General features: G+C 59.4%; 3 protein-coding genes across 4 annotated transcripts in view; all 3 read right to left on the minus strand.

The window, feature by feature from the left end:
- Positions 1-8,410: 8,410 nt before the first annotated feature.
- Positions 8,411-43,183, minus strand: LOC138817764 (neurogenic locus notch homolog protein 3-like). Its single transcript, XM_070008415.1, is given in 34 exon segments — positions 8,411-11,103; positions 11,747-11,844; positions 13,254-13,401; positions 14,792-15,096; positions 15,701-15,863; positions 16,452-16,536; positions 17,492-17,714; positions 18,225-18,379; positions 20,259-20,591; positions 20,879-21,474; positions 21,925-22,043; positions 22,132-22,389; positions 22,481-22,613; positions 23,354-23,538; positions 23,933-24,080; positions 24,581-24,782; positions 25,042-25,267; positions 26,383-26,538; positions 27,278-27,391; positions 28,220-28,371; positions 28,456-28,648; positions 29,564-29,674; positions 30,004-30,163; positions 30,165-30,238; positions 30,757-30,870; positions 31,322-31,435; positions 33,086-33,271; positions 33,367-33,522; positions 35,632-35,865; positions 35,967-36,089; positions 36,176-36,514; positions 36,607-36,749; positions 39,836-39,914; positions 43,009-43,183. Coding segments are annotated over 34 exon segments (6,942 nt in total). The 5' UTR covers positions 43,097-43,183; the 3' UTR covers positions 8,411-10,074.
- Positions 43,184-53,499: 10,316 nt separating this feature from the next.
- Positions 53,500-57,898, minus strand: Ephx3 (epoxide hydrolase 3). The gene is made up of 7 exons (XM_070008618.1): positions 57,656-57,898; positions 56,447-56,532; positions 56,062-56,219; positions 55,828-55,956; positions 54,759-54,862; positions 54,531-54,667; positions 53,500-54,410 (listed from the first exon to the last, which is right to left on the minus strand). Exons 1-7 carry the CDS (start codon positions 57,896-57,898, stop codon positions 54,185-54,187), a joined length of 1,083 nt encoding a protein of 360 aa, XP_069864719.1. The 3' UTR covers positions 53,500-54,184.
- Positions 57,899-62,956: 5,058 nt separating this feature from the next.
- Brd4 (bromodomain containing 4) overlaps positions 62,957-68,310 on the minus strand; it is a 74,391-nt gene continuing 69,037 nt past the window's right edge. The window contains exons 14-20 of one of the 2 annotated variants that reach the window (XM_070008160.1): positions 68,033-68,310; positions 65,670-65,782; positions 65,430-65,592; positions 65,202-65,332; positions 64,904-65,109; positions 64,584-64,824; positions 62,957-64,485 (exon numbers count right to left, since the gene is read on the minus strand). The exon at positions 68,033-68,310 is cut by the window's right edge and continues 310 nt beyond it. In XM_070008160.1, the coding sequence (XP_069864261.1) occupies positions 64,417-64,485; positions 64,584-64,824; positions 64,904-65,109; positions 65,202-65,332; positions 65,430-65,592; positions 65,670-65,782; positions 68,033-68,310 (1,201 nt within the window). In that variant the 3' untranslated portion in view covers positions 62,957-64,416. Of the gene's footprint in view, positions 64,486-64,583; positions 64,825-64,903; positions 65,110-65,201; positions 65,333-65,429; positions 65,783-68,032 lie in introns of those variants that run through there. The other variant, XR_011368907.1, reaches the window with a different exon arrangement.

Consider the following 68,310-nt stretch of genomic DNA (forward strand, 5'->3'; position numbering starts at 1 on the left):
CGCGCAGGTCACTGCAGGCCGCACAGTCTCCGCAGCGCCATCTCCTGGCAGGAGCCGGTCACTGCAGACCCCCCTCCCTGCACCTCCAAGTGCAAGGAATGGGAGACGTTTAAATTATTGTTGTTGTTCCGATCCGGCTGCGCCTCGGAGAGGACGGGAGCTGCGCGCCGGCCGCCCGGCCCCAGCGGGCCCTCGGGGGCTCGGTCCCCGGCCGCCGGCGGCCCAGGGCCACGCGCGCCTCCTCGTTCCGCAGCGGGGTGACCACCGCGTAGCGCACGGCCCCCAGGCGGGCCTGCTCGGCCGGGCCCCGCCGTCCGGCCGCAGGTCGATGACGGCCCCCACGGCGAGGTGCGCGGCAGGCGGAGCAGGCCTTGCGCCGCGGGGCGGAGGGGATGTGCACCACGGCGGCCGCGATGGCGCCCGGGACAGGAGGACAGCAGGAAGGACGCCAGCGCCACCAGCACGCTCAGCGAGAAGTGGGCCCGCGAGCCCCGCCCCGCGCCCCGCGCGCCTCGCCCCCGCGCACCCCGGAGCCTCATCCCCGCGCCCCGCGCGCCTCACACCGCGCCCCGCGCACCCCGGAGCCTCATCCCCGCGCCCCGCGCGCCTCGCCCCGCGCCCCGCGCCCCGCGCCCCCCGGAGCCTCAGCCCCGCGCCCCGCGCGCCTCGCCCCGCGCCCCACGGCGGAAGGGCGCGAGGAGGAGACGGTGGAGGCCTCGGTCAGGGCCGCGGAGGAGCTGCAGCATTAGGCCGCGGCCCCAGGCCCAGGCCCACGCCGCGCTCGCGAGGCCCGAGGGCCGCAGCGGCTGGCGGAGGGCCGCGGAGCCGTCGTGGCCCAGGAGGGTCCGCAGGAAGCACTGGCCGCGCCCAGGCCCAGGAAGAGCGTCTGAGCCCGGCGGGCGGCGGTGGAGATGGCCTGGCCGCCGCCAGCAAGCGGACCGGCACGTTGGGGATGGTGACCCGCGTGTCACAGGCCTCGGACAGGGCCGGGGGGGGGGCAGGAGGCGGGCTGGGGGCGCGGGGTCCGGCCGCATCGGGGATGGAGATGATGGCCGCCGAGGGTCACCAGGTGGACGACGAGGGTCAAGGCGGAGAGCGCGGGCCGGAGCGTCCCGGGGTGGGAGAGGCCCACGAGCCCGTCCCCAGCCCCGTCCCGTCCCCAGAGAGGAAAGGGTGAAAAGCCAGGGCCTGGCGGGGGCACGGCGGCGCCCGGAGCCGCAGCTGCTGGAGGGCGGAGACCTGAGCGCGGAAGGCTAAGGCCCGCGGGAAGAGGCCACCAGAGGCTGCTCGCCATCGTCCCGCACAAAGCCGGAGCGGAGCTGCGGCTCCAGGGGCAGAGCGCCAGCTGCGAGCAAAAGCAGCCCAGGGTGTGTGTGTGTGTGTGTGTGTGATGGTGTGTGTGTGTGTGTGATGGTGTGTGTGTGTGTGTGTGATGGTGTGTGTGTGTGTGTGATGGTGTGTGTGTGTGTGTGATGGTGTGTGTGATGGTGTGTGTGATGGTGTGTGTGATGATGTGTGTGTGTGATGGTGTGTGTGTGTGATGGTGTGTGTGTGTGATGGTGTGTGTGATGGTGTGTGTGTGTGATGGTGTGTGTGTGTGATGGTGTGTGTGTGTGATGGTGTGTGTGATGGTGTGTGTGATGGTGTGTGTGATGGTGTGTGTGATGGTGTGTGTGTGTGATGGTGTGTGTGATGGTGTGTGTGTGATGGTGTGTGTGTGATGGTGTGTGTGTGTGATGGTGTGTGTGATGGTGTGTGTGTGTGATGGTGTGTGTGTGTGATGGTGTGTGTGGGGTGTGTGTGTGTGTGATGGTGTGTGTGTGTGATGGTGTGTGTGTGTGATGGTGTGTGTGATGGTGTGTGTGTGATGGTGTGTGTGTGTGATGGTGTGTGTGATGGTGTGTGTGTGATGGTGTGTGTGTGTGATGGTGTGTGGCTGAGGGTGAGAAATGGGTGGTTGGGGTTTGGTTTCTTCTTCTCTGTGAAGGCCAGTGGGAGCTGGCGGTGAGCGATGGACCCGGCCCCACACTCTCATGGCGGATGCACTGAAGGGGTCATCGTTTGATGTTTGGGGGTTCCAGATACTTGAGGTCAACAGAAAGGCTGAGGAGTGACTGGGGTAAGGAAAGCAAGAGGCCGGGGCTGCAGCTCCTGCTCGCTCTCTCTCGCTCTTTCTCTCTCTCTCCTCCTCCTCCGCCTCCTCCTCCACCTCCTCCTTCTTCTGTGTATTTCCTCTCTCTCTCTTTTTTTTTTTTTTGGTCAGTTGTGGCCTTGAACTCTGGGCCTGGGCGCTGTCCCTCAGCTCTTCAGCTCAAGGCGAGCGCTCTACCACTTGAGCTACAGCACCACTTCCGGTTTTCAAGTGGTTTATTGGAGATAAGAGTTTCACAGACTTTCCTGCCCAGGCTGGCTTTGAACCATGAACCTCATATCTCAGCCTCCTGAGTAGCTAGGATGACAGGTGTGAGCCACCGGCACCGGCTCTCTATTTTTCTTTTTTTTTTTTCATTTTATTTTATTTTATTTGTGAACATACTGTACAGAGGAGTTACAATTACATGGGCAGGATAATGCGTACATTTCTTACCAAGCATTGCAGCCTCCTCCTTTGTTTACCCTTCACATCCCTTCCCAGCCTCCCCCCTTCCCCCCAATCCCAATACTTCCCGGCTCTCTATTTCTTTTATTGTGCCAGTGTTAGGGCTTGAGCTCAGGGCCTGGGCACTGTCCCTGAGCTTCTTTTGCTCAAGGCTGGCACTCTACCACTTGCAACACAGCGTCATTTCCAACGTTTTGGGGAGATAAGAATCTCATAGACTTTCCTGCCCAGGCTGGCTTCAAACTGCGATCCTCAGATCTCAGCCTCCTGAGTCGCTGGATGACAGGCGGGAGCCACCAGCGCCAGGCTCCCTGTCTCTCTCTCTTTCCTCTGTTCCCCGCCCCTTTCTTCCTCTCCATTGAGGTGACTCCCTTCATGCCACCGCGCATTCCTGGCCGTGGCTTTCTGTCCAGAAACAACACGCCAAATAACCACAGCCTGAAATGACACACCCAGACCGATCCCTCACCTCTTACAGGGCAGCTGGGCCAGGCACTGGTGGTCACGCCTGTCATCCCAGCTGCTCAGGAGGCTGAGGTCTGAGGATCGCAGTTCAAAGCCAGCCTGGGCAGGAAAGGCTCCAATGAACCACCAGAAAACCAGAAGTGGTGCTGTGGCTCAAGTGGTAGAGCGCTTGCCTTGAACTGAAGAGCTGAGGGACAGCGCCCAGGCCCAGAGTTCAAGCCCCATGACCAACAAAAAGCAAAAACAAAAAAGAAAAATCCAACGAATCAGGCAGGAACCCGGGAGTAGAGCTGTGCGGCTCAAGTGGGTAGAACAACCAGCCTTGAATGAAAAAGTCCAGCCAGACAGCCAGGCCCTGAGTTCAAGTCCTGGGACTGGCACAACATATAAAACAAAATGAAAATTTTAAACAACACACACACACACACATTGAACACCTTTCTGGCACATTCTATCCACGGACAATCCTAGTACTGCCTGGATGTTTTCAGGTGAACAATCAATCTGAAAGTTCTCTCTCTGGCCTTCATCACCATCATCATCATCACCATCACTATCACCATCATCACCATCATCACCATCATCACCATCATCATCACCATCACCATCATCATCATCATCATCATCATCACCATCATCATCATCATCACCGTCATCATCACCATCACCATCATCATCATCATCACCATCATCACCATCATCACCATCATCACCATCATCATCATCATCATCATCACCATCATCACCATCATCATCATCATCATCATCATCATCACCATCATCACCATCATCATCATCATCACCATCATCACCATCATCATCATCATCATCATCACCATCATCATCATCATCACCATCATCACCATCATCATCATCATCATCATCACCATCATCACCATCACCATCATCATCATCACCATCATCATCATCATCACCATCATCACCATCATCATCATCACCATCATCACATCACCATCATTATCACCGTCATCATCACCATCACCATCATCATCACCATCATCACCATCACTATCACCGTCATCATCACCATCACCATCATCACCATAATCACCATCATCATCATCACCATCATCACCATCATCATCATCACCACATCACCATCATCATCACCATCATCATCATCACCATCACTATCACCATCATCACCATCATCATCATCACCATCATCACCATCATCATCATCACCACATCACCATCATCATCACCATCATCATCATCACCATCACTATCACCATCATCACCATCACCATCATCATCATCACCATCATCACCATCATCATCATCATCATCATCACATCACCATCATCACCATCATCATCATCATCATCATCATCATCATCACATCACCATCATCATCATCATCATCATCATCATCACCATCACCATCATCATCATCATCATCACCATCATCATCATCATCACCATCATTTTATGATCGTCTGGGCAGGGCAGGCGTCCACCCCGGGGTCTCTTGCTTGTGTCCAAGTCAGCCCTGGGCCATGGCGGCCTCTCCACCCTGAGCCCCACTCACCATCGGTGGGGGCCGAGCCCAGCATCTCTCCTGACATGGCTCACTGCCTTTCTCAGGCAGCGCGGGGGATGCGTGCGGGTCCTGATATCCCAGGGTTCTCTGGTGCTGTTGCCCCAGGGGTCCCCAGCCTCTAACCAGCCCCTCGGGGCTCAGGATGCTGGCATGGGGGGTTCTCCCTCTTGGAAAATGGAGCCCTTGGGGAGGTGGGGGTATGTCTGCCACCCTCAGCCCCAGGGAGGTGGCGCTGAGGGACTAATTGGGACTGTTCTGTGGGAGTGACAGTCACAGACACACCCCTCACCCCCCTCATGCTGCTGGTCCCCCCAGGATGCACCCCCCAGCACTGAACCACACTAATGACAGGTGCTGCAAGGCCCGTCCGCCCCGAGAGGGAAGGGAGAGGGCTCCCGGGCCTGCTCACACCCACAGTTCCCAGGTCCGATTCCCCAGTCTCCAGCTGTGCCTGCCTCCAGCTGTCTCCTCAACTTCGTCACCACCACCCCAACTCCAGGAGACAACCACCGACCCACATTCTAACTCACGGTGACAACGCACACAGGGCGTCTGTCCTCAGGATTCCAGCCATGGCCTGCTGAGCACAGCTTGCACGAGGTCCGAGGCGAGCACTGGTGGCTCACGCCTGTCATCCCAGCTCCTCAGGAGGCTGAGATCTGAGGATCATGGTTCAAAGCCAGCCCGGGCAGGAAAGTCCATGAGACTCTCATCTCCAATGAACCACCAGATGCTGTTAGTGGTGCTGTGGCTCAAGCTAGTCTTAAGCACAAAGGCTCAGAGACAGCGCCCTGGCCCTGAGTTCAAGCCCCAGGACTGGCATGAGCATGTGCCCATGCACGGAGCACACGCGCGCGCGCGCACACACACACACACACACATACACACACACGGTTAAGGTCCCACCTGGGATTTGATCTGAGCCCTACCACCTTCTGTCATTCCAAATCCAGCCCTTGGTCCACTGAAGCCCATGTTCTCTCTTGAACACTAAGGAGGGAGACTGAGGCGCTGGTCCCGCCAGTCCAAATCACCCCATTTGACCTGTGCACTTTCCTAGGCCAAAGACTTCCTTCCATTTGTCTTTTTTTATTTTTGCTCAAGGCTAGCGCTCTACCACTTGAGCCACAGCCCCACTTCCAGCTTTTTTTTCCAATTGGAGATAAAGAGTCTCACAATCTTTCTTGCCCAGGCCGGTTGTGAACCATCATCCTCAAATCTCAGCCTCTTGAGTAGCTGCGATGACAGGCGTGAGCCGCCAGCACTGACCTCTCCTCATTTCCTTCCCTGTGAAACACAACCCTTATGGGAAATTTCCTCTTTGCAACGCCTGTCCCTGGTGCTTTCTGGCTGCCTTTGTTGGCCTCCTCCTCTCTCAACCTTGCCTTGGAGTCCTCCAGGGCTCACTATGAGACTTTCTTCTCTCCCAGGCCCATATCGTGCAGTATTGAATGCTGACACTATGCAAACAGCCATCACGGTTTGCGTTCCAAGAAGCTGAAAGAGGTCAGGGGTCACGGGGAAGGAAGTGTATTTGCAAGGTGATCTCAGCAAACACCACTAGGGAAGTGGAGAAAAGAAAGGGAAAGAACCAGGTATGGTGACCCATGCCTGTAATCTCAGCACTTGGGAGGCTGAGGTAAAAGGCTCATGAGTTCCAGGAGAGTCTGGGAGACCTAGAAACTCCCTGCCTCCAGGGGAAAGGAAGGAAAGGAGGAAGAAAAGAAGGGAGGGAGGAGAAAGAACAAAAGAGAGAAAGAAAAGGAAGGAGGGGGAAAGTTGTGCACTGATGGCTCACGCATTAAATCCCAGCTACTCAGGAGGCTGAGATCTGAGGATCCAAGTTCAGGGCCAGCTTCTCAGTTCCAATTAACTAGCAACTGGCAGAGCACCAGGCTGGAGTAAAAAAGCCAAGCAACAAGCTGGGCACAGGTGGCTCATGTAGGTCATCCTAACTACTCAGGAGGAGGCTGAGATCTGAGGATCACAGTTCAAAGCCAGCTCAGGCAGAAAAGTCCATGAGACTCCTTTCTCCAATGAACTAGCAGAAAACTGGAAGCAGCACTGTGGCTCAGATGGTAGAGCACTCACCTTGAGCTAAAGAGCTGAGGGACAGCATCCAGGCCCAGAGTTCAAGCCCCATGTTTAACAACAAAAAAAAAAAAAAAAAAAAAAAAAAAGCCAAGCAACAATGTGAGCTCAAGCCCCAGTCCCTGCAATTAAAAAAAAAAGTCACCAGACATTGGTGGCTCACACCTGTCATCCCAGCTACTCAGGAGGCTGAGATCTGAAGCCAGCTGGGGCAGGAAAATCCCTGAAACTCTTATCTCCATTTAGCTACCTAAAAACTGGAAGTGGGGCTACAATTCAAAGTGGTAGAGCACTAACCTTGAGCAAAAAAGCTCAGGGACAGCACCCAGGCCCTGAATTCAAGCCACACAACCAACCCAAAGAGAGAGTCATTATTTGTTCCTCTATTCTGTTAAGTTCTTCACCACGGATGTGTTTTGGGCTTTATCAAATAATTTTTTTCACTACTTATCACAATGCCTGTATGTTCCTTTGTCCATTATCAACATAAAGTTCTGCTCACTTATTTACAAAGGCAAACCATCAAATTACATCAGATATCTCAGCAGAAACCCTAAAATCCAGGACATACATAATATATATATATAATGTTTAATCAGGCTGGGTGCCTGTAATCCCAGCTATTCAGGAGGTTGAGATCTGAGGATCATGGTTCAAAGCCAGCCCAAAAAGGAAAGTCCGTGAGACGCTTATCTCCAACAAACCACCAGAAAACTGGAAATGGTTATGTGGATCAGGTGGTAGAGCACTCACCTTGAGCTGAAGAGCTGAGGGCAGTGTTCAGGCCCAGAGTTTAAACCCCATGACTGACAAAAAAAATTATTATATTTAATCATATATATAATTATAATTATATATGGGGGTTATGAGGCTTGGGCATTGTTTGTGGGCTTCTTTTGTTTGGGTTTAGTGCTCTATCCCTGATCCACAGCTCCACTTCTGGCCTTTTTGGTAAAGTGGAGATGAGTTTCATGGACTCTCCTGCTCAGCCTGGCTTAGAACCATGATCCTCAGATCTCAGCCTTCTGAATAGCTAGGATTACAGGTGTGAACCGCCAGCACCCAGCCTTAAAATGATATGTTTTTAAGCCCTGAGAGTAAACAGCTGCCAACCAAAATTATTATACCCAGCAAAATTATCCTTTCAAGTTGGTGGAAAGATAAGGACTTTCCATGAAAAGCACAAAGTAAAGCTATTCAGGAAACTAGCGTTATAGACAATACTTAGAGGAATCTTACAGAGAAAAGAGTAAGGAAAGACAGTCACACACACAGGAGCTCCAAAAATGAAAAAAAAAAAAAAAAAAACTTAAAAGAAATAGAGGGAAATATAGGAGGAAAAAAGAAAACTTCTTTGGCTCAGGAATCTAGCAAACTCTCAAGATAAATAAGAGAAAACAGGACTGGAACTACCCAGGGGGGAAAATAGGACTTAGTAAAATACTTCTCAACAATTACCTTAAATGTAAATATACTTAACTCTGTAATTGAAAGACACAACCTGGCTAATTGGATTAAAAAATAAGATCTAGACAAACGAAGAAAGGAAGGGTAAATATAGCCGTTATGTCAGTGTGAGAATGGAAACAGGTAACTTGAGGCATGATGGGAAAGAATGATAGAGGGTGGATGACATTGATCAAGATGCATTATACTCATAAGCGGAAATGTTGAATTGAAACTCCTTTAGATAACTCATCTTTATTTAAAATAAATATTGAGAGGCTGAGAATGTGAATTAGTAGCAGAGTGCTTGCCTAGCATGCAAGAAGACCTGGGTTGGATTCCTCAGCACCACATACACAGAAAAGGCCGGAAGTGGTGTTGTGGTTCAAATGGTAGAGTGCTAACCTTGAGCAAAAGCTCAGGGACAGTGCCCAGGTCCTGAGTTCAAGCTCCAGAACTGGCAAAATAGGAAGGGAGGAAGGGAGGGAAGGAAGGAAGGAAGGAAGGAAGGAAATACTGAGCTGAGCATCGGTGGCTCACACTGTAATCCTGGCTGAGATCTGAGGATCCAGGTTCAAAGCCAGTCCTGGGCAGAAACATCTATAAGCCTCTCATCTCTGATAAACCAGCAAAATGTGGAAGTGGAGGTGACGCTGTGGCTCAAGCAGTGGAGCACCTGTCTTCAGGGCAGAGCCTCAGCCTGAGTTCAAACTCCAGGCCTAGCGCCCAAAAAGGGACTGTGATTGGCTCCTCTTCTGTCAGGTGACCGCTGCTCTGACCCAATCGAACTTCTCAAAGCCCCGCCCATCAAAGCCCATGAATCCAATTGGCTCCTGTTGTGGCACGTGACCACCCCTCTTCGCCAATCAACCTTCCCAAACCACAGGCACCCGATTGGCTCCTCTTGTGTCAGGTGACCACCCTGCGGACCAATCCCAGGGCCGCGCGCGGGTTTATCTCCGAGGTGGCGCGGGCTGAGCGCGGGCGACTGTTCCTTTATTAGGCGCAGGGCGCGGGCTGTACAGCGCCGGCCGGAGCCGGGCTAGCGGGGTGGGTGGGAGGCCATTCCACAGCAGCCCACGACGGGCACCCCAGGAAGCCTGGGTCGCAGACAAGAAGTGAACCGACCCGATCCCCGCCCGGTGCCAGGAGGGGGTGGCCCGCCACGGGCGCCACGGGGCGGGCCACAGGACCGGTTTCATCTGGAATCAGGGAGGGAGGGAGGGGTGGGGAGGGGGCTCCCGCGTCTCCCCCCACCCAAGCCCCAGAGGGTGCGCCCGAGGGCGGGCTGGGCGCTTAGTCCATGCCAGGGCCGTGTATTCAGTACACAGAATCCAGCTGGGCCCAAATAGGTCCACAGACTCAGCCCCACGGGGCATGGGGGGGGGGGTGGGGGGAAGCGTCTCCATATATATATATAGTAAAAAATAATAATAATGTTTGTTTAAATGAATTTCGTTTCTATACAAAAAATGTAAAAAGAAGAGAGGAGGAAGAAGAAGAAAAGGAAAGAATAAAGAATAATAATTCACAGGTGTCAGAGTGAGAGAGAGAAAAGAGAAGGCTGGCAAGGGATACGGGAGGGAAGAGAAGGTCCCAGACTGGTTACAAGATTCAGAAGGTGGGTGTCAGCCCCCACATTATAAATAAAGGAAGACTATGAGTCTGGGCTGGTGCAAAAGGCTGGTGAAGAGAGAGAGAGGGAGAGGGAAGAGGGAGACAGAGAGAGAGAGAGAATGTCAGGATGGGATATCCTTCAGATCCAAGGTCCAAGGATTGAAGAACACTTCAGGGAGAGAGAGGGAGACAGACAGACAGACAGAGACAGAGATGCAGAGCGAGGTGACAGACAGGGGGGCGGGGGTGGGGTCGTCTCCAGATCCGAGATCTAAAGCAAGGAGCTCTTCCTTCAGGCCAGCACCTGCCTCTTGGGGGTGACTTCAGGCTGGGGTCCCAGCTGGGTCTGGGCCTGAGTCAGGGGGGCAGGGACAGACAGGGGGTGCGGCTGGGCAGGGGGGGCTGCGGTGGCGGGGCTGGGCGTGGACTCGGACCAGTCGGACAGGGAGGGGGGCGACGGGCTGGCCCAGTGCTCGGGAGACTCGGGGGACGGAGTCAGGTAAGGATGCTCATTGGGGACCCGGAGAAAGCGATCCTTGGCAGGGCTACTGCCGGTCCCCGCGGCCGGGTATTCCTCTCCGTGCCCGGGAGGGGCCAGGTAGGGAGGGGGCCGCTCTTGGGGCGAGACGGGGGTCCCCGGGTTGAGCAGCTGGGGTCCCGGAGCCAGGGGCAGCAGGAAGGAGGACCCCGGGGGTGCAGGTGGGGGCAGCCGGGCCCAGTCGAGGGGGACAGCCACGGGGTTCAACAGGCCCAGGCTGAGCACGCAGCTCCCGGGGGGCTGGCGCCCCAGAGCCGCCGCCCTGCCCGCACCCCCAAGCTGCGTCAAGGACACGGCGGTGGCCGCAGCCGCCCCGTAGGGAGCCTCCAGGGAGAAGCCTCCAGGGGAGGCAGGGGTCCCCCCGAAGGGCCGAGGGGAGTCCAGAGAGTCCACGGGGGACAGCGTGACCGAGCTGTCGGCCAGGGGGCCCGGGCAGGCCAGGCTCAGCTTCTTGCCCCGTCCGCGAGCGCCCTGAGGGCCCAGCCCGGCCTTCCCCAGAGGCCTGCGGCTCTTCTTGGCCCCCGACGGTGTGGCTTTCAGGCCGGGGAGGAAGGCCCCGGGGGGACAGAGCAGGGGTCCCAGGCCATGGGGCCCCGGGGGGCTGCGGGGCCCGCTGGGCTGGTCCAGGAGGCGCACGATGTCCTGGTGCAGTCGCTCGTGGGCCACGTCCCTGGGCAGCCTGTCCATGTGGTCTGTGATCTCCCGGTTGGCAAAATGATCCAGCAACAGCTTGACCACCTCATAGCTGCCCTCCCTGGCCGCCAGGAACAGCGGGGTCTCCTCCTGGGGACGGGGGAGGGGAGCACACCCACACATGTCAATGCCACCCTGGCCAAGGTCAGAGAGGTCACATCCCCGCTCTGCTGCAGGACCTGACGGACACGCTCTTTCCTTTAGAAAGATCCAACAGGGCCAGGTGCCAGTGGCTCTGGCCTGTCATCCTAGCTATTCAGGAGGCTGAGATCTGAGGATTGAGAATCAAAGCCAGCTCAGGCACAGAAGTCTGTGAATCTCTGATCTCCAATAAACCCACTTAGGAAACTGGAAGTGGCACTGTGGTTCAAGTGGTGGAGCGCTAGCCTTGAACTGAAGAGCTGAGGGACAGCGCCCAGGCCCAGAGTTCAGCCCCCCCCCAAAAAAAATGAAATGAAATGAAGATGGTGGAGGGGGCGTATCCTTACTTCCCTACTTTGGAGATAAGAACAGAGGTTCAGAGAAGTTAAACAGTTTCCCCAAGCTCACACAGCAGCTGCTACACACTTCTTCATCTGACCAATTCTTAGAGCCTCCTGGCCCCAAACCCCAGCCCTAAAAGCTGGGTGTGGGCAGAGTGAATGCCCCACTAGCTTTCCCCCACCCTGTTCTGTCACCTGTGCCCCCCCCCCCCCGCCATACCCGCACAGGAGGGGAGGGGCTGAGGGCTCACCTTGCCGTCCTGCATGTCCTTATTAGCGCCGTTCTTGAGCAGAGCCAAGGCGGCCTCCACGTTGTTCACAGCTGCAGCCCAGTGCAGGGCTGACTTCCCTGGAGAGAGGGGGGAAGAGTCAGGGTCCAGGCCAGAGCCCAGCTCACACCCCCAGCACCCCAGTATTGGGGGGGGGCAGTTAGTGTCTGCAAAACAGCTTGGGAGGCCGGCCAGCTGAGCACAGCTGAGCCCCTGTGCTTGGTGCGTGAATCAGTATTCCTATTCCCGCTTACTAACTTCACCGGGCACCCATGGTGCACGCCTGCTTTCCCAGCTCCTCAGGAGGCTGAGATCTGAGGATGGAGGGTCAAAGCCAGCCTGGGCAGGAAAGTCCATGACACTCTTATCTCCAATGAACCACCAGAAAACCGGAAGTGGCGCTGTGGCTCAAGGGGTAGAGCGTTTGCCATGAGCTGAAGAGCTGAGGGACAGCGCCCAGGTCCAAAGTGCAAGACCCACAACTGACAAAATAAATAAATAAAAATAATATATATATATAATGGTAGTAACAACAATAACCGAGTGTTAATGATTACTTATAAAATAAGGCTAGTTATACAATAATAAATAACTGACCAGTTATTGGTTTTTTGGTTTTTTGGGGGGGTTTTGTCAGTCATGGGGCTTGAACTCTGGGCCTGGGCGCTGTCCCTCAGCTCTTCAGCTCAAGGTGAGCACTCTACCAGTTGAGCTACAGCGCCACTTCCGGTTTTCTAGTGGTTTATTGGAGATAGGAGTCTCACGGTCTTTCCTGCCGGGGCTGGCTTTGAACCATGATTCTCAGATCTCAGCCTCCTGAGTAGCTAGGATTACAGGCGTGAGCCACCGGCGCCCGGCCTGACCAGTTATTGTTTTAATGAACTGATTAATTTTTTTTAAATGGCCAAAGACTGTGGTGTGTCTTGTGTGAAGCCAGGCTCTTGTAAAACCTTACAGATTACAGATTGGATCCAGTTGCAGATATTTATTACAGCTGCCCAGCAGGTGGCAGTAGAGTGGATTTCTTCCAGTAAAGCCTGCAGTCCGGGGACAGGGGTAGAAACCCACCGCCAACCAGGCCTTGAGCCTTGTCCCAAGCAGCTGGAAATGAGCTGTCAGAAGGAAGCCACTCTGTGTGTGTGTGTGTGTGTGTGTGTGTGTGTGTGTGTGTGTGTGTGTGTATGTGTGTGTGTGTGTGTGTGTGTGTGTGTGTGTGTGTGTGTGTGTGTGTGTGTGTGGCTGTCCCTCAGTGCTGTCCCTCAGCTTGTTCAATCAAGGCTAGCGCTCTACCCACTTGAGCCACAGCTCCACTTTTCCGTGGTCAATTGGAAGGAAGTCTCCCACAGGCTTCCCTGCCTAGGGCTGCCCTCAAATGAGGATCCTCAGGCCTCAGCCTCCTGAGGCTGGCATGGGTGCCCAGCTCTACTGTGGGTGTCCAGGAGACCCCTCCCGGCTCCCAGCCCCTACCCACGGCTTCCGGTCAGCCTACCCAGCTCGTCCACCGCGTTCACGTCGGCGTGGCAGGCGATCAGCTCCTCTACCATACCCTCCACTGCCAGGCGGGCTGCCAGGATCAGGCTGGTGGAGCCGTCCGCCATGCGGGCGTCCAGGTCTGTGGAGCGATTCCGGATGAGGATCTAGAGAGAAAGGGGAGGGGGGGCAACAGGGAAAGTCACACCAGAACAGAGGGATCAGCAGACCCCTGACACCTCCTGGGACTCTGACCGATTCATGAGCCACAGCTTCCCGTGACTTACAATGGGGTAGCGTACTGCTAATTCCATCTCAAGCTAAAAACACCCCAAATCAAAATGGATGGGGGGCCAGGGGAGATGGTCCTGGGGCTTGAACGCTGGGCCTGGGCGCTGTCCCTCAGCTCTTCAGCTCAAGGTGAGCACTCTACCACTTGAGCCACAGCGCCACTTCCGGTTTTCTGGTGGTTTATTGGAAATAAGAGTCTCACGGACGCCGGGCGCTGGTGGCTCACGCCTGTAATCCTAGCTACTCAGGAGGCTGAGATCTGAGGATCGCGGTTCAAAGCCAACCCGGGCAGGAGAGACTGTGAGACTCCTATCTCCAAAAACCACCAGAAAACCGGAAGTGGCGCTGTAGCTCAAGTGGTAGAGCGCTCGCCTTGAGCTGAAGAGCTGAGGGACAGCGCCCAGGCCCAGAGTTTGAGCCCCACGGCCGACCAAAAAAAAAAAAAAAAAGAGTCTCACGGACTTCCCTGCTCAGGCTGGCCTTGAACCATGATCCTCAGATCTCAGCCTCCTGAGTAGCTAGGATGGCAGGTGTGAGCCACCAGCACCTGGCCAAAAAAAATCCATTTTGGAAGCTGGGCGCCGGTGGCTCACGCCTGTCATCCTAACTCCTCATGAGACCGAGGTCTGAAGGTCACAGCTGAAAGCTAGCCCAGGCAAGAAAGTCTGCGAGATGCTTATCTCCAATGAGCCCCTAAAAAGCCAGAAACGGAGCTGTGGCTCAAGTGGTAGAGCACCAGCCTTAAGCAAAAAAAGCTCAGGGACAGCGCCCAGACGCAGAGTTCAAGCCCCAGGACCACACACACACACAAAAGAGAGAGCCTGGAGGGTTGTAGGTGGCTCACACCTGTAATCACCTAGCTGCTCAGGAGAGTGAGATCTGAGGATTGAAGTTCAAAGCCAGCCTGGACAGGAATGTCTGTGAGACTCTTATCTCCAATGAACCACTCAAAAAAAGCCAGAAGCCAGGTGCCGGTGGCTCACGCCTGTCATCCTAGCTACTCAGGAGGCTGAGATCTGAGGATCGCGGTTCAAAGCCAGCCTGGGCAGCAAAGTCCGTGAAACTCTTATCTCCAATAAACCACCAGAAACCCGGAAGTGGCTCTGTGGCTCAAGTGGTAGAGCGCTCCCTTGAACTGAAGAGCTGAGGGACAGCACCCAGGCCCGGAGTTCAAGCTCCATGACTGACAAAAAAAAAAAGAGGGATCTGAATCCGGGGTGTCTGATGTCCACCGTAGCCCCGTGTCCAGCAGCGATCCAGGCTCACCTGGAAGACGCCCTGCGCGTCGGCGGTCACAGCCGTGTGCAGCGGGGTGCGGCCCGAGTGGTCCTGGGCGTTGGTGTCCGCTCCGGCGTCCAGCAGCCGCTTGGCGGCGTCGGCCCGGGCGTAGCGTGCGGCCAGGTGCAGGGCGGTCTCGCCCGTGCGGTCAGTCCGAGCCCCAAGCTGGGCCCCTTGGCAGATGAGGTCTGAGAGGATGCTGGCGGAGGAGTCATCCACGTCCTCCTCCTCGGCTGGGATCTGCTCCAGGGCCCCTCCACAGAAGGAGGCCAGCATGAGGGGGGTGAAGCCGTCTGTGGGGACAGGAGGCCGTCACTGAGCCATTGCGGCTTCCCGGGGGCCCGAGGCCAGGGGCACGCCATTGAGGACCAATGGGCTGCCGGGCACCGGTGGCCTACGCCTGTCACCCCAGCTACTCGGGAGGCTGAGGTCTGAGGAGGATCGTGATTCAAGGCCAGCCCAGGCAGAAAAGTCTACGGGCTACTTATCACCAATGGGCCAAAAAGCCAGACATGAACTGTGGCTCACGTGGTAGAGCACCAGCCTCTGAGCGGGGAAAAGCTTGGGGACAGCACCACCTAGGCCCTGAGTTCAAGCTCCAGGACCAGAGCACGCACGTGCGTGTGCACACACACACGAGCAAATAGGACACACAGCAATACCAGGAGTGACTACACAGTGGAAGTGGAGCTGTGGCTCAAGTAATAGAATGATAGAGTGAAAAATAGAGTGAAAATAGAGTGAAAAATAGAGTGAAAAAGCTCAAAAACAGCACCAAGTCCTGAGTTCAAACCCCAGGAGAAAGAGGAGGAGGAGGAGGGAGAAGAGGAAGAGGCGGAGAGCGGAATTTCTAGTGTAGGTCCCCCGCCGGGGTCCCCGCGGGCTCTGGGCGCTGACCTGGGCCCCGCACGTTCACGTCCATGGCGTCGGCCTCCGCGTCACCCTGCGGCGGTGTCAGTGCCATGGCTGGGGCCACACGGATGTCGGCGGCCACCAGGTGGTGCTGCGTCCACTGGCGACAGTCCACGGGCTCCTCGGCCCCTGCGCCAGCCTCCTCCACCTGCAAGCACAGGGAGGGATGGACTCAACACCGCAGGCCGAGGGAGAAGGGGCTGCCAGGGGCAGGACACATACGCACACATGCACACGGGGCTGCCAGGGCCTGGCAGGGGCACCACAAACACGCGCGCGCACACACACACATACACACCCTTGAAGCCAAAAGAACCTCTTCCCTCCTTACACTACCCAGCCGCAGGTTCTTTGTTACAGCAGCAGCAGCAAATGAACTAGAATTGTCTGGGCAGGGGGGTGGGTCCCCACTGGGAAGACCCAGGAAGGACTGGCCAGAGGAACGTGCACCCAAGCCACCAAGCCCAGCGGGCTCGCCCAGCCCATCTCCTCGCCTCCTCCCCGGCCACAGAACCACCTGAGAACACACGGGGTCACAAAGCCCCCTCTATGGTCCCCTGGAGCTTGGGAGGCAAGGAGAGCCAAGCTCCTCGGGCGGGAGAGGGGGGAAGGAGGGGGTGTCCCAGTACCCTGAAAGGAAAAGAGCCGAGGAGGGGAGGGGAAGGAGGTGAGGGAGGGAGGGAGGGGAGGGAGGGGAGGGGAGGGGAGGGAAGGGGAGGGGAGGGCTGCGCGGCACCTTCAGTCGCTTGGCCTCCGGGCACTCTGTGTCCATCCAGTCTGTGGCCACCTCCCCCATCAGACTCTCGCCCTTGCCCATGTTCCTAGGGGCACAGGAAGAAAAGGGGGTGACAAAGGGCACTGGGGGGTATCCCCCCTTCGGAGAGGACTTGGGGTGGAGTCAGAGCAGAGGTCACAGAGGCAAGTCAGGGGGCTACAGTGGAAATGGGGGGGGATCTTCAGTCAACAGGTGGCTCACGCCTGTTATCCTAGCATTCAAGGGGCTGAGATTTGAGGATTAGGGTTCAAAGACAGCCCAGGCAGTGAAGACTCTTATCTCCAACTACCCACTCAAAAACTGGAAGTGGAGCTGTGGCTCAAAGTGACAAGAACCCTAGCCTTCAGCACAAAGAGCTCTGGGACAGCGCCCAGGCCCTGAGTTCAAATCCCACCAATAAGAAAACAACATGACTTTCAGCAGGGTGGGAAAGCTGACATGTCTCTCAATTCTGGTGAAAGACATGAACAAGTTGTCTGGCTCAAGCCGGTTTCCCAGCTACTCAGGAGGCTGAGATCTAAGGGTCGCAGTTCAAAGCCAGCCTCTGAAACTCTTATCTCCAATGAACCACTCAAAAACCGGAAGTGGAGCTCTGGCTCAAATGGTAGAGCGCCAGTCCTGAGTGAAAAAGCTCAGGGCCCAAGCCCGGAGTTCCAGTTCCAGGACTGGCATAAACAAATAAATATAACCATAAGTAAATCTAAGACCCGAATCCTGATTCGAGTGGGAAGTTCCTCAGAGGTGAGAGGTCCAAGGTAAGACTGGGTTAGAGGCAGAGGGGGTGGTGGAGGTCACGGAGGGTCATGGGTCACGGGTGAGGATGAAGTATGGAAATGGGGACCCAGGGAATAGTCAGAAGCCAGAAAGTGGGGATGCCCCCCAGCGAGCACAGGGTCTGGGCAGGAGGCTGGACTCTGGGGTCCAGGATGGTCTGAAGTGAAGGTCAAGTTAAGGTCAAAGGCCAACCCCAGTGAAGGCCAGGGTGGGTCAAAGGTCCTCACTTCATGCCCAGCGCATCTTGTCCCACGGGCTCCCGCCGGCCCTTGTGGCCGGCTGCCACGTCCTTGTGCAGCGCGAATCCCTCGGGGAACCACAGGGTGCTGTGCTCTCGCTTGCGCCGGGCCACCATGACGCCCAGGACGAAGATGATGAGCAGGAAGACGGCGCTGGCCGCCAGCAGGGGCATGGTGGGCACGCCCTGCGCGGGCGGCTCCAGCGGCTCCCCTGTGGGCGGGCGGGCGGGGCTTCAGCCGGGGGCGGGGCCTCCACGGGGGCGGGGCCTTGGGGCGGGCCTCTGGAATGGGGCAGGGCTTCCATGGTGGGGCGGGGCCTCGGCCATGGGCAGGGTTTCCGCTGTGGGTGGGGCTCCCGCCATGGGGCGGAGCTTCCACAGTGGGGCGGGGCCTCGGCCATGGGCAGGGATTTCTCTGTGGGGCGGGGCTTCCACGGTGAAGCAAGTCTCAACCATGGGCGGGGTTTCCTCTGTGGGTGGGGCTTCCACTAGGGGGCGGAGCTTCCATCGTGGGTGGGGCCTCAGCAGCAGGTGGAGCTTCAGATGCAAGTGGGACTTACGGGGGTGGGGAGGGTATCCTGGGCTGCTGGGCGCGGCTTTGGCTATGGGGCGTGGCTTCCTCGGTGGGTGGGGTCCCGACAATGGGGTGTCGCCTTAACCATGGGGTGTGGCCTGGACTGAGTGGCCTGCGCAGCCCCGAGGCAGCGGAGGCGGGGCCTCACCTCGCACATCCCGCAGCGGGTAGGGGAAGTCGAGGCGCTCCACGGCTGACAAGGCCCCCAGGTAGTCGGCGGCACTCTGGGCATCGGGGAAGCAGTGGTCGTTCTCGGGAGACTGCAGGCAGAGCCGGTTGTCAATCTCCAGCATCACGACGGAGCTGCGGGAACAGAAGGGGAGGACCCCAGGGCTCCGCGGGGGCCCAGCCTCACGCGCCCCAGGTCCCCACCGCCGGGTCCCTCCGCGGCCCGCCTGCTCCGGGCTGGCACCCGACCCACCCACCATGCCCCCCAGACGGGTCTCGCTGGGGCCACCCCAGTGGAGACCTGGGACGGTCCTTCACCGGGCTGAAACTCCCAATCCCGGCTGCCTTGCTCTGTGGGTGGGCCCTCTGGTTCCCCATTAAGATTTTTTTGTATTAGCACACATTGGTGGTCCAAGGAGAGAGGGATTCCATACGACATTTCCATGCGTACAGTTTCCATACAATGCACACCCCTCCGTCCCTCTCCCCTACCCTCCTCCTCCTCCGCCGCCCCCCTTCTAACACAACTAACAGGTTTCATCTTTCTGCTTTCAGACATGCATACAAAGTACTTTGATCCTATTTCCCCCCACAGTCTGTTTTTACTCTCACGTCATTCATTGTTAATTGTACCCATGTGCTTTTGTTTTCTTGCTGGGGACGGGAACCCACCCTCCGTCATCATCACTGTGGCTTGAAGCAAACCATCCTCCCGGCCTTCCATTCCTGGATGCTGCCAGCCAGAGCCTGTGCCCCAGCCCACATCCCACCCCTCCCCGCTTGCTGTGTCAGGGCTCCGTCCTCCTCAGGCCTCTGCTGCATCTTTCACAAATACCATCCCCCACTGCCTTCCAACGCATCTACCCACCCACCAGACAGACAGTTCTTTTATTTGTTTCTTTGGTGCCCATACTGGGGCTTGAACCTAGGTTCTTGTCCTCTTACAGGGTTTTCTCACCCAAGCCTAGCGCTCTACCACTGGAGCCACATGAGAGTTGTGGCAATACTTGGCTTAGACTTACTTTCCTGCCAGGGCTGGCTTTGAACCATACAATCTTCAGCTCTCAGCCTCCTGAGTAGCTAGGGTCACAGTCATAGGCCACAGGCACCCAGACTCATTAAACAACAACAAAAACCCTGCCCTTAAGTGCCCTTACCCACTCTGCTAAATTGTCCCCCTCCCCAAAAGCAGACAGGTTCGATTTGGGGTGCCCCTCCACACCCACCCACCCACCCAAGAGATACTTGTTTCTCTCTGGAGGCATTTTTCATAGTCACCACGAGGGGGCGGTGCCACCAGCTTCTAATGGGTAATGCTGCTAAGCTGCCCGTGTTCAGGGAGACAAAAGTTTTGTCTCACAGCAATAAATGGTCTCTTTCCCAAAAGCTGATGGGTTGAGAAGCCTGTAGGAGATGCATTGCCAAAGGCAGTTCTCCGAGATGTTAAGAAAAAAAATGGAATAAGATCCAAGTCGGGGTGCCCATGGTCCACACCTGTCAGCCTGGCCACTCTGGAGAATGAGATCTGAGGATTGCAGTTCAAGGCAGCCCGGGCAGGAAAGTGAGACTCAGTATTTTATTTATTTGCCAGTCCTTCTGGAGCTTGAACTGAGGGCCTGGGCACTGTCCCTGTGCTTCTTTTGCTCAAGGCTAGCGCTCTACCACTTTAGCCACAGCGCCACTTCTGGCTTTTTCTGTGTATGTCGTACTGAGGAATCGAACCTAGGTCTTTACGTATAGTAGGCAAGCATGATGAGACTCTTATCTCGAAATAACCACCAAAGCTGAAATGGAGCTGTGGCTCAAAGTGGTGGAGCACTAACTTTGAGGGGAAAAGCTAAAGGGCAATGCCCAGGCCCCAAGTTCAAGCCCTAGGACCAACACACACACACTATCATCTATCTATCTGTCTGTCTATCCATCTATCTATATCACAAGATCGAAGTCACAGGTGCCTGGGCCTGACCTCCTCACCCAGAGCCTCCTTCAGGAAGGTCCTGGTGGAGTCACTCACCCGATCACCTCGGGGACCAGCTCCCGCCGGGCTCGGGGTTCGAAGCCAGGGCCGGGCCGGTGGTAAGGGAACACCATGGCCTGGCCGCGGGCGTCCAGGCGGAAGCGCAGCGAGGTCCTCAGGATGGCGCTGAGCCGCTGCAGGAAATCGGCGCCGGAGCGCAGCAGCTCTTCGGGGGGCAGCAGGACGGTGAGCACCAGCACCCCGCGGGCCAGCAGGGCGGGGACCTCACTGGCGCAGTCCAGCCCGTCCCAGCCGCACTCCTCCGTGTTGCAGCCCTGGTCGCAGCGGCCGTCCGCGAAGTGGTCCGCACAGTATTTTTCATACACGGGGCTGGGGGGGAGGGGGACAGAGAGAGCAGCGTCAGGGGGCCTCTGATCACCCCCAAATGCGCATAGACCACACAGTGCCTGCACAGGGGCGGGGGGGGGCGAGGTCGGGCCGGGCTGGGGCGGGGCGGGGCCGGGGCGAGGCCGGGGCGGGGCCGGGTGGGGTGGGGCGTGGCCGGGCCGGGGCGGGGCGGGGCCGGGTGGGGTGGGGCGTGGCCGGGGCGGGGCGGGGCCGGGGCGGGGCCGGGGGCGGGGCCGGGGCGGGGCGGGCGGGGCCGGGGCGGGGCTCACTTGCAGGCGCGCTCGCGGCCGGCCCCGCGGCAGTCGAAGTTGTCGTAGAGGCAGGCGGGCGAGCTGCAGGCCGGGTCGCAGCGGCTGTTGTTGAAGAGGCGCCAGCACTGCAGCGCCTCGCACTGCCGCCAGGGGTCGCCCACGCTCAGCGAGCAGTCGCCGCCGTCCCAGCCGCAGCCCGGGCTGTTGCACTCGCGGTCGCAGCGCCCGTCCCCGCGCTTGGCCTGGCAGGCGGCCCGCGGGCACCGCGGCTCCTCGGGCGCCTCCGGCGACGCCGCCGCCGCCACCACCACCGCCGTCGGCGTCTCGCAACGCGGCCCCGCCCAGCCCGGGGCGCACGCGCAGCGGAAGAAGGGGGCCGTGTGCGCGGGGCGGCACGAGCCCCCGTGCAGACACGGCGCGGCGCCCGAGCAGGTGGCGTTGGCGGCTCCCGGGGGTGAGGCCGCCGCCCGGGAGCCCCGGCAGGAGGACCCCGGCAGCCCCGGGGGACAGGCGCAGCGCGGCCCGCGCGCGGTCAGCTGGCACGGGACGCCCGTCGGACACTGCAGCTCCCGGCAGGAGCGCGCCACCCGCTCGCATCGCGGACCCCAGAACGGCTGAGGGGGGCGGGGTGCCCGGAAGAGAGGGAAAGTGGGGGGAGCGGGAGGGAAGGAAGGGAGAGACGGGAGGGTGGAGAAGAGCGGGGTCAGGAGACCTCCAACCTCTCCTGTCCCTCCAGAGGCTCTACTTTGCCAACAAGCCACGCCTCCCCGAGACCACGCCTCTCTGATAAACCACGCCCCATCGTCAGACCACGCCCCCAGCTGACCAGCCAACCGGATCACGCCTCATCAGACCACGCCTCCCAGCAGAGCATTTTCGCGTCAAGCCACGCCCCCTCAGCCGGGCCACGCCTCCATCTGGGCCACGCCCCTCGGAACACACCCTCCGAGCGCAACCCTACTCTGCAAACCCCCTCCCTGTTCACTTCTCCCCTAAAGCCACACCCTTCCCTGAGGCCACGTCCCAGTGCCCCAGGGGTCTCCACCCAGGCCACTCACACCTACCTGGACACAGTGGCAGGTGAAGGTCAGCCCACCGCCAGGGGCTGGGCTGGCTCGACACTGGCCTCCATGCTGGCAGGGCTGGGCCTCACAGGGGGAGAGGACAGTCTGACAGCGAGGACCTGGACCAGCAAGGACAGGTGGGAGGGTCAGCCATGACGGAAGAAGGACAAGCAGCCATCCCAAGACGGCCCCGCCCCCCACGCTCACCCGTGAAGCCCGGATGGCAGAGGCAGCGGAAGTGCCCTCCTGGGTCTTGCAGGCAATCCCGGGTGTGAGCCGCGTGGCAGACCCCCGGCCGACACTCATTGATGTCCGCCTCGCAGTGCAGACCCGTGTATCCCGGGGGGCAGTTACAGCGGAAGCCCCCCACCAGGTCCACACAGGTGCCATTGTGTAGACAGCGCGTGCCAGAATCCAGGGGTGCTCCCGGACCGCAGTCATCCTCATTAATCTCACAGAGCACCCCTGGGGAAGGGGAGCAGGGAGAGACCAGTCAGCCCGGGGAAGTGACTCAGCCCCCCCCCAATCCTGTCCCCTGGGCACTGCCTTGGCATACCCAGAGTCCCAGGGGGACAGGAGCAGAGGTATCGGGCCACGAGGTCGATGCAGGAGCCCCCATGCTGGCAGGGCCTAGAGGCACACTCATCCACGTTGGTCTCACAGCTGTCACCCATATAGCCAGCTGGACACTGGGTTGAGACAAGAGAGGGTCGCACGTAGCCCTGGGCAGCACGGACACACACACACACACACTCCCAGCACCAAAGGACACACACAGACATCAGCACACAGAGACAAGCTCTCCTTAGGACACACACGTACAGACACATCCAGGAAACATACCCACAAAGCCACCAACACACCCAGTGCCAAGGGGCACACTTGTACAAGCACAGAAGGAAAACAGTCACCTACACCTCCCCAGACACACACAATGAGACAGGCACCCCTGAGACTTTGCCACACGCATATATTCAGACCCTAGGAGACACTGGGCGCACACAGGGATATGTCTGGAAATGTGGGAGGGAATCCAGACACAGCTAGCTGGGCTTTGATGGCCCACACCTGTAACCCTAGCCACTTCGGAGGCTAACATCTGAGGCTCTCAACTCGAAGCCAGCCCCAGCAGATTCTTATTTCCAAATAGTCAGCAAAAAGCCAGCAAGCCAGGTAAGGCTTCTGCTTATAAGCTAAGAGAGAGCTCAAGGCCCAAAAAGCAAAATAAAAAATCCAGGCACATGGACTGCGGGTGTGGCCCCGTCGGGGTGTGGCTTGTGGGCATGGCTTCGTGCCCAGGGGCGTGGCTTCTTGGTTGAGCCCTTACACCTTGGGGCTGAGTACCGTTCCTAATACCTCACAGAACGTGTCCACACACAGCCACAAGACCGGCCAGCCCCGCTTTCTTCTCCCCAGGGCCCACCCTTACCTCGCACACATAGCCTCCCATGTAGGCCCGGCAGGTGCCTCCATTTTGGCAGGGCTGGGCCAAGCAGGGGTCCAGCTCTTGCTCGCAGTGGCTGCCCGTGCGACCCTCTGGACACACGCAGTAGTGGGCGCTGTCCTGGTCCACGCACTGCCCTCCCGCGGCACACAGCTGCTCCGGCCGCACCCCTGAGAAGAGCAAAGTGACCTCATTCACACACACACGCAGAGGAAGCCTTCCTTCCTCTTCTCAGAACGACACCCCTGCAGGATGCAGTTCCCAGGGTGCCACCCACATTCCACAGGCGGGCACACATCTCATCAGGGTGACATCTTCTCTATCATCAACCCACACCCAGCTCTTGGTGTTCATAGCAGCTCCCGTACACGCACCGCCACCCCCCCCCCAGCTACTTCACAGAGACAGACATCATGCTGGCTGTACAGTCACATGAGCTCAGCCCCACAGATCTCTTCACACCCATCATATTCTGGGGTACCCGTCACTCAGCTCACGCTAGCAGGAGACACCAGGCAACGAGCACCCTCCCTGAACCCCCCACCCCGCACACCCCCCACGCACCCATCTGGGCTGCGGCCTCCCTGCAAGGCAGACTTCGGATGTCACAGAGGTGGCCGCTCCATCCCGGGGGACACAGGCAGTAGGCCCCGGCCTGGACGCAGCGGCCTCCGTTCTGACAGGGCGCCTGGCCGCACCAGTCTATTGGAGTCTGCAAAGGAAGGCCCGAGGGTCAGTACTAAAGGAGACCCTGGAAACCACTAAGCCAGGCAGACCCTGCCCCCACGACACGCCTCCCCCAGAATGTGTGATCACACCTACCCAACACTAACCCTAAATGAGGGGGACAGGGCTCAGCCCCAGACTCCACCCCCAGACTCCGCCCCCAGGACCGTGGCCACACCCATCGGACACTGCCGCTCAGGAGGCAGGACAGGCCCCGCCCACAGACTCCTCCCCCAGGACGTTAACCACGCCCATTGGATGCTGCCTCTCAGGAGGCAGGACAGCCCCCCCAGGCCCCGCCTTCAGACTCCTCCCCACAGAACACTGGCCACGCCCCTCTGACATGGATACTATTTAGCAGGCAGGCAGGCCCCGCCCCAGACTCCTCCCTCTTATGCGAGCCACGCCCCACAGATGCTAATGCCACTCCATCGGCAGGACAGGCCCCGCCCCCGAGCCCTCCCCTTGGCCACCGGCCACGCCCACCTGGCACTGGCTGCCGGTGAAGCCCTCCCGGCAGGTGCAGTGAAAGCCGGGGTGGCTGGCTCTGCAGAGGCCGCGGTGCAGACAGGGCCGTGAGAGACAGGGGTCGGCCTCGAACTGGCAGTGGGCGCCCGTGTAGCCAGGGCGGCACAGGCAGCTGAACGAGTTCACGCCGTCCACACAGGTCCCTCCGTTGAAGCAGGAGCTGAGAGAGGACGGTCAGGTCAGGCTCCACCCCCTTGGAGGCCACGCCCTCCGGCCCCCATCCCAGCCTCTCACCCTTACCCACTACCAGAGACTGCAAGGCCCGGCCGAGGTCCCACCTCTGGCCTTTGACCTCAGTTTACCAAGTGCTTCAGCACTGCCCAGGTCTCCAGTCACCCCAACACAGACATCCACGCCTACCTCAGGCCACCCCTTTCCTCTCCCCTGGCCGCCCTCCCCCAGCCAGAGGCCCCGCCCACCTGGGGCTGCAGTCGGGCAGGTCCCTCTCGCAGTGGAAGCCTCCGAAGCCCGGTGGGCAGGTGCAGGCGAAGGAGGCCACGTGGTCCGTGCAGGTGCCCGGGCCGCAGGGGTTGCTCAGGCACTCATCCACGTCGCGGGCACAGCGCGAGCCGGCGAAGCCCGGAAGGCAAGAGCAGGAGAAGGAGCCCACGCCGTCCTGACAGGAGCCGCCATTGAGGCACGGGTCTGAGGGGAGAGGGAGAGGGCGTGGTCACTCACGTGGCCGGCCCGCCCTGACCAGCCACAGGGGGCGAAGCCAAGCTCAACGAAGGGGGGGTGTCCTTTGATCAGAGGGATTTTTATTTTTGGTGCCAGTACTGGGGCCTACGGCCTTTTCCTTCAGGGCGAGCACTCTACCCCTTGAGCCACAGCGCCACTTCCGGCTTTTCTCTTTTTGCTTATGTGGTGCTGAGGAATCGAACCCAGGGCCTCATGCAGGCAAGGCAAGCGCTCTACCACTGAGCCACCTTCCCAGCCATAATGTTGTGGCTTTTGGTGGTCCTTGCTTCCCTTATCAGGAAATTCCGCCTATGTGGAAGGGGTGGGGGGGCTCCCTTGAGCTGCCCAGTGAAGATAACCAAACCTCTGCGTGGATCCTCAGGTTCAGTATCAATGGCTGGAAAATACTGAAAAATGCAACTGGAGCTGGGCACAGGTGGCGCATGCCTATCATCCTAGCTTCTTAGGAGGCATGGGAAGACAAGTCCCAGAGATATTTGGTCCCTATTAGCCAGCACAAAGGTGGAAGCGGAGCTGTGGCTAAGGTGGTAGAGCACCAGCCTTGAGTGAAAAAGCCAAGTGAGAGCTTAAGCCCCTGAGGTCAAGCTCCAGTTGGAAGGAAAGAAAAAGGAAGGAAGGAAGGAAGGAAGGAAGGAAGGAAGGAGGGAGGGAGGGAGGGAAGAAAGAAGGAAGGAAGGAGGGAGGGAGGAAGGAAGGGAGGGAGGAAGGGAGGAAGAGAGGGAGGGAGGGAGAGAGGGAGGGAGGGAGAGAGGAAGGAAGGAAGAAGAAGGGAAGGGAAGGGATCTCAGTACTCAGGCCTTATATCTCACACTTCCTACAGTCCTAATTCACTGCCTAAATCAGCTCACAGGTGTCACCCAGAGCCCTGTGCTTCAAGTGTGGCTCAACCCCTTCAGATCTGACCTTGGGCTGGCCCCTTAACTGCCCTGGGCCTCAGTTTCCATAGGAGGAAAAGGAGGGAAGGCAAAGAATTTCAAAGAGAAAGGAAAGCTCATGCAGTAGGCGCCCCGATGGGCCTGACAGGTGTGTGCTCCCACACTACGCTCCCCAGACTGACTCACTGGGGTCACAGTCATCGATGTCCTGGTCACAGGAAGGACCCGTGTAGCCCCCAAGGCAAGTACAGCTGAAACTGCCCGCCAGATTGGTACAGATGCCCCGGGGTCCGCAGGGCGCGGGGCCGGCACACTCATCCACGTCTTGCTGGCATCGGACACCTGAGGGTAGATAGCAAGATAGCATGAGGATGGGGGGGGGGGTGCTGGTGTTGGGAATCTGAGGCCTGAGGCTCAGAGAAGACCATTCCAGAATATCTCCCTCTGCCGGCTTTTCTTTCTTTGTGATTTAGTTTTTTTGTTTGTTTGTCAGTGGCGGGGCTTGAACTCTGTCCCTCAACAATTCAGCTCAAGGCGAGCACTCTACCACTTGAGCCACAGCGCCACTTCCAGTTTTCTGAGTGGTTTATTGGAGATAAGAGTCTCACAGCCTTTCCTTCCCGGGCTGGCTTTGAATGGTGATCCTCAGATAGCCTCCTGATAGCTGGATGACAGGTGTGAGCCCCCAGCGCCCAGCTGTGATTTAGTTTTTGTGCTGGCTTTGCCTGGGACTTGAACTCAGGGCTTTGAGCACTATGTTTGGTTGATGCTCTACCACTTCCAGTTTTTTGCTGGTTAGTCGGAAATAAAAGTCTCATGAAGCCGCACACTGGTGGCTCATGCCGGTCATCCTGAGGATGGAGGTTCAAAGCCAGCCCGGGTTGGAAAGTCCTTGAGACTCTTCTATAAACTTCCAAAATAAGTCCTAAATAGAGCTGTGGCACCATTGTGTGCCTAGAATCTGTAATCCCAGCACTTGGGAAGCTGAGGCAGGAAGGTCTCCAAGGCCAGCCCGGACCACAGAGCAAAAGGAAGATGAAAAGCAGCGAGAGGAGAGGAGGAGGAGGAGGAACTGGCACACCTTGCCAGCCTGAGGGGCAGGAGCACACAATCAGCTGGCCAGGACCCATCTCACAGCGGCCCCCATGCTCACAGGGGTTCGGGGTGCACGGGGACAGCACCTCACACTGACGGCCTGTGGGAGAGAACACAGACCGAGTGAGACAGTCTGGGAGGATTCCTTATTCCCATGTCCCCCACTTCCTTCCTTCCTACCTTCCTTCCTCTCTCCCTCCCTCCCTCTCTTCCTCCCTTCCTTCCTTCTTCCCTCCCTCCCTTCCTCCCTTCCTCCCATCCTCCCTCCCTCCCTCCCTTCCTTCCTTCTTCCTTCCTCCCATCCTCCCTCCCTCCCTCCCTCCCTCCCTTCCTTCCTTCCTTCCTTCCTTCCTTCCTTCTTCCTTCCTCTCTTCCTCCCTACGTCCTTCCCTGGGGAACTCCTTAGGGGACAAAGGGAAATGAAGAGAGAGAGAGAGAGCATGCACTGGTCACCAGTGGCTCACGCCTGTCATCCTAGCTACTCAGGAGGCTGAGATCTGAAGACTGAAGTTCAAAGCCAGCCTGGACAGGAAAGTCTGTGAGATTCTTATGAACTACCAAAAACTGGAAGTGAGGCTGTGGCTCAAGTAGTAGAGTGCCAGCCTTGAGTTTTAAAAAATAAAGACTAACAAGCAAGAGTGAAGGTGCTTGAACTCTGGGCCTGGGCGCTGCCCCTCAGCTCTTCAGCTCAAGGTGAGCCACAGCACCACTTCCGGTCTTCTGGTGGTTCCTTGGAGATAAGTCTCATGGACTTTCCTGCCCAGGCTGGCTTTGAACTGTGATCCTCAGATCTCAGCCTCCTGAGTAGCTAGGATGACAGGCGTGAGCCATCTGTGCTCGGCTGAGGCCTCGAGTTTGAAGCCAGTACCAGCATGTCCACACACAAAAAGAAAAGGCGAATGCAGAAGAACGGGACAAGGATACTCACCCTGCACTCCGGGAGGGCAGGTGCACCGGAATCCGCGTCCTTCACTGGTGCACGTACCCCCAGCCCGGCAGGGCTGGGACTCACAGGCATCTGGAGCCAGGCTCTGGCCGCAGCGGGGGCCGGTCCAGCCAGCCTCGCACACACAGCGGAACCTGGAAGGGGAGCGGCGGTCAGAGGCTGCCAGCAGCCAGGGAACTGATCAGCAACAGGGTTGGGAGTTGGGGGCGGAGGCTCACCCATCAGGTACATCATGGCAGACGCCATGTTTGCAGGGCTCCTGGGCACAGTGGTGGCTGGGAGGGAGGCAAAGTGGGGGCAAGGAGCCAGGGGGACACAGGCAGTGGAAGCCGTTTTCTCCATCCACGCAGGAGCCTCCCTCGCCACACGGGTTGGATGTGCATTCGTTGATCTCCACGTTACAGAGGGGCCCTGGGAAACACGTGGTAGGCAACCTCATCCCGGGACAAGGATGGTCAAGCCAAATAGGAGTGGGGGAACCGTGTTTGTAAAGATAGAGATGAGCCGGGCGCTGGTGGCTCACGCCTGTCGTCCTAGCCACTCAGGAGGCTCAGATCTGAGGATCGCGGTTCAAAGCCGGCCCCGGCAGGAAAGTCCGTGAAACTCTTATCTCCAATGAACCACTAGAAATCTGGAAGTGGTGCTGTGGCCCAAGCTGAAGAGCTGAGGGACAGCGCTCAGGCCCAGAGTTCAAGCCCCATGACCAACAACAACAACAACAACAAAAGAGATGTATCTAAGCACAGGTGTAAGCCCAGCTACTCAGAAGGCTGAGATCCAAGGATCAAAGTTTGAAGGCAGCCAGGGCAGGAAAGTCTGTGCGGCCCTCCCCCCTTTCCCCTTCCCCCCTCTTTTTTTTTTGTCAGTTGTGGGGTTTGAACTCAGGACCTGGGCGCTGTCCCTGAGCTTTTCTACTCAAGGTGAGCACTCTACCACCTGAGTCACAGCTCCACTTCCCGCTTTCTGGTGGTTCACTGAGATGGAGTCTCAGCGACTTTGCTGGCCCAGGCTGGCTTTGAACTGCAATCCTCTGATCTCAGCCTTCTGAATAGCTAGGATTACCACAGGCATAAGCCACCAGCACCCAGCCAATGACACTCACTCTTTTCTCCAATCACCTAGCAAAAAGCAGTACCTTGAGGTGTGGCTCAAGTGGTAGTGGGGAAAAAAAAGCTAAAGGAAAACAGCCCCTGAGTTCAACCCCCACTATGGCACAAAAATAAATAAACAAATACGTAAACAAACGAACAAATAAAAAATAAACCGGGGGAAACGCATGAGGAGGAACCCGGGGAGATGGCCCTCACCCCTCCATCCCGGACCCACCCGTGAAGCCCGGCCGGCAGACACAGTCGTAGCCGTTGATCCCATCCCGGCAGACCCCGAAGGTGCAGGGGTTACTGGCACAATCGTCGATGTTCACCTCGCAGTTCACACCTGCCGGAGGGGACCAAGGGGCCAGGCGTGGCCGCCACTGTGGTGCAGCCGGCATTTCCAAACCCCGTGTCCCCTTCCCTCCCTTCCAGGTGAAGCAGCCCCAGCCCAGGCCCGGCCTGGCCCCAACCCGGACCCCGACCCCGACCCCGACCCCGGACCCTGCCCCGGCCCTGACCCCGGCCCCGACCCCCGGCCCCGACCCCGACCCCGACCCCGACCCCGGACCCTGCCCCGGCCCTGACCCCGGCCCCGACCCCGGCCCCGACCCCGACCCCGACCCCTGCCCCGGCCCCGACCCCGGCCCTGACCCCGGCCCCGCCCCGCCTCACCTGTGGTGCCAGGAGGACAGCGGCAGAGGTATTTATCCACCAGGTCCAGGCATTTGCCCCCGTGGCGGCAGGGCTGGCTGCGGCACTCGTCCACCTGGCTCTCGCAGCGTGTGCCCGTGTAGCCGGGGGCACAGGCACACGAGAAGCTGGCGATGCCATCCCACGCAGCGCCCGTGGTGGCACGGGTCAGGGGAGCAGTCGTCCACATTGCGCTCACACAGGGTCCCCTCGAAGCCTGGGGGCGGGGCGGGGGAGGCTCAGGCTCCGCCCCCTTGCTAAGGTTCCCACCCACCACGGTGGCCTCCACCAATCCTGGCCTACGCACGCACAGGGACCCGTTATTGGGCGGGCTCTGTTCAAGGTCCCGCCCACACACTTGCAGCCTCCTCCTTCCCCTTCCATCTAGCTCCAAGCTCCACCCCTGGAACAGGCCACTCCCATTGATGGCCACGCCCACAGCCTTAAGGCCCACCCACTCCTGGAGAGGGAAGCTGACGGGAAAGCAGGCCCATGTGGCCATGTTCATGCGCCCTATGCCCTGCCAGACCTTTTGGCTCTGCCTTTAGTCTCAACCTCAGCCTGTTTCCATCTTGAGCTCCACCCTCCCCCACAGCAATTGTCATTGGCTCCGCCCCTTGGTCTCGCCTTGCAGAAACCCCACCTCCCCAGTTTCTCCCCAAGCCTATCATTGGCTCTCTCCGTTGCTAGGCCCGCCCCCAGATTCCTGCTAGGCTGTCATTGGCCCTTCCTCACCCTCGGCACAGCGACACTCGTAGCCATCGGGTTGGTCCACGCACTTGGCGCCATTCCGGCAGGGCGTGCTTGCACACTCATCCACGTCCAGCTGACACATAGACCCACTGAAACCTGGGGTGTGGAGTGGGAGAGCCGCTCGCAGGGCTGTCACCCCTCACAGAGCCCTGCCTGGTTGGGTGCACACCTTTAACGCCTCAGAACACGTGGTTTCTATTATAAGGTTTGGGTCCTGGAGCTTTTGACTGCACAGAACCAGCTCTGTGGGGTGAGTGTGTGTGTGTGTGTTTACACAAGCACGCGCCCATGCGCGTGTCCTGGTCCAAGAACTTGAACTCAGCATCTGGGCACTGCCCCTGAGCTTTTTTTGCTCAAGGCTAGTGCACTACCATTTGAGCCACACTTCTGGCTTTTCTGGTGGTTCATTGGAGAGAAGAATTCACTGGCTTCCCTACCCCAGGCCGACTTTGGACCACCCTGGTCCTCAGATCTCAGCCTCCTGAGTAGCGAGGATGATGGTGTGAGTCAAGCCTGTCTGTGTCAGCTCCCGTCCCAGGCTCCTCACCTGAGGGGCAGGTGCAGCTGAAGCCGTTGACTCGATCTTTGCAGACGCCCCCGTTGACACATGGGCTGCTCTGACACTCGTCGATGTCCACTTCACAATAGGTTCCTGTGAAGCCTGGGGAGAGGGGGAGGGAGGGAATTAGGGCTACCTGGGGGTACTCTGGCTCTCTCTGCACATAGATCTCATGAGCTTTTGGGGCCCTTCTGCAGATCAACCTCAGATTGAGGAGGTTTGCTTTTTTTTAATTTATTTTTATTTTTATTTTTATCGATGATGGGGCTTAAACTCTGGTCCTGGGCGCTGTCCCTCAGCTCTTCAGCTCAAGGCTAGCACTCTACCACTTGAGCCACAGCGCCACTTCCAGCTTTTTCTGCTTATGTGGTGTTGAGGAACCGAACCCAGGGCCTCATGCATGCAAGGCAAGTGCTCTACCACTGAGCCACCTTCCCAGCCCCTGGTTCGGTTGTATTTTGGTTTGGTTTGTTTTCTTTGGTTCAGAGTCTTGGGCACTGTCTCTGAGCTTTTTCCACTCAAGGCGAGTGCTCTACCACAGCGCCACTTCCGGTTTTCTAGTGGGTAGTTGGAAATAAGAGTCTCACGGATTTTCCTGCACAGGTGGCTTTGAACCACGAGCCTCAGATCTACTGCATGGTAATACCTTGACTGGACCAAGCACCATATGGGCTTTGCTTTCATCTCTAGTACTTCTTTGCAGTCCTCAAGCTACGCCCTACCAAATCCCAGGGCCCACTAAAGCCCAGTACACAACCCCAATTTAAGTGCAACCCTGTCTGCAGACTCCTATTATAGCCCCACTCTCCATCTTCCTAGGTCCATCCCCCTTTCCCTGCCCCAGAATGAGGCCTCAAGTCACTGCCAGATAATCTGAGCTTTTACAGATTCATTTCATTTGACGGTGCAAACCCTCCAGCCGGATGCTGTCCATTCGTTTTTGCACTCAAGGCTGGCGCTCCATCCCTTGAACCATAGCTCTACTTCCAACTATTTTTGGTGGTTAATTGGAAATAAGATTTTCTGGGACTTCGATGCCTGAGCCAGCTTTGAACAGTCATCCTCAAATCCCAGCATCCTGAGTAGCTGTGATCACAGCTGTGGGTCACTGGCGGCCCGCTGCAAAGACTGTGCTTTGACCCTGTCACCACCTCACCGAAGGTTCGAGTCTCTTCTTTTTGAGCGGGGAGGGGGTAATCCGTACTGAGTAGTCAATCCAAGCCTTCCTCCGAGGTAAATGCGCATGCTCAATCACTGAGCAAAATCCCACCCAATCAAGGGTCTCTATACTAAACCCCATCCCCTTGGCAATGAAGGCTACGGCCCAACCTCTGACCACGCCCATAACACGCCCCAGGCATGCAGTTGAACTGGCCCCTACGGCTGTTTAGGGCCCGCCCCAGCCTCTGGCCCCGCCCTAGCCACGCCCACAATGCACCAGCCACACAAATGCAGGTGATGCAATCCAGGTGCAGGTGAACTGGCCAATACAATCTAGACACATACGGCTGTCTAGGCCCCGCCCTAACCTCTGGCTCCTCCCATGCCCTCTGGCCATGCCCCCATGCTATGGCTCCACCCTAGTCACACCCACCACACGCCTGTCATGCAGATGCAGGCGAACTGTCCAATGCGATCCAGGCAGGTGGCCTGGTTTACCCTATGGCTGTCTAGGCCCCGCCCTAATATCTGGCCCCGCCCCTGGCCCCGCCCTAACTTCTGGCTCCGCCCCTGGCCACGCCCACCACGCACCTGCCATGCAGATGCAGGTGAACTGTCCGATGCGATCCAGGCAGGTGGCCTGGTTTCGGCAGGGCCCGGACAGGCACTCGTTGACGTCGGTCTCGCAGCGAGGCCCGGTGTAGCCCCGGCCGCACTGGCACAGGAACGAACCCTGGGTGTTCACGCACCGCCCGAGATGTTCACACGGGTTGGCACCTGCGCAGGAGGGCACAAGCCAGCATGGACGGGCGTGGCCGGCGGGCCGCCCCGCCCCTGCCCCCCCCCCCCGTCCTGTGCGGTGCCACTCTCACCAATGGAGCACTCGTCCACGTCCTGGTCGCACGCCCCACCCGTGAAGCCCGGCGGACAGGTGCAGATGGCCCGGCCGTTCACGGGGTTGGTGTCGCAGATGGCGTCGTCGTGACAGGGGTTGCTGACGCAGGCGTCGTCCAGGTGGCAGAGGAGGCCTGGGAAAAGGAAGGGGGAGAGGTCAAAGGCCGCCAGGTCCCAGGCCCGGCTAGGGATGAGCTCTACCAGCTAGCTACACTTCCGGCAGGGCGCTGGTCGCTCAAGCCAGGAATCGTAACCTCTTAGGAGGCTGATCTAAGGGTTGAGGTCTGAAGCCCGCCAGGCAGAGTGAAAACCCTGATCTCCATTAACCATCAAGAAGCTGGAAGTGTCGAGAGATGGCTTAAGGGTGGAGTGCTAGCCTCGAGCCAAAAAGAAAAAAATACAAGTGAAAGCACAAGGCCCTGATTCAAGGCCCAGTTCCAGCACAAAAAGAAATAGCCCCACATCCTAACTACCCTAACTACTCCCTAGCTACCCTAACTACTCAGAAGACTGAGATCTGAGGATCACTTTTCAAAGCCGGTTGAGGCAGGAAAGTCCTTGAGACTCTCATCTCCAATGAATCACCAGACAACCAGAAGTGGCGCTGTGGCTCAAGCGGGAGAGCACTCCATTTGGGCTGAAGAGCTGAGGCACAGAGCCCAGGCCCAGAGTTGAAGCCCCATGACTAACCAAAAAAGAAAGAAAGAGAATAACCCTTTGTTCTGTTGTTGTTTTTTCAGTATATTTAGCAGGTGGGGCGTTCTTTCTATTTATTTTATATATAACTTCAAACCTATAGGAAAACTGATCCTTGCTATAGCCGCTATTTAAGGGCAACTATTGTTAATCTGCTAATCTTCTTTCTTTTTCCTAAGCCATTTGAAAGTAAGTAGGAAACGTACACCGTTTTGAAATTTGCGGACTCTTCCAATTATATAAGAGTCCTACTCCAAGCCTCTGCTTCTGCCCTACCCTGGGCCAGGCATGCTGGGCTCCCCGAAGTGCCTTCTCTGGCCTTGGCTGTTTCCTAGAGTTCTCTGTCTCTGCTCACACCAACCCTTAGTTCCTCATTCCAAACATCTCTGCCTTGGACAGTGTGCCCCAGCCTCCTCTCAGACTCTCCTAGGCTCACCTTTCACCCCAAATCCAGCCTCCGGCACAGCCTCCCTCCCTCTCTCCTTTTTTTATTTTTTTCAATAGGCATTAATGGGGTTTGAACCGAGACCCTTGCTAGGTAAGTACTCTACCACTTGAGCCATGAGCCCCCTTCCTGAGCCCTCTTTTGCCTTCTTATAGTAGTGGTTTTTGTTTGGGACAGAGTCTCATGGATTTTTTTAATTTAATGTTTATTTTTTTGGTCGTGGGCTCAAGGCTAGCACTCTACCACTTGAGCCACAGCGCCACTTCTGGCTTTTTGTTTCTTTTTTTTGGGGGGGGGGTCCGGTCGTGGGACCTGAACTCTGGGCCTGGGTGCTGTCCCTCAGCTCTTCAGCTCAAGGCTAGCGCTCTACCACTTGAGCCACAGCGCCACTTCTGGCTTTTTTCTGCTTATGTGGTGCTGGGGAATCGAACCCAAGGCCTCATGCATACAAGGCAAGCACTCTACCACTGAGCCACCTTCCCAGTCCACTTCTGGCTTTTTTCTATTCATGTGGTGCTGAGGAATCGAACCCAGGGCTTCATGCATGCTAGGCAAGCATGCTACCACTGAGCCACCTTCCCAGCCCTGCCTTGCTCACTTTGTTGCAGTGAACTGGCCTCGAATGAAACCGTTAGCCTCCTGATCTAGCTTCCCACTAGCTGGAATTACAGGCATCAGCCACCACACCCAGCCCTTCTTTCCCTGGTTCTGGAGATTGAACCCAGGGCCTGAAGCATGCTAGGCACACATTTGCTACTAAGTTGCACCCTGCCCCCCCAACCCCCCCACACCAATATAATCTTTCTAAATCAGGGTCCTGTTCTTTCATCGACTCAAAAGAACAGTGACTAGCTGGGCTCCGTGGCTCACGCCTGTCATCCTAGCTACTCAGGAGGCTGAGATCTAGGGTTGCGGTTCAAAGCCAGCCCAGGCAGGAAAGCCCGTGAGACTCTGATCTCCAATAAACCACCAGAAAACCGGAAGTGGCGCTGTGGCTCAAGGGGTAGAGTGCTCGCCTTGAGCTGAAGAGCTGAGGGACAGCGCCCCGGCCCAGAGTTCAGGCCCCACCACCGACCAACCAACACCGAAAGCAATGACTCACCGGTTTTGCCCATGGGGCAGGCGCAGTAGAAGGAGGCCACGCGGTCGTGGCAGGTGGCCCCGTGGAAGCACACGGCCGTGGCACAGTCGTCGATGTTCTGGCTGCAGCTCTCGCCCGTCCAGCCGTTGACGCACACGCAGCTGTGCCCCCCCAGCGTGTTGAAGCACGTGCCCCCGTGGTGGCACGCGTTGGGCTGGAGCTGGCACTCGTCCACGTCCTCCGTGCAAAACTGACCTGCGGCGGGCGCACGGACGGACGCGTTTGGCATGTGTGTGTGTGTGTGTGTGCGCTCACACGTGCGCCCCCCCAGCTCCTTGCCAGCCCCTGCTGCCCACCTGTCCACTCCGGAGGACACTGGCAGTTGTAGGTGTTGACGCCGTCCACGCACGTCCCCCCATTCAGGCACCGATGTCCCGGGCAGTCATCGACGTTCGCCTCGCAGTGCTGGCCCTCGAAGCCTGGCATGGGGGGGCGGGGGGAGGTGGTCACTCGGAGGCCGGCCTGCCCCCCCGCTGCCCCTGCCCGGGGCACACGGCCCGCTCACCAGGAAGGCAGGCACAGTCGTAGGTGAGGTCCCCGCCCTGGCGGCAGGTGCCCCCATTCCGGCAGGGCGACGGGGCGCAGGGCAGCGCGGGGCTCTCGCACAGCGGCCCCGTGTGGCCGGCCGGACACTGGCAGCGGAAGGAGCCCGGGGTGTTGAGGCAGGTGCCCCCGTTCCGGCAGGGCCCCCCCGCCCGGCACTCGTCCACGTCGCTCCGGCAGCTCCGGCCCTGGTAGCCAGGCGGGCAGGAGCAGACGAAGCGGCCGTCGGAGCCCACCGAGCAGCGGCCGCCGTGGGCGCACGGGCCGCTGAGACAGGGGTCGGGCAGGGAGCAATCGGGACCTGCAGGGCCCAGCACGACCGTGAGCGGGTGACATCCACACCCCGGCCGGCCCTGGGGTCCCCCGCAGGCCAGCCGGCCCCCTGCCCCTCACCTCGGAAACCACGGGGACATCGGCAGGAGAACCGGGCGGCGCCCGCCACCACGGAGCTCTGGCAAACGCTACGGCCGGCACAGGGGCCCGAGTGACAGGGGTTTTCCAGCTCACACTGCTCACCCACCCAGCCGGGGGGGCACCTGCGGGCAGAGGCGGCATGGGAGGGGCAGCACGAGGCAAAGTGGCCCCTGCCACAGAGAGAGACACACACACACACAAGACACAGCCAGGCCGGGCACTGGTGGGCACGCCTGTAATCTTAGCTACTCAGGGAGGCTGAGACCTGAGGATCTTGGTTCCCAGACAGCCTGGACAGGAAAGTCAGAGAGTTCCCTGAGTTCAAGCCCCAAGACTGGCCAAATGGGTCAGCACACACACACACACACACACACCATGCACACACACACGTGCGCGCACACACACGCACACATTCTCACAACAAATATGTACTGTGCATCTACTACATGCTAACACAACGAACGTGGTTCTTACCAACTCGGTCCTCACAGACAGGCCAGGCAAAGAGAATAAACAAGCCAGGGATTAATACACAACACACCAGCGGTGGGTACCACCAGCCTAGCGTGGCATCCCCCCAAAAGGTATTTCTTCATCCCAGAACCTATAGCTACAAGCACATTGAGAAAAAAAGAAAAGAAAACGTGCCAGCACCAGCGGCTCACGCCTGTAATCTCAACTACTGGGGGGGCTGAGTTCTGGGGCTGCAGGGTTGAAGCCAGACAGGGCAAGACTTTTTTTATTGCGGGTCTGGAGCTTGAACTCAGGGCCTGGGCGCCGTCCCTGAGCCCCTCTGTGCTCAAGGCCAGCGCTCTACCCCAGAGCCACAGTGCCACTTCCGGCTCCTTCTGCTTCTGTGGTGCTGAGGAATCGAACCCAGGGCCTCTACCACGGAGCCACCTGCCCAGCCCTCTACTCTTTATCTCCAATTTTTGCTTAAAAAACAAAAAGCAAGCCCAGGGGCCGCGCCCCGGCCCCGAGTTCAAGCCCCAGGCCCCGTCAAAAAGAAAGTAAGAGTTGAGCTGACAACCCTGGGCGTGGTGGAGGGAGATGGGGGACATGCAGAGATCCAGGGGTCCACCCCTCCCGCCCCTCTCCTGCCCCCCCTCCCCGCCCCCCTCCCCCTGGCGTCTAGGTCCTCCTCCCCCCCCGCCTGTCCCAGAAACTCCAGCAGGTGACTCAGTTTCCCCGCATCACCCCCAGCCCCCCCCTCACCCCGGGAGACAAGTCGAGGCGGGGCCGGGCCCGCGGGTCCCCGCCGCCCCCTCCCGGCGCCCCGGGCCGGTTCCCACGCCGGCGCCGCCCCGCGCCCCGCCGACCGGTCGGGCCGGTTCCAGCGCCGGCCGCGCCCGCCCCGCCGCGCCCCGCGGCCCGGGTCGGTGGGGGTGCGGGGTGCGGGGTGCGGGAGCCCCCGGGGGCGCCGTGGGGAGGGGGCCGCGGGGAGGAGCCCGCGCAGCGCAAGTTTCAAGGAAGCCTTTTTGGGGGTGCGGGGTGCGTGGGAGCTCGGGGAGCCCCCGGAACCCCGCAGTCCGCTCCGCCGCGGGGCCGATCCGGGATCCGGGCGTCCGCCGGCGCCGGTGATTCACCTGTCCGCGGGGCGGGGCGCATTCACCTGTCGGGGCCTCGGTCCAGGCGCGGAGCCGCACTGCGCAGGCGCGGGCGCTGGGCCCAGACCCCCCCCCCCCCCCCCCGCATCGAGGGTGCGGCCTGAGCCTCAGCTCCCAACAGGTGAACCCAAGGGGGCTCAGGCCTAGGCCAAAGGGCACACGTGCACCCCATTCTCTGGGTCTAAAGTCACCCCCAAATCCACCCAGCCCCCCAGTGTCTTGTGTCTGGTAAACATAGTGTTGAGAAAGGGAACACGTGAATGAAATAGTGACGTGGGTACTGGGGCCATGGCCACGGCTGGCCGAAGCCAAGCGAGCCCCCCACCACCCCCAAGAACAATACACTCTCCAGAGGGTTCCCCTCTCCCCGACCATGTCCTGTTCCCCTCTCGTTTTCGTATGGCAATGCCAAACCTGGCACCTGGCACTCGGCCCTGGAACCCCAGCTACTCAGGAGGCTTAGATCTGAGGATCCTGATTTGGAAGCCAACCCAGGGCAGGAAAATCCATGAAGACTCCTCACCAATTAATCCCCAAAAAGCTGGAAGTGGGGCTGTGGCCCAAGTGGTAAAACACCAGCCTTGAGCCAAAAAGCTCAGGGACAGTAGCTAGGCCTTGAGTTCAAGTCCCAGTACAAGTACACACACACCACCACCACCACCACCACCAGAAAGCTCCATGCACTTGCCCAAGGAGGCCAGGAGCCCAGAATGAAAACTCAGCTCCCTCTGCCTCCTTTTGACTTTCTCCTGGAACCTGCCTGGAAACCCCAACCTTCTCCCTTTCCTGGTATTATTGTTGGGAATCCTGCAGGAAGAAACTCTCCCACTTCCCAGATGCCGTGAAGTTCGGAGAGGTCAAGTAACTAGCCCAGGGTCACACAGACAGAAAGTGGTAGGCTGAGCTGATGTAAAGGCCTCTAGCACTAAATCCTGAGATCTGAGGCATGGCTGACTGCACCCCCCGCCCCCCAAGGCTTTACTGAGTCAGTTACTGCATCAGTTACCGGGACCGGATGCAGGCCTGGCTGCAGATGCCTGTCATCCTAGCTACTCTGGAGGCTGAGATCTGACGATCGCGGTTCAAAGCCAGCCCGGGCAGGAAAGTCTGTGAGACTCTGATCTCCAATGAACCACTCAGAAAAAGTGGAAGTGGTGCTGTGGCTCAAGTGGTAGAGCGCTGGCCTTGAACACAGAGAGGCTCGGGGACAGCACCCAGGCCCTGAATTCAAGCCGCAGGACTGGCAAAAAAAGAAAAAGAAAAAAAAGAAAAGAAAACAAAAAGTGGTCTTCATTTCCCGAGGCGGACACTGCGACTTAGAGGGCTTATTCCTAGCTGGTTAGCCACCGTGTGGGATTTGAACCTGGGGCCAGACCAACTCCAGAACACACACACACACACACACACACACACACGCACACCACCCCCACCCCCTCGCCCCCATTCTTCACCCTAATTCATTCCTGGTGGGGAACCATGACAAGCCACCCAAGCCGCACACATGGAAGCGGCTGCGAAAAAGCAAACCCTGCACGGTGGGTGAAGACACAGGAAGACACATGCCCACCCCACGCACAGCCACGGAGGCGGCCGGCACTCACAGGCAGGCGGCTCCGCCCGAGGGCAGCTGGGTGCAGCGACCTCCATTGGCACACGGGCTTCCATCCAGGCAAGGGGGCGCTATGGGGGGGAGTGGAGAAAGGTAAGGGGAGCTGAGTTAGCCAAAGCACGGAGGCACCCCAAACCAAAGCGACCGCCCGCCCTTCCTCCTTCTGTCTGTCTGTCTCTCTTCTCTGCCAGGCGACAGCTGCACGGATCTGGGGGCGGAGGGGGGTCTCTGTGGGTGCACAGAGGCCACCCCCCCATCTCCAGTTCCCACGGCTCCTCCACCCCGGCTCCAGCTGCTGGGCTGCAGCTGTCCCTGGCCCTGCCAGCCTGAGCCCTGGGAACTACAAGGCAGGGGTGGGAAGAGGGAGGGGCCGGCTGGGCCCAGATGTGGGGGCTCCAGGAAGTACAGGGTAGGGAGGAGATGGGGACCTGAGGGCCATCACAGTGGGGATCCCTGGCGGCTCCCGCCTGTCATCCCAGCCACTCAGGAGGCTGCGATCTTGAGGATCGCAGATCGAGGCCGGGAAGGCAGGAGCAGTAAACTGCATCCAACTAACTCTTATCTCCAATTCACCAGCCAAAAAAAAAGAAAAAAAAAAAAAAAGGCTGGAAGTGAAGCTTTGGCTCAAGAGGTAGAGAGCTAGCCTGGAATTAAAATGAAAGCTGGGGGGCTGGGAAGGAGCTCCGTGGTAAAGCGAAGGCCTGGGTTCGATTCCTCAGTACCACAATCGCAGAAAAAGTCAGAAGTGGCGCTGTGGCTCACATGGTAGAGCGCTAGCCTTGAAGCCCAGGGACAGGGACAGCGCCAGGCCATGAGGTCAAGCCCCAGGACTGGGGGGGGGGGCTGAGAGGCAGCTCCCTGGACCCTGAATTCAAGCTTCAGGAGCGATGAGCGGGCACAAAAACAAACAAACAAATAAATATAAATAAAGAGAGGTCATCTTGGGACGGGGAATGCTGGGGTGCTGGGCAGATGCCCCATCCAGGCTAGCCTCAGTGCCAACTTCTGGGAGAGCCGTGCCCCCAGGGGAGGGAGAGCAGCTAGGAGCTCCATCTTGGGGTGCAGCGCTGGGAGGGAGGGGCAGCCCGCGAGCCCTGAGCTTGCCCATCCCCCCCGGGGGGAGGGCTAGTGCAGTCTAACTGTCCTGCCAGGCGGGAGGGGTGCGGCCACGGCTGAGCCGGTGAAGGGCTGTGGGTGGGTGTGAGGCTGCCGTCTGTCAGAGACAGACAAGCAGACACGAGACAGAGAGAAGAGGCAGAACGACATAAAAGACTCGACAGAGACAGAGACAGAGAGAGACGGAGACAGAGAGATCCAGCATAGCTTGTGTCCCTTCCTCTTGAGGCAAGTGTGGACACTACAACCTGGGTGTTTGTGAACACACTGAGGATGAGGAGTGAGCCCCATCAACCGTGGGCCATGGGACCCACACATGTGTGCATCCGCGTGTGTCTGTCATGTCCTCTGCAACAGTGTTACCTGAAAATAGGGCTGTGTGCACATTTGTGTCAGGCGTGTCCTGGAGTCTAGCTGTGTGTGCATGCACACATGTGTGTCAGGCACATCCTGAAGTCCAGCTGTGTGCATGCACACATGTATGTCAGGCACATCCTGAAGTCCAGCTGTGTGCATGCACATGTGAGTGTCAAGCATGTCCTGGAGTGTAGCTGCGTGTGCATGCACACGTGTGTGTCGGGCAGTCCTGGAGTCTAGCTGTGTGCATGCACACGTGTGTGTCGGGCAGTCCTGGAGTCTAGCTGTGTGCATGCACACGTGTGTGTCGGGCAGTCCTGGAGTCTAGCTCCACGTGTGCGTGTGCAGGCTGCGCGTGCACGGCCTTGGCGTGGCGCACGTGTGTGGTGTGCGCACGCGGGTGTGACAGTGCGCGCCCCCCCCCGCACCCCGGCCCGGGCCGCCGCCCCGCCCCGCGCGGTCCGGGGTCGGGGGTCGCGGCGCCCCTGCGGCCCCCACTCGGGCCCGGCCGGCCGCGCGGGTCCGCTTTGTCTGGCGAAGAAAAGCGCGAGGCGGGCGGCGGGGGGAGGGGGCGTCTAGACGGCGGCCATTGTCCCGGGCGGGGGAGGGGCGGGGAGGGGGCGGGGGAGGGCGCGCGGCCCTCGCCCCTTCCGGTCCCCGCACAGGGGTGGCGGGGTCCGGGGCAGCGGCCGGGAGGGGGCGCGGGCGGGGGCGCGGGGAGGGGGCGCGGGGCGGGGGCGCGGGGCGGGGGCCGGCGCAGCTCCCCTCCCCACCCCTCCCCCGCCCCTTCCCGCCCCGCCCCTCCCCTCCGCTCCCCTCCCCTCCCCGCCCCTCCCCTCCCCTCCCCTCCGCTCCCCTCCGCTCCCCTCCCCTCCCCGCTCCTCCCCTCCGCTCCGCTCCCCTCCCCTCCGCTCCCCTCCCCGCCCCTCCCCTCCCCTCCGCTCCCCTCCGCTCCCCTCCCCTCCACTCCCCTCCCCTCCGCTCCCCTCCCCTCCGCTCCCCTCCCCTCCGCTCCCCTCCCCGCCCCTCCCCTCCCCTCCCCTCCCCTCCGCTCCCCTCCGCTCCCCTCCCCTCCCCGCTCCTCCCCTCCGCTCCGCTCCCCTCCCCTCCGCTCCCCTCCCCGCCCCTCCCCTCCCCTCCCCTCCGCTCCCCTCCGCTCCCCTCCCCTCCGCTCCCCTCCCCTCCGCTCCCCTCCCCTCCGCTCCCCTCCGCTCCCCTCCCCTCCGCTCCGCTCCGCTCCGCCCCGGGTCTTGCGGCTCCCGGGCCTGGGAAGTTTTCCCCAGTCCGGCGCTGGGAGCGGTTCGCGCCCCCCGCGCCCCCCGCGCCCCCCACGCCCCGCGCCCCGCCCGCCGCGGGGGAGGGGGCTTTGTGCCGGGGCCGGGGGGGGCGCGGCGCCGCCGGGACCCCGACCACCGCCCTTCCCGGCTGCGGCCCGGGCGCGCGGACGCCGGTCTCCGGGATCTTGGGGCACACGCTGCTCCCCCCAAAAAAGAAGAGAAAGTTCGCGCCCCCCGCGCCGCCCCAGCCCCGGGATCGCGGGCCCCGGCACCCCGCTCTGCAACCTCAGGGGCCCCGCTCTGCACCCCGGGACCTGCGCGCCCCCTCCGCTCGGATCGGTGGTTTCCAGGCCCCCCGCCAGCCCCGGACGTGGCGACCCCGCGCCCCCCGCCCCCGGGGACCCCGGCCCCTCACCTGCAGCCCCCGGCCCCGCCAGCAGCAGCAGCGGCAGCAGCAGCAGCGGCGGCGGCAGCGCCCGCACGGGCGGCGGCGGCGGGGACATCGGGCCCCGGGCCCCCGGCCCACGGCGGCCGCCCGCGACCCTCCCTCCTCCCGCTCCCTCGGGCTGCGGGCTCCGGGCGAGTCCCGGGCCAGCCTCCGTGCCGCCAACTTCGCCCGAGTGAGCCGGCCCGGGCCGCCCCGCCCCCGCCCCGGCCGCTCGCCCCGCCCCGGGGCCGGCGGCCCCGCGCGCCCCGCCCCCGCCCGGCCTCCCGGGGTCCCGGCCCACCCTCCGCCCGCCCGGCCCGGGACCCTGCGGGGGACCCTGGGAAAGCCGGGCCAGCCCGGTGCGGGGAGCCGCGGGGCCCGGCCCGCCCACCCCACCCTGCAGCCCCAGGGCCGGGTCGCCGCCCTCACCCCACCCCCCAAAACAACCACAACAACAGCACAACTGCAGCCACCAAGTCACCCGAGAAAACCCAGGGAAAAATCTAAAATAAAGAACATAAGAAATAAATAAATAAAGCGGCTCCCAGTCCTGGCACTGAGGCCGGGGTTGCAGGAAGCCCGCGTGCACCGTGCTCCCCCGAGCAGCCCGCTCCTCTCTACCCTGAGGAGCTCACAGACTCGGCCAGGCCCCAGCCACACTCCAGCTGCCCAGTGCTTTTCCGAGCACTCGGTCGTACCTGCACAGAGAGCTGTCTAGCTGAGAAGGCATCGGGCGCGTCCAAGAGACTCCCCCCGGCCTCCCAGATGCAAAACCAGGAAGAAAGCCCCTGCGCCCGTGGCTCGGGCCTGTGCTCCTAGCTACTCAGGAGGCTGAGATCTGAGGATCGCGGTTCAAAGCCAACAGGGCCCGCCAAGTCCTGGGGTTTGAACTCAGGGCCTAGGCACTGCCCCTGAGCTTCTTTTGCTCAGGGCTAGCACTCTTGAGCCACACCACCACTTCCAGCCTTTTCTGTGTCTGTGGTGCTGAGGAATCAAACCCAGGACCTCATGCTAGGCAAGTGGTAACTGAGCCAGCCACCTTCCCAGCCCCAGTAGTAATATTTCTTTCCTTCCAGGCACATCACTGCGTTTCGTAAGAACACCCCACATCATGGTACTTATGTGCAGAAATATCCTACAGCTTCTCTCCGTTCATATGCAAAGTTCACCCCCTTGGTTCCAGCAATATAATCGTATATAGTATGCTTCTTCACGGATCCAGGGTCTGATCTCGGATCATGTGTTGCAATTAAATTGTCAGATCTCCTGATCTCATTCAATCTCAGTTCAACAACTTTGTCTTTCATAATTTTGACTATTTTTTTTTTGAGAGGTGAGGCCAATTATTTCAAAAGCTATCCATCCCCTCAGCTCAGGGCCTGCTGGTTCCTGTGGTTAATCTCAGGCTGTTTATTCCTGGCAGAATCACTAGTGGTCTCTCTCCAGGGTATTAGGACATACCTGCTACAGCTTGAGCAAGACGACCAGCTTTCACTTTTTTTTCCTGGTGCTCCTATCAGGGATCGTCTTAAGCCCTCACTTGGCTTTTTTCGCTCAAGGCTAGCACTCTACCACTTGAACCACAGCTCCACTTCCAGCTTTTTGGTGGCTGACAAGGGACTCACAGATTTTTCTGCCCAGTCTACCTTCGAACCAAGATCCTCAGATCTCCACCTCCTGAGCAGTTAGGATTACAGGGGTGAGCCTCTGGCTTCTTAGTTTTGACAGTACGGAGATGGAACCCAGGGCCTTGGGCATCCTAGGCAAGTACTCAATCACAGAGCCACGCCCACCCAGCCACGCCCAACAGCTAAGCCACGCCCCACGACTGTCACACACACCCCAGACATGCCCACAACCCAGAGCCGCCGCGCCCCATCACTAAGCCACGCCTGCCACCGCTAAACCACGCCTTCCATTGCTAAGCCCCTCCCTCCACTCTGAGCCACGCCCCCTGCCTCTGAGGCAGGGGCCAGCCACACCACTAAGCAATTAACTCCTGCTGCTGAGCCCCGTCCTTCACTGAGCTCCGCCCTCAGCACAAGCCACGCCCCTAGCGTGGGGCCACGCCCCTACCATAAGCCACACCCCCAGCCCAGAACTGAGGATTCAACCTGGATTTGCATGACTCCAACCCACCTCAGGGAGTGCAGGGAGTGGGACGGAAGGAGTGTGAAGTTCCAGCAGAGGCAAAAAGGTTGCGTAAGAAGCTGCACACACACTTACTCACTCTGAGTGTGCTGCTGGGACAATGGGCCGTGAGGAGGGCGAGGCGCGGGGCGCAGCCCGTGCTATCAGGCTGAAAGGAACCCCAGGCCCCGGGCTTCCAGGCCTCCCCCCTCCAGCCCCCTCCTCACCCCGCCATCCCCCTCGGTCAAACCCCTGTGATTCCCAAGCCTTGGCCCAAGCTCCTCTCTCTGCCTGGAACAAAAGGGCCCTTTGGCTTCCTCCTGGAGCAGGAACTGAAAAGAAAGGTTACTTTCAAAGATACATGGTCGGAACCAGGCGCCTGTGGCTGACACCTGTAGTCCTAGCTACTCAGGAGCCTGAGATGTGAGGATCCTGGATTGAAGACCGTCCAGGGAGGAAGGGCTGTCAGACTCATCTCCAAGGAATCACCACCAAAGCCAGAAGTGGAGCTGTTCCTTCGAGCGGTAGAGCACTGGCCTTGAGCGGAAAAGCTGACAGTGCCCAGAATCTGCATCCTTCTGTTCCCCTCCACCCACCCCAGGAAGCTAGAGGGTTCGGGACAGAGGGGCCCTGCATCCCCAGAATGCAATGGGGCTTGGTAACGCAGAGAGTAACTAGAATGTGAGGCCAGGCTAAGAAGAAATGCTATTGTTTTTATTTTTTTGTCAGTCATGGGGCTTGAACTCTGGGCTTGGGCGCTGTCCCTGTGCTCTTCAGCTCAAGGCGAGTGCTCTACTGCTTGAGCCACAGCACCACTTCCGGTTTTCTAGTGGTTTATTGGAGATAAGAGTCTCACAGATGTTCCTTCCTGGGCTGGCTTTGAACCACGATCTTCAGATCTCAGTCTCCTGAGTAGCTAGGATTACAGGCGTGAGCCACCCGCACCCGGCAGAAATGCTATTCTGGGCCCCTGTAATCCAAGCTACTCAGGAGGCTGAGACATGAGGACTTTAGTTTGAGGCCAGCTCAGGTAGAAAAGTCCCCGTGAGACTCTTATCTCCAATTACCCACTAAAAAGCCAGAAATGGCACTGTGGCTCAAAGTGGCAGAGTGCTAGCTTTGAGCAGAAAAGCTCAGGGACAGCGCCCAGGCCCCAAGTTCAAGCCCTACAACTGACCAAAGAAGAAGGAGGGGGGCGGGGAGAAGAATGCAAGGAGGAAGTGGCACTGTGGTTTAGTGGTAGAGCACTAGAAAATAAATAAGAAATGCTGTGAGAGACATGAACCAAACCAGTGTGTGTGTGTGTGTGTGTGTGTGTGTGAGAGAGAGAGAGAGAGAGAGAGAGAGGAGAGAGAGAGAGAGTCCTGGGCTTGAACTCAAGGCCTGGCGCTGTCCCTGAACTTCTTTTGTTCAAGGCTAGCACTGCTACCACTCGAGCCACAGCGCCACTTTTTTTTTTTTTTTTTTTTTTTGCTTGTTGGTGATTAATTGGCGAGAAGAGTCTCTCGGACTTTCCTGCCCGGGCTGGCTTTGAACCACACTCCTCAGACCTCCGCCTCCTGAGTAGCTAGGAGGCCAGGAACGAGCCACTGGCATTGGCCTAAGCCACCTTCTTCAGTGCCAGCCCCTGGGGCCGCGGCATCCTGAGAAGAATCTGTGGCTGGAACCCACTGGGGAAGACCAGATTTTTCCAGAGTTCTCCCTGAGAGGCTGCTGAAGGGGCGCTGAGCTCCTCCTCAAGGATAAGCGACCAAGGAACTTGGACATCCGTTTTCCTAGGCACCAGTCCAAATGGGGTCTGTGCCTGCGTCCACAGCCAGTCATCCCTGGGCTGTGGGATATGGGAGGGTGGAGAAGTTGAATGGCGGTGAATGCGGGGAGAGGACTTTCTGTGCATGCCCAGTGGTGAGTCCTGGAACCTGTTGAAATTAAGAAGAGCAAAGGGGCCCAGTGGCAGGCAGGGGGAGGGGTGGGGAAGGGGACTGTAGCTCACGCCTGTAATCCCAGCTCCTCAGAAGGCTGAGATCTGGGGATTCCAGAGGTAAGCCCAGCCCGGGCAGAATAGTTTGTGAGACCCTCACCTGCAGTGAACCACCCCAAAAGCCAGCAATGGAGCCGTGGCCCAAGTGGCAGAGCGCTAGCCTTGAGCAAAAGTAAATAAAAAACTTAGAGTTCAAGCCCAGGACTGGCGTGTGTGCACGTGCACGCACACACACACACACACACACACACACACACACACACACACACACAGTAGTTTGGTTCAAGCTCAAAAAGCAGACTGTGGGTGGCATGAGTGGTAGAAACTATAGGACACAGCTACAGAGCTTGGTGCTCAGCGGAAGGCGGGGCTCCTCCTGCTCCAAGCCTCTGCTGTCCTCCCCGACCTCCAGCTTCCAAGGAGGGACCGGCCCAAAGGACCCCGATGCCCCCCTCTCCCTCCCGGCCCCAGGGCGGAACCATCCGGGTAGCGGTTCCCACGGTTTCGCATCTCCGACGTGATGGGTTTGGACGTGCGCCCCTTCCCCTGCTCCGGCTCCACACTTGGCCCAGGCCTACATTTCTCTTCCATGAGCTCAGTCCCCCGGGGACGCGGGGCCTGGGGCCAGGCCAAGATGCAGCTGCCTGCGTGCTGACAGGGAACCTGAGCCCCTGCCCCGGGCAGACAGCGGGGAGCGGAAGTTGGGATGAGATCCTCACATCCAGGCAGGGGCTGAGGAGCTCCGTGGGATCCAGTGAGGGGCGTGGGGTCTGGGAACCCCCAGGCCTGCTGCTGTGTCTGATGCGTGAAGGCCACCCCCCCGTGGGCTCCGTGGCTCTTTGCCACGAAGAGTGGCACTGTCTGCTGCCCACTTGTGCAGCTCCTCCTCTTTGATTGTCAGTATCCAGCTTCTACACCCAGAGGGGTGTGTGTGTGTGTGTGTGTGTGTGTGTGTGTGTGTGTGTGTGTGTGTGATACTGGGGCTTGAAGTCCAGGCCTAAGCATTGTTCCCTTAGATTTCTGCTCAAGGCTAGCACTCTATCACTTGAACCACAGCTCCAGCTCCAGCTTTTTGGTGCTAAATGGAGATGAGTCTCATCTCCTGAAGCCGGGCGCTGGTGGCTCACGCCTGTCATCCTAGCTACTCAGGAGGCTGAGATCTGAGGATCACAGTTCAAAGCCAGCCCAGGCAGGAAAGTCTGAGACTCTTATTTCCAAGAAACTACTCGGAAAAAGCCAAAAGTGGAGCTGTGGCTCATGTGGTAGTGCTCAGCTTGTGCAAAGGAAGCTCATGGGGGCTGGGAAGGTGGCTCAGTGGTAGAGCGCTTGCCTTGCATGCATGAGGCCCTGGGTTCCATTCCTCAGCACCACATAAGCAAAAAGATAAAAGCCAGAAGTGGCGCTGTGGCTCAAGTGGTAGAGCGCTAGCCTTGAGCTGAAGAGCTGAGGGACAGCGCCCAGGCCCAGAGTTCAGGCCCCACAGAGAGAGAGAGAGAGAGAGAGAGAGAGAGAGAGAGAGAGAGAGAGAGAGAGAGAGAGAGAGAGAGAGAGAGGGAGGGAGACAGAGACAGAGACAGAGACAGAGAGACAGAGAAAGGTCTCATGGACTTTCTTGTCCCAGCTGGCTTCTAACAGAGATGCTCAGCTCTCAGCCTCCTGAGGGGCTAGAATTACAGACATGTGCCACAGGCACCCATCTGGAAGGGCTATATTTGCCTGGCGGCTCATTCAAACTCCTCTGCTCTTCCCACCTTCATTCAGCCATTTGGCAAGCATGTTTTGAACAACCTTGGTAGCTAGGAAATGGGGTCAGAGCTCAACTGGTAGAGCAGTTCTCCTGTGAGTGCCTGGTCGGGAGACAGCTTTAGTGTGGGCATCAGAACAAAACAACAATAACAAACAAAGCAGGCAAGGTGCTGGTGGCTCACGCCTGTCATCCTAGCTACTCAGGAGGCTGAGAGCTGAGGATTTCGGTTCAAAGCCAGCTCGGGCAGAAAAGCTCCTGTGAGACTCTCATCTCCAATAAACCACTCAAACATTGGCAGTGGCACTGTGGCTCCAGTGATAGAGTGCTAGCCTTGAGCACAAAGAATCTTAGGGACAGTGCCCAGGCCCTGAGTTCAAGCACCACAATTGACAAGGAAAATAAAAACAAGCAAAAAAACCCTTATCTTGGCACCCTAACTTGCAGATAGAGGTGACAAAGCCATTTCCTCTGAAGGGAGATAGACAAGAAGTAAGACAAGGTGCTGGTGGCTCATGCCTATAATCTTAGCAACTTAGGAGGCTGAGATCTGAGGATCACTGTGCAAAGACAGCCCCGTCAGGAAAGTCATTGAGACTCTTGTCTCCAGTTAACCAGCAAAAAGGCCAGAAGTGGAGCTGTGGCTGAAGTGGTAGAGCAGCAGCCTTGAGCAGACAAACAAACAAACAAACAAACCTCAGAGACAGTGCCCAGGCCCTGAGTTCAAGCCCCAGAACTGGCACACACATACCAAAAAAACAGCGCTTTTTAATGCAATTGAACCCTGGCTTTCAGTTCCCAGTACTGGGTTGAAATGACAAGACAGGACAGGGCAGGAGGGAGGAACCTCAGGATGCAGTTTCCCGAACCTGTCTCTGTGAGGAGCATTACAGCGGAGACTTAAAACTGGGAGAGGAAGCAGGAAGACAGGGAGGCAGCGGAAGGGAGGTCCAGGCAGAGAACAGCAATGGAGGACACCCAGAGGGGAAGATGGATAAAAGGAAACCAAGGAGGTTGTGGGAGGGGTGTGGCCTGGATGGGGTGGGGGAGGAGGGAGAGGTCAGGCTGAGTCCCACAGGGCCAAAGGGTCTGGGATTCTAAACCAAGGTCAGTGGAAGTCCTGGGAGGATTCTAGCAGGGGACCCGACTGGATTAGTTTGTCAGCCTTCCCTTGGAATAAAAGTCCTGTCTTCTTGTCTCCCGGGAGCCACATCCCCAAAGAGTTCACATGGCCCCCTTGAGGCTCCCACGGCCTCCTCCAGGAGCTCTGGGACCTTGTGTGTGTGTGTGTGCGTGTGTGTGTGTGTGTGTGTGTGTGTGTGTGCATTTATGTATTTGTTTATTTTCGGGATCGAGGCTCGGACGCAGGGCCTGGTGCTCTGGCTTTGGCTTTTTCCATCAAAGCTGGCACTCTACCACTTGAGCCACAGCTCCACTTCCATCCCGTTTGCTGTTAACTGGAGACTCACAGAGACTCTTTTTAGTCCTGGGCTGGCTCGGACCTCAGCCTCCTGAGTGGCTAGGATGGCAGATGTGGCCACGGAGCCCGGCTGGCGCGTTTCTTCCTGTTGCTTCCTTGGGGTGGAGCACAGTTGTTGTTGCTGTGTACCGGTATTTTTTTGGTCTCTTCCTTTCCGGTACGGGGGATGGAACCCAGGACCTCTGTACTTGCTACGCGCACCCCAGCCCAGTTTGCTTCTTTCTGTCTGGGTCCCGCTGCCTCCTCCAGGCAGCCTCGGGGCCCGCAGGTGCTCGTTCCCGGGGGGCTCTGACCACTCTGCGGGCAGGGCCTGTCCCGTCCCCGGACGGCGAGGCCAGCTGGGAGCAGGATCGGAGTGACCGAGGGGGAATGAGCGAATGAATGAGTGGGTGAGGCAGGGAGGCCATGAATGAACCGAACCTGAGACTAGGACCCCCACGCTGGCCCAAGGAGATGGTCAAGTGGAGCAGAAGAAAGGCGTATCCGGATTGGCTCCATTTGGAGGGAGGGTGGGCCTATACTTAGTGACAAGTTTCTATTGGTTCAATCCCTGAGCTCTGCCCAATCCACGCGTTGGCTCGCTTCAGGAGCCGCCCCCCCCCCCCCGCCCCGACGCCTCCCCTCTCGCCCCTCCCCCTGAAGGCGCCCTCCAGTTACCCTGGCAACCGTCAGCGGCTCGGCGTCGCCACGGCAACGGCCGGAGGCCTCCCGTCAGCCTGCGCCGGGCCCGCGGTCACCCTGACAACCGCGCCCCGTTCCGGTGAACATCAACCCTTCTCCGTCACCCCGGCAACCGCGGCCCGAGCCACCGCCCCCCTAGACGGGTCCTCGCGCCAAGCCGGCACCCCTCCCCCGCCCGGGCCCGGCCTCGGCCGGCCGGCGCTGGCCTTCCCGCCGCGGGGGCTCGTCAGCATGCGGGCCGCGTCCGCGCTGCGCGCCGGGGCCGGGCGGCCTGGCCCGGCGTTCCCGCCATCGCCGCTCCCCCCACCCCCGCTTCCGGCGGGGCGCCGCCCGCCGCAGCCCGGGACCCCCCCCCCCCCCAGGGGCGCCGGGAAGGGAGGCCGGGCGCGGGCCGGGCGGGCTCGGGCCGGCGGCGCAGCCCCGCCTCCCAGCCACCGCGCAGGCTGGGTCGGAGGAGCAGGGTTCGAAGCCAGCCCCGGGCAGGAAGGACCGACCCGCGAGGCTTTACCGCCAGCTAGCCAGGAAGGACAACGCCCCAAGTGGAGATGGGGCTCCGCTCCGGGGTGGAGCGCAAGGCAAGGCCGGGACACACAGCGCGGTGCGGGGCTGCGGCGGCAGCGCCACACCGGGCTCCTACTCCAACACGTGAGCCCCGTGCGCTGAGGCTGGGCCCAGAGGCCGCCGGAGTCGGCAGGAACTGCCGGATGGAAAAAAATGGCTTCAGATGGCAGAAATCCTCACCGCGTGTGTCCTACCAAAGCCCAGGGCCGATCCCCAGGGATGGGCCGCAGCCTCAGCCCCGCCGGGACAAGAGACATGAGCCTGACCGCACTAGGGCTCCAGGGGGTGGGGCGGCCCGGGGCTGTCCTGAGCCGGCTGCAGAGGGTCTCCAGGTCCCCTTCCTTCCCCTGAGGGTCTCCTCTGCCCTGGGACGTGTTCAGGAGCCAGGCAAGTGGACCCTGCTCTTTTTGTTTTGGTGCTGGTCCTGAGGCTTGAACTCAGGGCCTCCCTATGCTGCAGCGTGCCTGCGTGCGTGTGTGTGTGTGTGTGCGTGTGTGGTGACAACGGTGAGCACTGTACCAACTTGAGCCACAGCTCCATTTCTGACTTTTTTGGTGCTTAATGGGCGATCAGAGTCTCACGGACTTTCTTTCCCTGACTGGCCTTCAATGGTGATCAGATCTCAGCCTCCTGAATAACTTACAGGTCCTGAATAGGTTACAGGTGTGAGCCCCTGGAGCCCCTGGCTTCAGGCTTGAACTCAGGGCCTGGGCACTGTCCCCCAGCTCCTTTTGCTCAACGCTAGTGCTCTCCCATTTGAGCCACAGCACCACCTCCAGCTTTTTTCTGTCTGGTACTGAAGAATCAAACCCAGGGCTCCATGCATGCTAGGCAAGCGCACTACACTGAGCCACCTTCCCAACCCCCCCATCACATTTTTACCCAAGTATTTCTTGGAACCTTCTAAGTGCCAGGGAAGATTCCAGGCATTTATTTTCTACAAATAGATAAAATTAAAATACTCTTAAAGTTGATGGTCCAGGCAAGGACTTGCTCAGAAGAGGGCATTTTCTTTTCTTCTCTCTTCCTCCCTCCTTTCTTTCATTCATGCATCATCATCATCATCATCATCATCATCATCTCTCTCTCTCCCCCTACTGTAAATAGTAATTTTTTAAGTTTTAGGGTTTCAACTCAGGGCCTCACACTTGGAAGGTGGTACAATACCACTTAAGCCAGATTCCCAGCCTCCTTTGCTTTATTTTTTCCAGTAGGATCTTGTGTCTTACCTAGAACCAGCTTTGGCCCACAATCCTCCTATTTATGCTTCCTGTGGAGCTGGGATGACAGGCACATGCCTGGGCATGGGCCCGGCTATTGGTTGAGATGGGGTTCTGCTTCCTTGATGCCAGAGCTAGTCTTTGAGTCATGAGATTCCCAATTCCCAATCTCTACCTCACAATGTTTTAGTTCTAATTATGATTTTTTCTTTTTTGGCCCACCCTGGGGCTTGAACTCTGGGCCTGGCGCTATCCCTCAGCTCTTCAGCTCAAGGCGAGTGCTCTACCACTTGAGCCACAGCGCCACTTCTGGCTCTTTTTTTTCTTTTTGCTTATGTGGTGCTGAGGAATTGAACCCAGGACCTCAGGCATGCGAGGCAAGCACTCTATCACTGAGCCACCTTCCCAGCCCCCCTGGGTTTCTTCTGCACACGTCTAATGCTCTACCACTTGAAGCACAGATCCACTTGGGGATTTTTTTGTTTTCTTTTTTTGGTGATGGGGGTGGTGAACTGGAGATGAGGGCTGGTTTCAAACCTTGATCCTCAGATCTCAGGCTCCTGAGTAGCTAGGATTACAGGTGTGAGCCACAGGTGTGTGTGTGTGTTTTAAGGCCCTCCCATTTAAACTAGAAATACCCTCACTGATACAGTCTCATGGAATGGATGCGAGGTTCAAATACTTAAGATGCAGAGCTACTTTAATTTTACATTTAATTGTAATTCATTTCTAATTAATGTGCACTTACATGGGAAGCAGCCTCATGGGGCTTGTGCTATGTAGCGGATGAGTTATTAGGGAAGAGGAGGGGAGGCACTAATTAACAGGAAGGGCAGTTACAGTTCGTGTGGACACGGGGCAGGAACTGAGGCAGGCACCTAGCGCCGTAGAGAACCGCACCTGCTTCCAACTGTCCGAGTGCTTACTCCTACCCGCACACAACCTGCACACCTGAGTGTGAGCACAATGATTAATATGTGAGTCAGGGCCCTTGGCTCACGCCTGTCATCCCAGCCACTCAGGAGGCTGAGATCTGAGGATGCCCATTCAAAGCCAGCCCAAGCAGGAAGTGGAGCTGGAAGTGGAGCTGTGGCTTAAGGATAGAGCATTAGCCTCGAGCAAAAACATAATAATAAGAAGAAAACAAACCCTCAGAAACGGTGCCCCAGGCCCTGAGTTCAAGCCCCAGGATGGGCCCCAAATAAAAAGGTTGCATATTTCAGAGCACTCACAAATCCATTCACAGGCAGTGTGGGAGTGGGTGAGCAGCTCACCCGGGCAGGTGCGCTGGTCCGGCATTGCAGGCACGCACCGTGGGCGGGCCTTGCTGAGGCAGCCCAGAGGCGTGAAGTGGATGTGGAGGTCCCCTAGCCCAGCAGGTCTTGCAGGAAGGCCCACATGTACTCGTGCATCTGTTGGTAGTGGGTCTGTGGGATCCAGTGGCCTGAGCCTGGCAGGATGTGGGACTCCAGCCGGCCTGGCACAAAGTGGCTGCTGATGGCTTTCACCAGTCCTGTCTGGAAGTAGGGGTCTTTCTCCCCCCATAGTAGCAGCGTGGGTGTGGACAGTTCCTGGGGTTCTACAGGGTAGTCTCTATGGCCAAGAGAGAGAGAGAGAGAGAGAGATAGACAAGACAGATGGACAGATGCCCCCCCCCCCCCAATGCCTAGCTCTGGAACTCTCTGGAACCTCTCCGGGAAGGCGTGGCCTCACCTGAAGAGGTTCCGATAGTAGTTGATGGGGCCCGTGAGGCCGCCGGGCTGCGTCAGGTCGTACAGCATGGCCTCCAGCTCATCGCGTGTCAGGCAGGGAATGCCCGTCTTGCGGTCGGTGAAAATGGACTTCAGGATCTGGACACACAGCAAGGCCTCTGGCTTCAGTGTCCAGCCCAGCCGGCCCCCACCCCTTCCCTCCACCCGTCCGGCCTTCACCCCGCGGGACCTGGAAGTCAGACATGGACAGCAGTTTCTCTGGCAGCCAGGGGAGCTGGAACAAGAACAGGTACTTGGATCGGAACAACTGGCCGATGTGGTGCAGGACATAGTCTTGAGAATGGGATGACAGGAAGTGGATGTGAGGCCTGGGCTTGGGGGGGGGCTGTACCCCCACATCACACACACACCACCTCCTGCGCCAGAGCCAGCATCCCTCCGTGTTGGGGGGGGTCATCCTATCCACAAAATGGGATGTGGGTTCCTGGGGGATCCCCATAGCCACTGGCTTGGCTTCTGCACACTGGAGATGGGATGTATTCATTCTTCCCTGCTTCAGGCAACGTACGTTAGTAACTACTATGTGCCAGGCTCCGCTCTAGACTCCAGGCACGCAGGGAATGGGATGCCAAACTCCTCAGGGAGCTGGCATTTATAGAGGAGGGAGACAGACAGGAAACAGAGAGAGAGAGAGGGAGAGAGAAAGGGGGGAGGGGGAGAGAGACAGGGGGGGGGAGAGGGAGAGGAGAGAATGATTATAGTGCTGGTGGTTAAAATCAGGTATCACACCAGGTACCAGTGGCTCACTCCTGTCATCCTAGCTACTTAGAAGGCTGAGATCTGAGGATCACGGTTCAAAGCCAGCCTGGGCAGAAAAAGCTGTGAAATTCTTATCTCCAATAAACCACTAGAAAACTGGAAGTGGCGCTGTGGCTCAAGTGGTAAGAGCACTGGCCTTGTGCTGAAGAGCTCAGGGACAGCGCCCAGGCCCAGAGTTCAAGCCCCACCCCCGACCAAAAACAAAAACAAATCAGGTATTGATGGGGGCGGAATGTGTATTAAGTAGGACACTTGAGAATCTAGGTCCCGTTTGTATTTAGCACCCCAACAAATTAACCTAACAAATTGAGTTTCATAACAGATATTGAACAGCCAGAGACGGCATCTGATCCGGCTGTCGCTTGTGATTTGCTTGTTTATGCCTTGCTACCCAAAGCAGACTAATTTACTTCCCTCACCTCAGTTTCCCCTCTCCCCAGGGTGGGAACGTGGGGTGCATCCCAGCTTCCCAGACACACCTTGAAACACAAACTTGGGGGGGCCACTGATGATCACCATCCGGTCAACCAGGGACGGGAAGTAGACAGAGAAGTTCCAGGCGAGGGTGGCGCCGAAGTCGTGGGCCACGAGGACACATTTGGAGTAGCCTGGGAGAGACAGAAGGTGCCAGGCTCATGCCGGGGCTGGGAAGGGCGCTAGCAAGCGGGGCAGCAGGAAGGGACAGGCGCGGGCAGGATGGAAATGGCGGGTACCCAAGCCCAGGATGACATCTTGGATGTCAGCCATGAGCAGCTCTGTAGTGTAACAGTCCACATCCCTGGGCGCGTCCGAGGGGCCGTAGCCACGCAGGTTCACCGCCACAGTGTGGAAATGGCTCTGGAACTCCCTGAGCTGGTAGCGCCAGAAGAACCTGCCCAGTGGGAGGGGGAAGGCTGAGTCAGTGTCCCACCACCACCATCAGATTAGCAGCGGAACCCTTGGGCGGCTGGGCTTTCTGGAAGGGGTGGATGGGGAAGCCCCAGACCTCGGATCCCATCTCCGCTCCAACCCCTGCAGGCATCCCGGACTCCCCGTCAGCCCGTCCAGGCCCAGTCCTGCCCATGTGGGGCCCCGCAAGCCCCAGGAAGCCATACACACCAGTTCTTCGGGAAGCCGTGAAGAAACAGCATAAGGGGTCTGTTGCCATGGCCCGCGGAGACGTAGTGCAGACGCAGGCCGGAGCTCTGCGGGACAAGCACCCGCCTGAGCCGGGCCCGGGCTCTGCGGGACGGGCACCCGCCTGAGCCAGGCCTGCAGCTGCCTCCCCAGCCCGGCTCTGTGCACTTACTTTCGGAGCCTGAATCAGGGTCTGCTTGTGCTGTCCCTTAGCTGCTCTTCTTCCTCCTCTTCCTCATTACCCTCATTCCCCCTCCTCCTCCCCCTCCTCCTTTCTTCTTCTTCCTCCTCCTCCCTCCTCTTTCCCCTTCCTCCTCCTCTTCTTCTTCCTTCTTCTTCCTCTTCCCCCTCCTTCCTTCTTCCTCCTTCCTCTTCCTCCTCCTTCCTCTTCCTTCTCTTTCCTCTTCCTTCTCCTTCCGTCCTCCTTTTTCTGGCTGGTGCTCTACCACTTGAGCCACAGCTCCACTTCTGGCTTTTTTCTTTTTGGCAGGTGATTGGAGATTTCCTGCTCTGGGGCTGGCTTTGAACCGGGATCCTCACATCTCAGCCTCCTTCCTGGGTTGCTAAGATGATGGATGTGAGCCACTGGCGCCTGGCAGGCGTGTGTGTGTGTGTGCGTGCGCGTGTGCGCGTGCGCGTGTGCGTGTGCCTGTCCTGGGACTCGCACTCAGGCTGTCTCTTGAGCTCTTTCGCCAAAGGCTGGCGCTCTGCCACTGGAGCCACACACAGCTCCACACGTCGGGCTTGTCGGTGGGTGCGGTCATTGTTGGCTTTTCTGCTCGGGCTGGCTTCGAACTGCGATCCTCAGGTCTCAGCCTTCGGGAGTAGCCGGGATGAGCCTTGGGCGGTGAGCCTGGATCCTCACTGCGCTTGGCGCCCCAGTCTTGGGCCTCCCGGGCGGGCGGAGGACTCGATCCCACCGTGTCCCCATCTCCCCCGCCCGGCCCCGCCCGGCCCGCAGCCCCCCGCCTGTCCCGCAGCCCCCCGCCCGGCCCCGCAGCCCCTGCCTGTCCCGCAGCCCCCCGCCCGGCCCCGCAGCCCCCCGCCCGGCCCCGCAGCCCCCCGCCCGTCCCCGCAGCCCCCGCCCGGCCCCGCAGCCCCCCGCCCGGCCCCGCAGCCCCCGCCTGTCCCGCAGCCCCCGCCTGTCCCGCAGCCCCCGCCCGGCCCCGCAGCCCCCCGCCCCGAGCTCACCCTGAGGCTCAGGAAGCCGTGCTGGCCCAGCGCGGGGTCCCGCAGGCAGGCGGGGACGGAGGTGCGGGGCCGCCCCAGGCAGCCGCGGCGGGGCCGGCAGAGCACGTGCGTGAGCGCCACGCAGCCGTAGAAGGCGGCGGCCAGCAGCGCGGCGACGCCCGCCAGGCCCCGCACCAGGGCGCGCAGCAGCCGCAGCGAGCAGCGCGAGGGCGCCAGCAGCGCGGTCACCACCAGCTCGGGCATGGCGCCCGCGGGGGCCGCGGGGGGCGCGGGGGGCGCGGGCAGCAGCGGCGACGCGGGGCCCGGGCCCCCTCCGCGGCCGGCGGCCGGCTGCTGCTCCGCGCCGTCGGGGAACGCGGGCCGCTCCGAGGACGCAGGCGCGCGGCCGCCGCACATGACGCACCCAGCGAGGCGGCGGCGCGCTCGCACCTGGGCGCCGCGCGGGCCGGAGGCGAGGCTAAAGCCCGGAGGCGTGACATCGGGGCGTGGCCTCGTGGGCGGGGCCTCGGGGACGTGGGGGCGGGGCCGGCACCCGAGCCCCGAAGGGAGGCGGCTGTCCCGCAGGTGTCTCCCGAGGAAGACGTTACTCGGCGCCTGATGCCATCCCAGCTACTCGGGAAGGCTGAGATCTGAGGATCGCGGTTCAAAGCCAACCCCCGAAGGAGGAGGCTGCAATGCGTGGTAAGAAATGTACGCATTGTCCTGCCCATGTAATTGTAACTCCTCTGTACAATATGTTCACAAATAAAATAAAATAAAATTTAAAAAAAAAGCCAACCCCTGGCAGGAACAGTCCGGGAGACTCTTAGGTCCCAAGAACAACAATAAGGCTGGAAGTTGAGCTGTGGCCCAAAGTGGTAGAGCACCAGTCTTGGGGCAGCGTTCAGGTCCCGAATTCAAGCCCCAAGACCGAGAAAAACAGAAGCACCAAACTGCGATACCCAAGCAACTCTTCGTTGGTCTATAAAACAATGTGCACAGCCGGGCGCCGGTGGCTCCCGCCTGTCATCCCAGCTACTCAGGAGGCTGAGATCTGAGGATCGCGGTTCAAAGCCAGCCCGGGCAGCAAAGTCCGTGGGACTCTGATCTCCAACGAACCACCAGAAAACCGGAAGTGGCGCGGTGGCTCAAGTGGCAGAGCGCTCGCCTTGAGCTGAAGAGCGCAGGGACAGCGCCCACGACCCCAAAACAAAAACAATGTGCACACTGAAAAGAAGCCCACAGATCAGGAAACGCCTCTTCCTAGTTGGCCGCATCGTTTTTAGATGACTGTGTCTTTACTCATAGACGGTGTACACCCGTGCCCACGAGGGAAGGTGGAGCAGAGACGGCATCCGTGGAAAGCGGGTGGAAAGCAGAGGGGAACCCTCAGCTGCCCTGGACGTCGAAGAAAACGAGCCAAGGAACTGAAGGGCGGTGATGGGCGGGCAGGAATGAGAGCGGGAACCGCTGGCACTAAGAACAGAGATGTTCGCGACCCCGATTCGTGAAAGGCAGTGTAGAGTAAGACGATGCGGACTGTCATTGTGAAGACGCGGTTGTTTGTGACTTCAGCTAAGTATATGCCGCAGCGTTGTGAAATTCACGCAGCCACGTAATCTCAATTAATCTTTGGACAACAAGAAGGCAGACAGTTCAGGCGGGGAGCGGACAGGGAAGTGGGCGGAGCCGGGGACGGGGGCGTGGCACTGCGGGTGGGTGTGGTCCGCGAGCTGGTAAAGCGCCGCTCGGCCTCAGGGTGTGGCCCAACCCAGGTAAACCGGAGAAAGGGCGGAGCCTCGTCTGGCAGAAGTGGGTGGGGCTTTGGGTGGGCGGCGGGGTGGGTGTGGCCTGCGTGCATATATGTAAATGACGCCCACTTAGCTTGGAAGCTTTGTAGTTGTGGGCGTGGCTTACTCGGGTAGACAGAAGAGTGGGCGGAGCCCAGGGTGTGTGTGTGAGGGGGTCTTGCATTGGGGCGTGTGCCTGGAGGTCGACCAATGAGATAAGGGAGGCGGTGCCACGTCCTAATGTGGCGTTCCCGGAAGCTAAGGCCAGGAGTTTGGAGGAAGGCGCGCTCAGTCGCAGCATTCCGGCTTGGTTTGGGAGTGCCAGCCCACCCTCGACCCTCCCCTCCCGGCTGGTTTCCTGAGACCCAGCAGCGAGCGCCTTTACCTCAGCCCTGGTTTCAAGGGAAGGCTCACCCCGCCCTCATCCCCGCACAGTGCTCTCATTGGCTCGCTGGGCCCGTCAGCCCGCCCCTCCTGGGATGTGATTGGACAGCGGCGGATACTGATGTCCCAGCGACAGGTCCCGTCCGGAAGTGATGGGCAGGTGGCTGCCGGCCGCCTACGGGGCGGGAGGCCGGACTGGGGATCTGGAGCAGGACGGACCGGACTGAGTCACGGGGGCTGCGGCCGGGAAGAGGCAGCAGGGCAGAGCCGGGCATGACGGGGCACCGAGTCAAGAGCCCGGTCCCTGCCAGGAGCGCTCCTCTTCCTGTTTCGCAATGCTGCCTGCAGACCATTTCGGAGACACCTGTCATTAGGGCGATCCCGTGAAAGCAGCCTGGCGTCGGGCCCACGACCCCGAGGACGACGAGGTCATCCATCCCGAGCCGCGCGTGCGCCGGGCCCTGCGCGATCGGGGCGCCGCGCGGCCCCCCCAGCTAGCTCTGCCCAAAGTGCTCGCTCCGGCCCCGGCTCCGGCTCTGCCTCTCCCTCCCTCCCTCCCTCCCTCCTGCCCTTCTCTCTCTTAGGTTTATTGGAGGTTAGAGTCTCCCGGACTTTCCTGCCCAGGCTGGCTTCGAACCGTGATCCTTAGAACTCAGCCTCCTGGATAGTTTAGGATTACAGGCGCGAGCCACCGGTGCCAGCCTTTCCTTTTCTAACCGTTGCTTGAATTTAGGGCCTCCCTTTCCCACTCAACTCTCTCTGCTATATGCTGGCCCTCTACTGCTCTACTGAACCAGATTGTTGCTGGAATCAGAGATAAGTCTCTGGGATTTGCTGGCCTGGCTTTGAACCTTGATCCTCGAGGCACCAGTTTGGGCTCAACTGTGCAACTGTTTAACATTTACCAACTTGGGGCATTACCTATTGAACTGCTTACATCACTGCTTCGAAGCTGACTCCGGGTGGGGTCACTATTGGTTGTCTCTAACTTTAAATACTCATCTGTTACCATCTCCCAGCTCTTACACAAGACTTACTCAACAGGCTAGTAAACATTATCCTGTTGCAGAGACCATAATTAATTAAGCCCATGGTTTATTAAAGCCATTCTGCCACGGGTAAACAATGTATTTGAGTCAGTTTACACTGTTATTTTGTACTTTTGGTCTCTCTCCCTAGATTCACCCACTGTGTGTGTGCATGTGTGCGTGTGTGTGTGTGTGCAGGTCCTGGAGCTTGGCACTGTCCTTAAACTTTTTTTGTTGGAGGCTAGTGTTCTACCACTTGAGCCACAGCTTCATTTCTCTCTCTCTCTTTTTGTGCTTAATTGGACATAAGAGTGGAGATTAAAGCCAGGCACCGGAGGCTCATGCCTAATCCTACCTACTCAGGAGGCTGAGATCTGAGGATCACAATTCAAAGCCAGCCCGTGTAGGAAAGTCTGTGAGGCTCTTATCTCCAGTGAATCACCAGAAAACCAGAAGTGGCACTGTGGCTCAAGTGGTAGAACACTTGCCTTGAGCTGAAGAGCTGAGGGACAGTGCCAAGGCCCAGAGTTCAAGCCTTATGACTGACCAAAAGAAAAAAAAAAGTAGCGATTAACCACTTTTTAGGAGGTGTGGATAACTTATGTTATCATAACTTATAATCTTTTCTATTGTGCCAGTACGGGGGCTTGAACTCAGGGCCTCACACTTTTCCTGGCATTCTAATTGAGCCACACAGTTCCACCTGCAGCTTTTGATGGTGATTACAATCTCACCAGGCATTTCTGCCCAGCCTGGACTTGGACCACAAGCCTCAGATGTCAGCCTGCTGTAGTATTACAGGTGTGAGATGCCATCATCCCCTATGTGTTCTTGAGACAGTGTCTGGTTATATCCTCCATGCTTGCCTGAAACCTGCCCTCCTCCTGCCTCTGCCTCCCAAGTGCTGGCTGGCATTACAGGAGTGCACCGCACACAGGTGAGGTTTTGTTACACATCCTGTAACTCGGTTCATTCACAATCTGATGTTCCCAGGGTCTCTCCTCAGTCCTCCGGTCTGTCTGCATGGATGGTGGTGTGTGAGAATCACTCTTTCCAGCACATGTGTACCCTGTTTCCAACTCCCTCAACTCCACCTTCTCAAACACAGCAAGTCGCCACAGGAGAGGAACTTGTATAATTCAGTACAAATGTTTATTTTTGCAACGAGAACCGCACACAAAAAAAAAAACCTTTAGTATATAAGTGAAAAGTCTGAATTTCCTTCTACAAATGTCTAAAGTGTTGAAATACAAGTCTCAGATTCACTGATAAAATTATTAGCCAAGCAACCTGTGCATACAGTACAGCGAGTTTCTCTCATATAGGACTAAGGTTTCTAGTACTGTGGGAGCAACTTGAACATGGCCGGAGAAATGAAATCGATCCCAGTTCTAATTACAGCCCTGTCTGTGGAAACCCCAGCAAAGAAGGTGTGGAGAGGCCCTAGCAGAATGCTAAGCCTTGAGCAGGAAGGCTCAGACAAAAGCATGTCTCAGTGAAGTCTTTCAACAACAGGAGCAAAATCAGGAAGGTGGGATGAGAAAGAAGGAAGCAGGAAGATGTCCTCACTCAGCGGAGGGTGAAGTACGTACGGTGGGCTGAACGGGTGCTTAATTCTCCCCTGGCTGAGATACCCATGGCCCCGCCGCCTCCCGAAAAAGGGAGATGTGGGCTAATACACAGTTCCAGAAAGTTCAATGCATGTCTCTGCATGCTATATACTCGTGTCTGTCCCCGTGGGTTCCTTTATGGACAGGTGCGGGCAGGGGAGGATCCTGTGGGAGGGGAATGTGAACACACCTAAGTGTGCCTGGTTAGACGAACCCTGAGCTGAGGTGCAAGGCGGGATGGGGCAGTGGTGTGGCGGAGGACGCGGGAGGGTGAGGCCGGGGGAGTGCGGGGCTGGACCCACAGAAGAGCGGGTGCCACGTTCTGTCCCCGCAGCTGTGTGCCAGAAGGGCTCCTGGGCAGAAAAAGGCAGGGCGGGCCAGGGAGAGTAGTTTTGGGGTTGTTGGTGGCTGTGGGAAGTTCTCGGAAGGTGGGGGGGGCCACCCTGGGGCCCTGGGGCCTGGCCTAGTCAACAGTTGGTTCACAAAGAAATGTCAGGGAGACGCCAGCAATTAAAAAAGAGAGACGTGTTTATTCCATGATCAGTACAGACGCATGTTCACCGTATCCAAGTCAAACCAGTCAGTGACTCCCGAGTTTGGCCGACACCGAGCGAGGCACCAGCGTCGCGGTGCAGAGCGGGTTCTCATGGCACGCATTACCTCACCAAGGGCTTTGATTATAAAATTAAAAACAAAAAAGAAAAAAAAAAAAGGTCGGGAAAGAACGGCTGGCCGGTCAGACCCGGGGCGCCGGGCGGGGCGGGGCTCTGCCTCCCGCGGTGGTCTCCCCAGGCCCGCCTCGTCCCCAGGCCCCTTTCCTTCCTTTCTTGGTAAAAAAAGATTGGACATTAAAAACGAAGCCAACAAATGGGGGAGAGGGAGGACGAGAGATCGCAGCTTTCTGATTTTATAATTAATTAAAAATAGACTAATAAAAGTTTGAAACTGAATAAAATATAGGCAGGAGGGTTTTTTTTGTATATGTTTTGCTTTTTTTGTGTTTTCTTTTTCTTTTTTTCTTTTTTTTTCTTTTTTTCTTTTTTTACACCAGTTTGGTGGAGTCACCAACAAACTTCAAACAAAGATATGCCAGCTATGTTCACTACACAGTACAGCCACGGTCACACACGGCCGCAGCGGGGCGGGCCGCTGCCCACGGACACCAGCACACCATTTCCGAGGGAAGCGGTGCCATCGTGTCTGGAGAGGAGATAATTAAAAATAAAATAGATTTCAGCAACAACAAAAATATATATAGAAAAAAAAAACCAGAAACCAAAAAAAAAAAAAAAAAAAAAAGAACAAAACAAAAAACCCAAAAAAACAAAAAACCCAGGAACACAGGTGGGAAGAACTGACTTTGGTTGGTGAGCGAGGCCCGCACGTGCGGCCACGGACACACACACACACCTCCACGGCACGATTCCCTTTTGCACAAGCGAACACTTAGAGAGCGGCTCTCGATTAAAGGCTTGTGGGGGGAGGGGAGGGCGTCTGTTCAAGGCAAAGTCAGTGCCAGCAGGGGGTGGCCGGTGCCAAGCCCGCCCGGCAGCCCTCCAGGGCCCGGCCGAGCCTCCTGGGGGACGGGCGGCCATGCTGCGTTGTGGGCCAGGACTCCCGGCGGGCAGGGCGCCGCGGACGCCACGTTCTCACGGACAGGAAACCAGTCAGGGTGGCAGCGACGATGTCTGTGTATACTGTGTAGACATTTGGCGGAGAGAAGGGCCTCTCGCCCGGTGCCGGGTGGGGGCGCGCGGGGCGCGGGTCTGGCCGGCACGCGGGCGCCCGCGGCGCGGGGCTCATGTCCTCCGGCTGGCTGTAAGGCAGGCGGGCTCCGCGCTCCAGCGCTCCCGCCAGGCCCGCCCCGGGCACAGCATGCATGGGGCCAGGCCCCGCTTCCTCCACGCCCCTAACACTATGGAGAGTCCACGTTTCCCAGAAAAGTCACAGTCACAGTCACCGAGGTGCTCTCAGAAGAGGTTCTCTTCAAATATGGACAAGAGATCGCTCTGGAAATTCATGTCAATCGTAGCTTCCATCTGGGGAAAGGGGAAAGGAAGAAGATGGCGGTGAGGGGAGAGCCGGGCGGGCCTGCCCGCCTCCCACCTCGGGTGCGGGTGCTGGGACCCCGGCTCACCGCCTCCCGCCGCCGCCGCTCCTGCTCCCGCTTCCTGGCCAGCTCCCGCTGCTGATCCAGCATGGACTGGGGCTGCGAGCTCTGGGCCTGGGGGGCGGCGGCCGCGGCCACAGCGGCCTGCTGCTGCTGCTGCTGCTGCTGCTGCTGCTCCTGCCGCTGCTGCTGCTGCTGCTCCTGGCGCCGCCGCGCCTCCTCGTGCACGCGCCGCGCCTGCTCCAGCGCCTCCTCGTCCTCTCGGTTCCTGGGCGCGGCAGGACCCCCAGTCAGCCTGGTCCTTCCGGGCGCCCCTCCCCAGCCCACGCCCTGCCCGGACCCCGCACCTCATGCGCTCCTGCCGAAGCCGCTCCTTCTCCTTCTCGGCGTGCTCGGCCTGGGCCTTCAGCGCCTTCTCGCGCTCCTCCTTCTCGCGGGCCACGCGGCGGAACTGCTCGAAGCTCTCGCTGGAGGACTTGGCGGTGGAGGACGGGGCAGTCGGATGTTTCTGGACCAGGCTAGCCCAGGAGCCCATGTTCTTGATCTTCAGGTCCTGCGGAGCGGAGGCGGGCAGGGGTGGGGTGGGGTGAGGGGCTGTCCCGTGGGAGGTGCACGGCAGGGGACCCTTGCGGCAAAGGCCGGTACCTTTTTGGGTGCCACCGGAGTCTTGGGCTCCTGCTTGGGTTTGTCCTTGTCAGGCGCCCCGGGCGGCGGTGCCGACTGCTCAGGGGGCCGGATCACGGGCCGCCCGACCTCCACAGGCTTCATCTCAGGCCCTGGAAGACAAAGAGCCCATGGGCCTGGGCACAGGGCACCCTGAGGGCCCTGGGCTTCATACCCCTCCCCCCCGCCCTGGATGGCGCGGGCACTCACGCTGGGGCAGGTGGACTGGAGCCTTGATGTTCTCGGGGTGCTTGGGGGGCTCTGGCCGCAGCGAGGGGCTGAAGGGCTCGTTGCGGATGATGGGCGAGTGGGTCTTCTCCTCCTTCACCACCACCAGGGGCTGCGGCTGTACCACCGAGGGCGGGCGCAGCTCCTGTGACACAGGGCAGCCGGGCTGGTGAGGCGATGGGCTTCCGGCTGCCCCTCCCCCTCCCCGGCCCCGCCCCTCACCTGCTTCTTGGGCTGGACGCTTTGCTGGGGGGGAGACTGGTGGGTGAGGCTCTGGAACGGCGGCATCTGGGGGGAATGTATCATCAACGGGGAGGGGGCTTCGCGGAGGTGACCTAGGACAGAGGCAAGGAGGGCGTCCGGTCACTGCAGGGCCTTCCAACCCCCACCCGCGAGCGACGAAGGGGCAGGCTGGATGACAGCTGGCCGTGGCCCCAGTGGTCCTCCTCCCCAGTGGAGGGGCAGGCCGGGTGCCACCGCCCCGCGTGACCTTGCACTCCGCCAGCTTTGAAATCCACACGCCTTGTCTCATGCTTTGGGGCGGAGGCGGGCGCCTACATCTCTAGACGGTTCCGAGGCGGGCCCGGGGTGGCCGGGTCAGGGTCCTCCCTCAGCCTGCATGCCCCGGGCAGACGCCTAGGCTGTGCCCCTGCCCATAGGGAGTGGGGAGCACAGGGCCTGGGGCCACGGCTCACAGCCCACCAATGACCTGCGCCCAACCACGACCCGAGACCAACCCTGACGCGAGACAGAGGGCAGGCGGGCCCGGGGCTGGCAAGAGGCTGCTCACAGAACCGCACCCCGGCCCAGGGCTCTGGGGCTGCTGGGGGTCAGTGGGGCCGCCGGGCGTCAGTGGGGCTTCGGCTGAAGCCGCCAGTGGGGTTTCAGTCCCCCATCCTTTTTTTTTTTTTTGGGTTGGTTGTGGAGCTTGAACTCTGGGCCTGGGCGCTGTCCCTCAGCTCTTCAGCTCAAGGCGAGCGCTCTACCACTTGAGCCACAGCGCCACTTCCGGTTTTCTCAGTGGAGATCGGAGTGTCTCGGACTCTCCTGCCCAGCTGGCTTTGAACCGAGATCCTCAGACCTCAGCCTCCTGAGTGGCTAGAATGACAGGCGTGAGCCCCTGGCGCCCGGCTCCCCCATCCTTCGTAGACTCTGCCTTCGGCTCCAGGCAGCCCTGGCCCTGGTGTCCCGGCTCCATCCTCCACGGGGATGCTCGCATGCTCGGGGTGAGCGGGCACAGCTGCGCGGCCGGCCTGGCCCCAGTTCCCGGGGGGGGGGGGGGGGGGGGGGGGTTGGCGCAGCTGCTGTTGGCGCAGGGCGTGTGGGAACCCACTCGGCACCTGGCAGTCCGCACTGGGCGCGGGAAGAGTCGCAGCCCCGCTTTGCTACTCAATTTGGGGGCCAGAACTTGGTACCCCCTCCCCCCGGCCAAGGCCTGGGTGCTGTGACCGGGTATCCCCCCCCCCCCCGGCCAAGGCCTGGGTGCTGTGACTGGGTTACCCTCCCCCCTGGCCAAGGCCTGGGTGCTGTGACTGGGTACCTCCCCCTCCCCCCCCCCCCCCCGCCAAGGCCTGGGTGCTGTGACTGGGTTACCCTCCCCCCTGGCCAAGGCCTGGGTGCTGTGACCGGGTACCTCCCCCCCCCCCCCCCGCCAAGGCCTGGGTGCTGTGACTGGGTTACCCTCCCCCCTGGCCAAGGCCTGGGTGCTGTGACCAAGTCCCTCAAGGATCCGCTCAATCACAGCGGGGTGTTCTGCCGTCACATGCGTCCAAGGCGGAGGGGCTGGCCCCGCCCGTGCTGCCCCTGGGCCTGGCTCTGGGGTGCACTGGGGGCTGTCACTTCCCTTTAACCCCGGTGCTCCCCAATAAGGTCTTCATACTGTTGGGGGGGGTCTCAAGCTGCTAAAAGAAAAAACTGCCTGGTCACAAATATCGGGGGGGGGTCCTCGTGCTGCGTCCCCTGGCCACTACCCCTGGGGGGGGTCACCAGGAACCCCCTCCGGGGTCAGGCTTTCCCTCCCGGCAGGATTTCAGTGCACTGTGAGGCTCCACAGCACCCGTTGTACAAGAGCTGGGGGTGGTGGCGGTGGCGGTGGAGGGGAGGTCTTGCCCTCGGCCATCTTGGTCAGCAAGGCAGACAAATGTCCAACAAGGGAGCGATCCCTGGATGCAGCCCCCCCGCCCCGCCCCGTCCCTGGATGCAGCCCCCCCCCGCCCCTGCCCTGGTCCCTGGATGCAGCCCCCCCCCCCCGCCCCCGCCCTGGTCCCTGGATGCAGCCCCCCCCCCCCCCGCCCTGGTCCCTGGATGCAGCCCCCCCCCCCGCCCCGTCCCTGGATGCAGCCCCCCCCGCCCCTGCCCTGGTCCCTGGATGCAGCCCCCCCCCCCCCGCCCCTGCCCTGGTCCCTGGATGCAGCCCCCCCCCCCCGCCCCTGCCCTGGTCCCTGGATGCAGCCCCCCCCCGCCCCTGCCCTGGTCCCTGGATGCAGCCCCCCCCCCCCGCCCCTGCCCTGGTCCCTAGGGTGTGGTGTGGCTCTGTGTCCACGTGAGCGCAGAGCACAGACCTGCCTTCACCAGACTCCGCTTACCAGTCGAGTAGGGGTCCGACTTGTGGTGCCGAGGGGAGGGATGGTGCTGGATGACCTGCTGGGGCTTGGCGGGCTGAGGTGGGGGCGGCTGCTGGCCGGGGGGCGGGTGGGGGGGCTGCTGGCTGGGGGGTGGCGGGGGCTGGATGTGAGCAGAGAACTGCATGGGCGGCAAGTGCACGGGCCGGGGCGGGGGTGGGGGCTGCGGCTGGGGCGGGGGCTGCGGCTGGGGCGGGGGCGGGGGCGGCGGCGGCTGCTGGAGCTGCGGCTGCGGCACGGAG

The sequence above is a fragment of the Dipodomys merriami genome, unplaced genomic scaffold (genome assembly GCF_024711535.1).
Source record: "Dipodomys merriami isolate MVZ:Mamm:240054 unplaced genomic scaffold, mDipMer1.0.p SCAF_70, whole genome shotgun sequence".
Classification (NCBI taxonomy): Eukaryota; Metazoa; Chordata; class Mammalia; order Rodentia; family Heteromyidae; genus Dipodomys; species Dipodomys merriami.

Excerpts from the sequence above, each read along its gene's own strand:
- Ephx3 (XM_070008618.1), bottom strand. The coding sequence starts at position 57,898 with ATGCCCGAGCTGGTGGTGACCGCGCTGCTGGCGCCCTCGCGCTGCTCG. Across the intron at positions 54,863-55,827 it reads CCCCAAGTTTGTGTTTCAAG|ACTATGTCCTGCACCACATC; the intron begins GTGTGTCTGGGA and ends CCCATTCTCAAG. Across the intron at positions 54,668-54,758 it reads TGTCCATGTCTGACTTCCAG|ATCCTGAAGTCCATTTTCAC; the intron begins GTCCCGCGGGGT and ends CTGTGTGTCCAG.